A 72,089-nucleotide genomic window follows, 5' to 3' on the forward strand; every position below is an offset into this window, starting at 1 on the left:
ATTGTATTAGAAATGCTGGCTTTGGCAATAAGAGAAGAAAAAAAGATTAAAGGAATTAGAGTAGGTAATAAGGAAATCAAATTATCCCTCTTTGCAGATTATATGATGATATACTTAGAAAATCCTAGAAAAACAAATAACTATTAGAAATAATCCACAATTTTAGCAAAATTGCAGGATACAAAACAAATCCACATAAATCATCAGCATTTTTATTCATCATAACAAAACCCAACATCAAGAGACACAAAGAGAAATTCCCTTTATAATAACTGTCAATAGTATAAAATATTTGGGAATCTATCTGATAAGGAAAAGTTAGAAACTGTATGAGCAAAATTATAAAACATTTTCCACACAAATAAAGTCTGATCTAAACAATTGGAAAAATATCAAGAGCTCTTGGATAGGTTGGGCAAATATAACAATGATGACAATACTACCCAAACTAATCAACTTATTTAGTGCTATACCAACCAAAGTCCCAAAAAACTATTTTACTGACCTAGAAAAATAATAATAAAATTCATTAGGAAGAACAAAAGTTCAAGGAATTTCAAGGGAATTAAGAGGGGGAAAAAAAGCAAATGAAGGTGGCCTAGCTGTAGCAGATGTAAAATTATTATAAAGCAGAGGTCATCAAAATCATTTGGTACTGGCTAAGAAGAAAAAATATAGTCAATGACTACAACAATATAGTGTTTGACACTTTTAGGATAAAAATTCAGCTTTTGAGATAAGAAATTTACTATTTGACAAAAAAATTCTGGGAAAATTGGAAACAAGTATGGCAGAAACTAGGCAATGACCCATACCTAACCCCCATATAGCAAGATAAGGTCAAAATGGATTCATGATCTAGACATTGAAGAATGATATTTTCTTTTTTTTTTTTTTTTTTTTTCCTGAGGTTGGGGTTAAGTGACTTGCCCAGGGTCACACAGCTAGGAAGTTTTAAGTGTCTGAGACCAGATTTGAACTCAGGTCCTCTTGAATTCAAGGCTGGTGCTCTATCCACTGCACCACCTAGCTGCCCCAAAGAATGATATTTTAAACAAATTAGAAGAACATAGGATAGTTTACCTCTCAGATCTCTGGAGGAAGAAGGAATCTGTGACCAAAGAAGAACTGGAGATCATTATTAATCACAAAATAGATAACTTTGATTATATTGTTAAAAATTTTGAGTATAAGATTAGAAGGGAAGAAATAAACTGGGAAAATATTTTTACATTCAAAGGTTCTGATAAAGGCCTCATTTCTAAAATATATAGAGAATTGACCCAACTTTATATGAATTCAAGTCATTCTCCAATTGACAAATGGTCAAGGCATATGAACAGACAATTATCAGATGAAGAAATTGAAACTATTTCTAGTCATATGAAAAGGTGTTCCAAATCACTATTAATCAGGAAATGCAAATTAAGACAACTCTGAGATACTACTACACATTCATCAGATTGATTAAGATGACAAGAAAAGATAATGACAAATGTTGGAGAGGATATGGGAAAATTGGGACACTGATACATTGTTGGTGGAATTGTGAAAGGATCCAACCATTCTGGAGCACAATTTGGAACTATACTCAAAAAGTTATCAAACTGTACTTACCCTTTGACCCAGTAGTATTGTACTGGGCTTATATCCCAAAGAAATCTTAAAGGAGGGAAAGAGACACACATGTGCAAAAATGTTTGTGGCAACCCTTTTTGTAGTAGCAAGAAACTGGAAACTTAATGAATACCCATCAGTTGGAGAATGGCTAAATAAGTTATGATATATGAATATTATAGAATATCATTGTTCTGTAAGAAACATCTGCCAGGATGATTTCAGAGAGGCCTAGAAAGACTTACATGAACTAATATAGAATGAAGTAAGAAGAACCAGGAGAACAAAGTCCACAATAAAAACAAACTTAAATGATGATTAACTGGATTTGGCTCTTCTCAACAATTCATTGATTCATGGCAATTCTGATATGGAAAATGCCATCCCCACCCAGAGAGAGAACTATGGTATTTTCACTATTTTTGTTTGTTTGTTCTTTTTCTTTTTCATAACTTTTCTTTTCCCTTTTGGTTTGATATTTCTTGTTCAACATAAAAAATATGATTTTTTAAAATTCACATGTTTAACTTATATCATATTGCTTAATGTCTTTGGGAGAGTAAAGAAGCAGGGTTGGGAAAGACACAAAGTCTCACAAAAATGAATGTTGAAAACTACCATTACTATTTAAAACAGCTTTTTAAAAAAGCAAGGCTTAAGAAGAAAGTTAGCAAGAATTTATTAAATAATCACTACTTCTAGGCCCTGGGCTAAGCACTACAGAAAGTAACAGAGTTCTGGAATATTTAGAAAGATGCATATTCCCTGTTTCTTATGAAGAATAAATCCAAGAAAACTTTGAGAGTAAAACTCAAGTGGCCCTAGTTCTCTATGTCTTGAAGACTCTCTCCCAAGTTTCATCCACACATTTTTAGATCTTTCATCATGATGGATAATTTATCCACCTCTTGGCAATTCTAAAGAATCTATTAGATATTAAGCCAATTTAGGTGCAAACTTTTAATCAATACCTACTTGGTGCTGGGAACTATGCAAAATCCTAAGGATACAATGACAAAACAAAGGACAACCCAGCTATCAAGTTGCTCAAAGTTTCCTCAAACAAATCTAGGCCTGGGAAGAATTTTAATTAAATTAAAAGGCCAAGGTCATCCATTAATGTTGAAATGTTGAAAAGTTGAAATGACTAATGATGTTGGGAATGCAATGCATCCATTAAGTCATTTCAACTTTTGTTCCGCCCCTGAACTTCAATGATTTTAGAAGAGTGAGCCTGACAATTTTATGCAGCTTTATCTCATTGCAAGTAAAGACCATCCTATGATGTCAATGATACTCTTCAACAATGAAAAACAATAACTCTGATGGTTATAGAGTTAATCTGAGGAAGGGGATATAAGGATGTTATGATATAACTGACTATTTTCAATTTGCTAGGTAATCATTTCTATTTGAAAGTATTTTGGGTGCAATGACTAGTAGCAAATACATTTCTTAAGAATGAGCAAGGGAAACCACAACTGTACTTAACTTGTTTTCATGTCAAATACACCCAAGAGACTCTTTAGAAGAAAGAGTTGAGATTTTTTTATGGAGATCCAATTTTTATCAATTTTCCCTATGCATAGGAATTTAACTTGCTGTATCATGACATAGAGATTGTAAGTTTTACCATACCACTTACATATTTTTATAAATTTGGAAAACCTTGGAGCTTAAATAGAGGAATAAGTTATAAATATTGCATCCCAGCCATCTTGACACACCCTGGACATTAGTCACTGAATCTGCAGAGCATTCAATTCAACTGCATAGAGCAAAGAGCTGGGAGTGTTATCCAAGTCAGTAAAACTATGGGAAAATAATTGCTACCACTCCATCTATCACCACCATCCCACTTCACAGCCTGTTTAACAGCTTTCCAAAGGAGTGATTGTGTAAGGAAAAATATTTCAAGGACTACTTGAATAGGACCATAGTTTCATTTAGTTTTATTTGGCATTTATTGGTTTTTTTTTTTCTTTTCTTTTCTTTTCTTTTTTTTTTCTTTCTGGGAATGGGTACAAACTGAGCCCAAGACATAAGCATTTTACTTTAAGGAATTTTTGGGACTACTAAGTATCTGGACAGAATTCTCAGTCCCCCTCTTTTCCCCAATCTCAGCCCTTAATATCTCTATCTTCTAAGAAATATTTTTTGGGGGTTTAGACTAGTTTGTTTTCTAATTCAAATTCTGGATGAATTTTTACCATATGAGATCAGCTATCAACCCTGAAGTTATACACAATTAATAAGCTATAGTTCATACTTGTGGGCCTTTGTTTAGTTGATGACACTGACTGAGAGATGATTCAGAGGCAAGTCCAGCCTAATATAGAGAGCAATTAGACATCAGTCTGGTAGCCTCTGGAGGATTTTTACCTTTTTGTCCTTTCCCAGGAGTCAAGAATGTCTATAACCTTAAAATATAAAATTCCTCTTTATTATAATGAACCCTTATACTTCCATTTTTCCATCTATCTCCTAAAACCTAATCTTCCTAAACCTACACCTGTCTATCACAACTTGACCCAATTCCCTCACTTTGCTCTCGCAAGCTATTATCCTTATTCTGGATTCACTTTTATCTCATCACAGTTTCAATTCTATTAGTAGCAAATTCAATGAAATACTGTCCTCTACTTCTATATTTCTTGACCCTTTCTCCTATCACTATTCATACCATGTCAATCTCCAACCTGAAGTCAACCCATAAGGGCTTTTTTTCCTACTCCACACAATTGGATCCACAAGAAACATTGTTATCTAAATGATTATTCTTCATGATTTTCTCTCACACATTCTTTTGTGACTCTTCTAAATGTTTATTGCTCTCCTTTCATTACCTAAACAACTTTTCAACAAAATCTTACCTCTCAAAAAACTAGTATGTTTTCTATTTGACTGAGAAAATCAAGATCATCTCTTATGAGGTGTCCTTCTCCCTACTGTACACATTCATCAACACTTTCCATTATTTTTTCCTCCTTTGCTCTATACCCTCAGGGAAAAAAAACTAACCCTAATTCTTCTCCTTACTAAGAAAAGCCATTCAATTTATTCTTTTGAATATACCTCCTCCAGGAGTTTTATTCTTCAATCATAATCATAATAGCAAGCTTGGCATCAAGCATTTATGTTGTATTTTATGGTTTTCAAAGTACTTCATGTATTATTTCATTAGATGCCCACAACAACTCTGTTAGTGAGATGCTATTATTATCCCTGTTGTAGAGAGGAAATTGATTAAGTGGTTTGTCCAGTATTACATAAGAAGTACCTGAGGAGGATTTGAATCCATCTTCCTATCCTATCCTAAAACTCTATCCACTATTCCACCTAGCTCCTTCTCTCTTCCACATTCAAATTCTTCCTATTCATTGACTTTTTCTTTGCATTCTATAAGCATGCCTGGATCTTTCCCATCCTTAAAAATAATAATAATAATAATAATAATAATAATAATAATAATAATAATAATAATAATAAATAATAATAACTTGATCCTGACATTCCCTCAAGCTATCATCATCCTATATCTCTTTTCCCTTTCATAGCCAAACTCAGAAAAAAGCCTTGTGTAAAAAATTGCTTACATTTCTTTGTCATTCACTCAGTTTTCATTCAATCAGTCTGCTTTCCATCTCCACCATTAGACTGGAATTATTGTCTTCAAGTTTACTAACACTCTTCTCTACTAAATCCAATTTTGTTTTCTTAGTCTCTATTCTCCTTGAACTTTGAATAACTTTTTGATACAGTTTTCTCATCCCTCTTTTTAAATATTGCATCTTTCCTTAATTTTTGAGACACGGGTCTCTAGGTGTTTGATGTCTTCTTAGCCTCATTTGGTGGATCAGAATCCATTGATTTTTCCAATAATGTAATGCATACACTCTGCCTGACAACCATTGTACTGAAGCTAATAGAAGCAGTCTGCGTGTATATGGCATCAAAAGTAACCTGTCCAATCAATCAAATAAGTGAAACTACTATTTAAATTAGTGGATGGTAAAATCAGTTAGATTACTTAAGTGACAATTAAATTTGATTAGAATATTCATTTGTGTTGCCTACAATTTATAGAAAAGTAAAGAGAAATAACTTCTACTAGATCTTTTATATAATTGATTTGGGGAATATCTGAATGAGAAAACTCCCTCTGTCATTTTTCTGCAATTTATAATTTTAAAGAGTTATTTAGGACATTAAAATGTGAAGTACCCTGGGACACTCCATGAAGAAATATTCCTGGGGGGAATTTAAACCCTATTCTTCTGGGCTCCAAGGGCAACTTTCTAATCCTAAACTACACTGTCTCTTAGCTATTAAAACAACATTATTCTGAGCCCTGTCAAGCCAGCTTGTTTGATGAGCAAACCTTCAGGTGGCACACCCATTTTGGCCTTTGCTCTTGCCCTCTGTATAATCAGAGGTTTTTAAAAATATTTCTACCAAACAATAAATCTATTCACTGAAAAAAATCTTGGTGCCACGCTTCTACACAAAAATGTTTTGTGCACACTTCAACTGACTATTGATGAATTGAAGCAACATACTAAAATGATAGAAAAATGATAAATAAGAAGTGATGGATGCTTATTTTCAGGGAATTTTTCCATCTTTTAAGAAAGAGGATACCTGGCCAACTCTGACATTTCTCAGGAAAGTATAAGCCAGGGTAAACCAAGAGCCTGCTTTGACACTTCATTCTCATGCATCATTGGAAAGGTATGTGCATCTTCTACTGTTCCAGTAATACCAAGCATACTGAGAAGAAGGGTTATATTAGGACCCTGGAAACAAGACTTCAAGTCATTCTTTAAGCTTGAGGAACTTAACTATCTCATGCTGAAAATCACAATAAATTTTTCCATTTGGTGGACAGCTTAGAGAGCTTTTATATTTTACCACTACCAATAAGGATTTGCCGTCAATTTTTTTTTTGTGGGAAAGTTATTAATTAATTAATTAATTAATTAATTTAACAATTCATTTAGTGCCTACTGTGTGCAAAGCACTGTGATACTAGAGAATATGTGAAAATAATGAAGATAAGGGACCTGCCCCAATGAGGCTTACAATCTAAATTAAAAAGAATATAGCACATGTCAAATGTAAAATAGAGTATAATTAGAGAATTCTCTGTAAGGAGGAATATATCAATTCCTGCAAAGGAAATGGAATGCAGATGGGGAGCATTTGAGCTGAGTCTTGAAGGATAAATAGAATTTCAAAAGACCCAGGTGAAAAAAGGGTTAGCTACGTGCTAGGCTTTGGGGATACAAAGACAAAAATGAAATAGACCCTGTCTTCGAGCACAAATTTGTTGAAGGTTGGGTTTTGCTTCATTTTATCATTACATAAAGGACATTTTAAAGGAAGAGTCAAAGTGTTTGCATATAACAATATATATGACATATAATGATACATTGAGCTTCTCCAGAATTGAATAGATCTAAGAGAAAGAGACTGACATTTACAGGCATTTGTGATGATTCCACAGCCAATTGGAGATTCTCCTCTACATCATAGCATTAGTTGACTAGAAACAATATGGCAGAATATCTATGCATACTCCACGGTCTCCAAGATTCTTTCCTTAAACAGCCCTGAATTTAGGAGTTCAAATCTGGTCTCAGACACTTAACACTTCCTAGCTGCGTGACCCTGGGCAAGTCCCTTAACCCCAGGCTCAGGGGGAAAAAAAAAAAAAAATATATATATATATATATATATTGCTATGATAAATATGGAAATACTAAGAAAGAATTGCACATGTTTAACCTATATTGAAATATTTGCTGTCTAGTAAAGGGGGTGGGGGAAGAAAAGGGAAAAATTTGGAACACAAGGTTTTACAAGGGTGAATGTTGAAAACTACCTTCACATCAGTATTTTTAAAATAAAAAGATATTATGAAATTAAAAATTTTTTTGCAAATCTCCTAGAAGCAATTCTATAGCATTCTTCATGTAGAGAGAAACCATCACAAGTTATATGTTGGATTTCCATTATATATACAAATTTTTAAAAAATATATATATTCTGGGCACAACAGGCATAATAAAAAAGAATTAGGAAATGCCTCATGTGGAAGGTGAGCTTTGATTGACACCAGGTTTCTAATAAATTAACCTTAAGATAGAATATCTTCTTTTTTGTCTTTTGGGAACATCTATTCAAAGCCTGAGACATGAGAGAGAGGAGATTATGTGTGAGAAATAGCAAGAAAGCCAATTTGTATGGATTGGTTAATTAAAAAGCATTTCTTAATTACTTACTATGTACTAAGCATTGTGTTAAGCACCCACCCATTGTGTAAAAACAAAGACAAATATATGTCTTGCCATTAAGGAACTTAATCTCAGAAAGGAGGAGTGGAGTGAGATGGTATTCTGACCTGGAAATGCCACAGGAATGGAGAATGGATACATAGGGGAGTAGAATGCAACACCTCTTTTAGGAACAAAGACAAAGTTGATCTGACCACTCTTAAGGAATTTGTAGGGTATGTAAGGGTATACTTGGCAGCAAAGCTCCTTTGAGACAATGTTAAGATGTCAGTGGAGAGGCTGAATTAACAAATGACTAAAAGGGATATGTATGCTATTAAATAAAAGATTCTCTCTCTCTCTCTCTCTCTCTCTCTCTCTCTCTCTCTCTCTCTCTCTCTCTCTCTCTCTCTCTCTCTCTCTCTCTCTTTTTCCTTATCTGCCTGTCTCTGTCTCACTTTAATCTGTTCATCTCTGTTCTCTTACCTGTAAAATGAGCTAGAGAAGGAAATAACCACTTTAATAACTTTGCAAAATAACCCAAAATTGGGTCACAAAATGAGATATGACTGAAAGTAACTTAAAATAAGAGTAAGGAAATGGCAAAATGATGCCATTCCTAACAATGAAAATGGTATAACTATGTGAATGCAGTACCAAAGAAAAATTAGGCGATGGAGCTAGAAAGTAAGGCCTTTAATACTGCACCATACTGTCTTCTCTGGAAAGTCTTTAAAAATAAAATAAATTCTCATGTACCTAAAATAGCTAAAGTATGTCCCTTTTGTGAAAGTAAAAGTTGCCTATAAAGACATACAATTAGTCCTCCAAAGTCTAATAAGAGGTAAATATGATTTAGTTCATTTTTAATTCATATCTGAATCTGCTGTCTCTCATATGATATGTTTAGCAAACTTGCTATGTACAGGAATCAATTATTTCTTAAATTAGATATAAATGAATTAATTGTTAATAATATAAACTAAAAATATCAATACTTTAAATTTGGAAATGATACTATCCATTTGTAAAGTATTTTGTGTTTTTGACTTCAAGCATATTACTTAATGTTACTCTTTAAAATACCCTGTGCAGTGCTTAAGATGGAAAATATACCAATTTGACAAATGAATAATTGAATGAATGAAAAGAATTAATCAGTACTGCTGAATGTTGACTAAGAGCTTCCTATTTGATTCCCATTCAGAGAGGATCAGAGGCCTCTCCACCCTGAGATCCTGCACTGAGCCTATGCTGGACATCCTCTCCCCGCCTCCCAATTTAGACAGACCTTTCCTTAAGTTTTTCCAAAATATCTTTGGATGGAAATCTGTTACATTCTAAATATCTTTGGATTTTTTCACTCCAAAACCCATTCAGAGGCTTTATCTAGTGGCACTCCAAGGTAAGCCAGGAAGAACTGTCTACTCTTACCATCTTGGTTCCCTCAATGTAAGAGTTTCAAAACTGACTGAAAATAGTTTCATAGAGCATATTCCATGTGGAAGTTCATGTACACTGGAGGAAAAATGTGCATATTAAGAAATTGAGACTACCCATTCAATGAATGAAAGTCTAAAACTAAGAGGTAAAAACAAAGTTTTACCAATAGTAAGTGGCTTAAACAAGATTGGAAAATTTCTTGATTACAAGTACTTTTTAAAGAATTTTACAAATATTATCCCATTAGAGTGAGTGCAATTATTATTTCCATTTCATAGCTAGAGAAACTATATATGACTATATGATTTGTCTATAGTCAAACAACTAGTAAGAGGCTAACACAAAATCTCACTAACCAAGTCAAAGATTTTATCTGTGGTACTACCTACATCCTCCAGTTCCAGTGTTCAGTCTATACATTATATTTTCCAATAGAATGCAGTTGCTCTAGAAGGAATAGAAGAGGCAAAACAACCAACCAATACTGTTAAAAGCAATAAGCATTTTTATGATAGGCACATTTTATCTCATTCTTTTAATAGTCACACACACACACACACACACACACACACACACACACACACACACACAATGGGAAGAAGAGAAAGGAAGAAAGAGCAAAAAGATATGCAGAATACTACCACCCAAAGGGAAAAGGATACATCTAGATCTCTAAAAAGGGCAACATGCATGGAGTGTCATTTTTGCATTCAATAAGGAGGAATTGTTCAATGATCCTAGACAAAAGTGTTTTCCCAACAAGCACCTGGATTATGCCAGGGACATTAAGTCTCACTCTATTTATTGACTTCCTACTTCTTATATGTCAGAAGCACTTAGTTCCTGGAACAAAAATTAGCAAATGTGCACATATCCAAAAAGGAAGACTGCAAATATGGAAGATTCCACAGAGAATGGGTAAGGGGGAAAACAGAAAGAATCTCTAGGTCATACAGTGCTAGATAGTGAAAGGTTTGTCTTTTCTGGGCTATCATACAGTCCTACTTCCTCTCACGCATTCCTTCTTTCCTTTATAACCATTTCAATCAATATGGTCATATTTTACTTAACTCCTTATACCCTAACCTCATTCCTACCTTCCAAAATCAATATGACTCTTCTCTGAGCCTATTTTTTAACCAATTACTTAGAGGAAACAAAGTTTAGCATTGTGTTATGACTAAGTTAAATTCCCTAGGAGATTTAGACCCCTTTAAAAATGAAAGAGTCTTTATTGAATTTAAGGATTTTACTTTAATACTGAACATTAATGATCAATGTCTGCTTTTGTTGTCCATTGAAATTTTGTCTCATTTTCCCCTGCCTCTGAATCCCTCTATGGCCCAGAAAGGATTTATAGGGAGCTATATAGAGTATCTCTGAGCTTCTTCTAACAGAAATTATCATAATCTGTTATCACTTCATTTTTCTCTCTGCCTTATAACCTCTAACCTTGTTCTTTATACTCATTATGACTACTAATCTCTCAATTCTTTGTAACATCTCTTATTCATGCCCCCTTTTTTTCTTCTGACCCTACCATTACCATGGTATAAACCTTTATCATCTTCTGCTATACTATTGCAATATACTTGTAGTTGTAAACTACCTCAAAAATCTCTTCTTAATCCAGTCCATCTTACTCAATTGTCATTTTTTTTTTCTCATGTCATGGCTCCTATTCAATAAATTTCAAAGACTATTACTTCCAGCTTCAAATATAAAATCCTCTGTTTACCATGCAAAGTTCTTCACAATTTGAGCCTCTCCAACTTTTCCATCATTTATTTCCTTTACAATTCATTCCTTTCAATGTAGTCTGTGATCCAATGACAGTGACCTCTTTGCTATTCCTTGTATATAATACCCAAGACAAGATGCCATTGGTCCTCTTTAAGAATGCAGGACAAACAATAACAACTTAACACCCCATCTTCCAACTCTGTGCTTTTTTCACTTCTGTCCCCAATAACGTTAAATTTCTTCCTCCTCATATCTATTTCCTGTCTTGTCTGGTTTATTTATTCTTTCTTAAATCTGGCCTTCCACAGTAAGCTTTTTCTAATCCCTCTTAATGATAATCCTTTTAACCTGATGATCCTGTCTGCATTTTTGTGTGTATGTGTGTAGTGACCTTCATTAGATTATCCTTATTATTATCCTTCATTAGATTAAAGAGACTGCTTTTAGCTATTGTTATATCCCCTAACATGTAATCCAGTTTCTGGTATATAGTAGGTACTTAATAAATGCTTATTGGCTGAATAATCGTCACTTGTCCCTCTACTCATCAATTAATTTGAAGGACATCAATCTAGCACCAGCTAATTTGTTGTCCTTTTGCAATATGGACCCATTTTCCTCTAAAAATATTTTCCACTTTATCTAGGGGCTTTTTGTTCATTTAAAGTTATTGATCTCTCTTTCTGCTTATAATCTCTCCTGTAAACCAACTTCTCTCTGGCTAATGAATATTAAGCTTTGTGATTCCCTGAGGTGGTAATCATTGTTCTACTACAATTTCCTAATGCTTCACACTGGAACAAAATGTGTCTTATACTTCAAATAGCCAGTCTTTAAAAATACTGGTAACATTAGACATATAATAAGAATTAATAATCATATTTCCTTTATATAACAAAGATGATTTTCAGATAAGTTGGATTATACCTATAATATTTGCTAATACAAGTAGTCTCAAGTTGATACACAGAGATGTGTTTGAGATGACTGTAGCCAGCTAGTTTCCAATAGTTAGGCTGATCAGGTATCTAAACTAAGTCTGGCATGGAAATAATGAGCCCCCATAAACAAGGGGGCCATCAAACTTGTTTAAAGAAGGAGAAACTGGTCCATGACAGAAATGAATTGTGTTAAAATTCTCATAGCAGTCTGTACTGAGATTAATCTAGTGATAGTGAGTAGCCACTTCACTACTGGCCTGTGTAAGATAAGGAAATACAATTATCACATGCACACACATACACACACACACACACACACACACACACACACATACACACACACAGAAACATACACAAAATTTTAAGGAGAAAAGATTAAATACATAATGTTACAAAGAAAATCAATTTTATTGAAAGTTATAAAATGTTTTAAAACTATGTATTTACAAGTGTATGTATGTATAAATACTTATACACACACACACACACACACATATATATATATATATATATATATATATATATATACATATATATGTATGTATATCACAGTGGAAATATATGGTAGGGAGGGAAAAAACAGAGAGCGCAAAGGAAGAAAGATAGTCTATAGATAATACTGCTAATTTAACTGGTTGCTACTCCACAATAGAGGAGTCAAGGATATTTCTTCCTTCTCTGACTGCATTACCAGAGAAGGATGGTGTACATTGTCTTCCTTGGAACAGTGAGTCATTTCAGCAATTCTGGCCCTCTCCCAATATATCCACACCTCCCTTCTTCCCACTTAGCCAATAATAGCAACAAAGGTAACAACTTTCCTAGTCCTTGATTCTGGAAAGTCCACCTGGTACAAAATGTAGGACAAATTCCACACCTCAATTTTCAACCCAGATTCTTCCCTTCTGAAATCTTTTCCCTAATGTCAATGGTATATGTATTCTTGGAAAATATCTTTTATCTCCATGTCAATGTTTATTTTCATACTATTCTATATCCATTAAAGATGTAGTAAAGATACATTTTGCGTTTGAATCAAGAAGATTAAAAAAAAAAAAAAAAAACCCTATGAGAGCTAACTATTGAAGAGGTAGAGGCCTGAGATCACTATTAGAAAGCACTCTCTTAAAATATCAATATTTCTTCTTTTAAACTAGAGCTTAAAAATATGAAGTTAGATCATATTTTGCCAAACAGAAAAGGCAAAATGGTAGTAGGATCAAGTTGTGCCCAAGATTGCTTATTCACTGGTATATCCCCAGTGACCAATGGTGGTATTACAGCCTGATTATAGATTGCTAATCACAATCAGATGGTAAAAAGGGAGAAACAATTACGAAAAAACTGCCACCTGGTGGCAAATTTAGATTACAGCCTTTTTTTTTTTTTTTAAATTCATATGCCAACACATAAAAAACAAACAAAAGGTTGTATGTTCCAAATGATTGTCATGCTTTCAATTCTAGGATATCCTCATAGAAAAGTTAATGAAGTATGCATTTTCAGATCATAACCTGGTCTTCCCATAAGTTATTCAATAGACAAGGTAGCTATCCTACAAAGCTCCAGATACAGAGAAAATGCATGCCTCCAAATACAAATAATGATCAAAACTTGCTAGGCCCGATCTACTACCACCTTCTGCAAGAATCTTTTTTTTTTTCCTTTTCCTTCCAGATGCTAGTATGTTTCCCTATAAAGGGGAATGTTTCTCTTTTTTTTTTTCTTTTTTTTCTTTTTTTTTTTTTTTGGTACAACAGTTTATTTTATAGATGTGTGTGTGTGTGTGTGTGTGTGTGTGTGTGTGTGTGTGTGTGTGTGAATTAGAGTTTGAAGAGACCCTTGGAAGCCCATAAATCCAAACTTTTTTCTTTATAGTTAAGGAAACTGAGATATACAGTTAACATATAATTTGTTAATGAGGCAGAGTTTGACCATCATGCTTGATTCCAAATCAGGACCTACTGTTTACCTTACTGTTTAAATTCATTTAGCTGTCCCAAACCACTCACCCCTTATAATATAAGCTCATTGAGAACTCATTGGTTTTGACTTTGTACGGTAGCTGGCACATAGCAGGTATTGGTTGATTGATCATCTACATACTAAAAATTGTTTTTAAAAAAGAAATCAGATTCATGAAAGTGTCAAGGGACTATTCTTCTTATTCTTCTTTATAAGAATCAAATAAAACACTGGTTTTCTGCTGCTGAGAAACCATATTTAAAAAAAATTACTTCCATCTTTCCATAAAATCCATAATGCCTGTTACATAGACCTAATGCGATCTCTGCAGCTGTAATCAGTGACATTTTAATTTGACTTTTTGTTTCAACGTTATACCAAACACCTTCCAAATGTTGTGGCTCAAAATCAGACATTACGTGTATGTTGAAAATGATCTACCTGCTTGCAATAGCTCAGCTGTAATTCCCTTTAAAAAATATAATCAGAGAATGAATGTTCCATTTATGAGCCTAAATGCCATACATGGATTCTGGAAATTTCCAAAGCCTGGGTGATTATATAGTTTCTCTCTGTTACCATGTAGTCATTACCACTACATAAAAGTCACAGAGCTTCTATATCTCATAATTACTTTCTCTTATAAATTTAAATTATACATAGTGTTAATACTTCCTTTTACTGTATAGCCTACAGCCAATTAATAAAATGACACCATCTTAAACATGCACATGTTTTTGATTCTCTTAGATTTTGATCCATTTTTTATTCCCCCTCCCTTCCTCTGTAGTTGATTTTTTACTTAACTTTTTCAATGTCAGGGACAGCATCAGAAACATGATCTGTTACATAGAAGGCACCATCATCTTGAATCCATCAAAATAATACAAGAAGTGGCATTCTTGTAGTTTTGTGACAAAGTAAAAGTCTTGTCTCCTTCCTAATCCTTCTGTATTTGAAATTGTGCTTGACATAAATTTCTTGTCTAAAGTACAAAGAATAGAGTAGATTTCCTTTACATTACAACAATTTGAGGAAGTATCATAAACACACATATTACATGAAGATATGATAAGGGTTTGTGAGATGTTTTAGAAGAATTAATACCCCTGGGTGATGGCTTTCCAAGCTCTTTTCAGGGCTCTTCATCCCTGAGGTCTATCTGGTACACCATGTTCACCTGTGACTCCAGAAAGATGACCATACCCCAGCAAACTATCTTGGCATATAAACTAAACCAGGTTGAGGATAAGTGATGGCCCTCAAATTCATTTGGTGATTTAGGGATTTGTCTACTCTAAGTGAAGACTTTCCCCAACAGAATGGGTGAATGAGAAGAAATTATTCCAATGGCCATGAAAACAGAGAAAGCAGGTGTTGTGGGACACTTACAGTTTGATTGGGCATTTAAAATGCCAATATCATCCACTGCATCCTGGGCTATTAATAATGATCTTGACTTTTCTCATGTCACTGGACTTCAATGACTCTGGAAGTAAGAGTGAAACTAACAATTTTGTGTAACTCTGCTTCACTTAAATCCAATTCATGGATTAGTCAAGATATCACTTTATGATATCAACAATCTTAGAAAACTAAGGACAAAGCAAAATCTATTCATATGATATATGTTGCTTCTAAAATAGGATTAATGGATTTAGAGAAGGTAAATTAGCTCAAAGTACTTTTCTTTAATATATCAAAATTTCATGTGATTTTGAAATACTTATATCTAATTTGATAAGTATGAGTGAAAAAGATCCCACTTAATGGAAAAGATTTCAGAGATGATAAAGTCCAATTCCCCTTATTTTATAAATGAGAAAGCTAACATGCAAATAGATCTGATGACTTGCCAAAAGTCACATGTGTAGTAAGTGATGGAATCTTGGATCCAGATCAGGAACATCCATAGTGAGAACTCTTTCCAACTCATTTTCTCTTTAAACAAGTATTTATTAAGTATTTTGTATATGCCCAGCTCTGGTTAACTCTGGAGATATAAAGGTAAACATGAAATATTCTCTGCCTGATAGGAGCAGACATGGTGGAGTAAGAAAATAAAGTGAAGGAACAAAATAGATACAAAATGCACTAAGAAATTTTATTTTAAAAGAAATACAAAGTAAATACCTGAGAGAAACCAGTAATAACTGTGAAGATCAGAATATGCTTCCTGTTGGAGGTGGAAATTAAACTGTACATTGAAAGATTCTAGGATGTCCTTCAAGGTAGTTAGATGATTATCCCAGAATTCCTTATCTTCAATTTGGTACACTGAAAATAAAGGGTCAGAAAGTCTAGGTTTGAGTCCTAACATTTTAAGGTGTGATAGCCCATTGTAATCTCAGTTTCCACAATGTTAAAATTCTCAAGGATGACTGAATATGTAAGTTTCCACCAAGGCTCTGAGGAAACACAAAGACCACAGGAACTGTAGTTCTTCATAGCCTGGAAGGAGGAAGCCAATGGGAGGGCCTCTAGAGGGATCACATACAAAAAAGAGTTTGGGGGGCAAAAATAGGGGAAAATAAGGGAAAGGTTGTGGGGATCTTTATGGCCTGTCAAAGTATTGACAGAGGGTATTTTCAAATGAATAAATGAATGGATGAATGATAAAGCATTTATTATGTGTAGAATAATTTGCTAAGCTTTGAGGAATACAAAAGTAAGTTCTATTCTCAGGGAACTTATATTTTAGCATGGGAAATAACACATATAGAGGATTTTAGATGCATATAAGATAGAAAGGTCCTATGGCCTTTCAATTACAACAACAAAGCAGGTGGTCATGCATCTTCTGTAATTTCATCTTCATTGATAAAATCCTGTCTGTTTCCAACAACACTAAGGACTTTGATGACATTAATTTTTTTCATAGATTTTCTGTATTTGTAGCTGTCAGGCATCTTGTTCACAAGGGATGCTTCCTAGAATGCTGACTCTGGGAGGGATTTTGCTGAAACTAGAACTTCATCTGGTGAGTGCAGCTATTCTGAAGAGATCTTGGCTTGGCCTTCCCATGGATAGCAGTTGATTTGCAGATGATGCTGGGGTATTGAGGAAGAAGAGCCACTTCTCTATAGTGAATGGTGTCTTTAATGTCAGTTGCACTAGCTGGATGATGAATAGTGCATACAAAATCCACCGCCCAGGGTTTTTAGGAGAAAAGCAAAATGTTATAAACTTTAAAATAGTATAGAAGCATGAATCATTGTTATGTAAATTTAGCCAAATCTAAAAATAATCTAAAGTTGATTATGATTCCTGGACCACAGACTTGAAAGGGAAAGGGCTAAAAGGTCATAAAGGGCAAATAATTTGCTGTTATTCAGTAATATTCAACTCCTCATGATCCATGGACCAAACTGTTCATGGAGGTTTCTTGGCAAAATGGCTGGAATAGTTTGCCATTTCTTTCTCCAATGAAGTAAGCCAAACTGAGGTTAAATAGCTTTCCCAAGATTACACAATTAGTCAATGTCTGAACCTGGATTCAAATTCAAGTCTTCCTGATTCCAAATTCAATGTTTTATCCACTAAAACATCTAGCTGCCCCTTTAAATAATAATAATAATAATAATAATAATAATAATAATACCATTGATATAGAACTTTTCAGGTTTGCAAAATGTTTCACAAGTCTAATCTCATTAAGTAAATTATCACCATTTTACAGACAAGGAAATTAAGATAGATAGCAATGGCATGCTCAGGGTAATATAGTCAGAATAGGACTTGGATTTATCTATTGTTGTTTGTTTGTTTCTCAGTTTCAGTCTAATGCATTCAATTTTTTTTTGCTACTTGTCCAAAAACATCCACAGGGGACATTTGAAGCCCACTAACTGTAATCCAGAATTTCAGATTTTTTTTTCTTTCTATTAAGACAATGTCAAGAATTCCTGAAAGTGGCACCAATATAATTACCCAAATCCTAGAGCATATAGAATCACAAAATTTATAACCAATTAAAACCTTAGAGCAGGAATACTTAATCAAGGATTCACAGGCTAGATTTAAGGAAGAGTCCAAAACACTTTATAGAAAAGAATTGTATCTTTATTTTTACTAGCCTCTAATTAAAATTCAGAATTTCCTCCAGTTGTTTAAAAATATCATTTTGGGAAAGGATGGAGAAAGGGAAATAAATATTTATATAGTGCCTATACTGTGCCAGACACTATGCTAATTACCTTTTTACAAATATTATGTTATTTGATCTTCACAATTGCCCTGCAATGTTTGTACTATTATCCTCATTATACAGTTGGAGAAATTGAGGTAAACAAAGGTTACTGACTTGCCCAGACTCACACAGCTAGATAGTCAGGTTTTTCTGTTCGAGGTTCAAGAGTTCTTCCACTACACTACCTAGTTACCTCTAAGAAAGGATCCATAGACTTCATAAGACTGCTCAAAAGACCCATGATATAAAAGAAGTTAAGACCACCTGCCTTTGCGATTACTTGGTCTAACTCTATCATTTTATCATTTTGAAGATCAATGTAGCCTATTCTGTACCTCTGTATTAGGTACCTTTCTAGGTACTAAGGGTACAAAGATTCAAAATACTTCTAAAAAGATAATTTTCTATTAGAAACATGAGGTACACACAAATATACATATTATTTACATATATATATATATATATATATATATATATATATATAGGACAAATATATGCATGTATATATACATATATATGCCAAACAAATATATATATATGTGTGTGTGTGTGTGTATGTGTGTATGTGTGTGTATGTGTATACACCAAACAAATATATATGTTTATGTATATATTATATATAAATGTATGTGTGTGTGTGTGTGTGTGTGTGTGTGTGTGTGGGTGGGTGGGTGCAAACCAAAAAAACAGAAAACAAGATTAGTACTCAAGGAAGGAGAATGAATAATGAAAGTAATTGGAGAAGTCAACAAAGGCTTGCTAGAAAAGATGGTGTTTGAACTCCATCCCAAAGTTAATGAGAGATTCTATGGAGCAGAATTAAATAAGGAATGCATTCAAAGCATGGGAGAAAGTCAATGCAAAGTTTCCAGAAGACTGAAGATGATATTTTTTTTTGAAGAACAAAAACAGGATCAGAATAGTATATAAAGAAGCTCCAAAGGGCTGTTATTGCCCAGTTTTGAAGGACTTTAAAAAATCAAATAGGGGCAGCTAGGTGGCGCAGTGGATAGAGCACTAGCCTTGAATTCAGGAGGACGTGAGTTCAAATCTGGTCTCAGACACTTAACATTTCCTGGCTGTGTGACCCTGGGCAAGTCACTTAACCCCAGCCTAAAAAAAAAAAAAAAAAAAAAAAAAAAAAAAAATCAAACAGAATTATTTAAAAATTTATTCTAGAGCCAATAAAGACTTATTTATTGTTGTTGTTTGTTGCTATTGTTCCATGAAGAAGACCAAGGAAATTTCAAGACTTTTAGTTAGGGAAGTGAAAATTCCAGATTTGTATTTAAAGAAAATCCTTTTGGAAGCAATATAGAAAATGGATTGGAAAAGGAAGAAATTTGAGGTAAAATAACATTTAGGAGATTCCTGAAATAGTCTAGGCAACAGTGATGATGACCTGAAGCAAGGTGATGTCTGTGTGAGTAAAGAAGTAGTTAAAAATAAGAGATGTTATAGAGATAGAAATGACAAAAATTGGCAGGGAATTGGATATGTGGGAGAGGGAACAAAAAGAATTGAGCATAATGGCAAGACTATAAATCTGAGAGAATGAAGAAATGGTGGTACTTTCCACAGAAATAAGAAAAATTTTTCTATTGAAAAAAATGATAATGAGTTATATTTGGGGCATAATTTGAGAAAAATTATTTTATCATTGTGGTGTTGTTCAATTGTTTTCAGTCATGTCTGACTCTTCATGACCCCATGTGAAGTTTTTGGTTTTTTGGAAAAGAAACTAGATTGTTTTGCTGTTTTCTTCTTCAGCTCATTGTACAGATGAAGAAACTGAGGCAAGTAGGGTTAAGAGATTTGCCCAGAGTTCCAAAGCTTCTAAGTGTCTGAGGTCAGACCTGAACTCAGGAAGATGAATGTCCCTGACTCCATCCCTAGCACTTTACTACTCAACAAATTGAGCACTTAATAAATTTTTTAAATTCAATCTACAAGGCATCAAAATAGGCTCCAAATCTAGTGGCCTGTGTTTGGTAATATGCTTTGATATCTCACAAAAGTATTGCAATTATATTAAAGAAGTCCTGGCTTTTATTTTGAGTATGAGATTGAGACTAGGGAAGTTATTCACAAGGAAGTTAGAGAGCAAAATCTGTCACTCCAAATAAAGTACTAGACAATCCATTAAAAAAAAAGGCAGGGAAATATCAATATTCCTTTCACTCCCTCTACTGGTTGGCATTATAGAATGTTGCAGAGATATTTTATAATGAGTTAAATTTTGTTATTGTTTGTTTTTTTTTTTTTCTTTTTTCCCCCTTTTTTAAACATTTGTTTTATTTTTAATTTATGGAAAAAACAAGTATTTCTTATCAATTAAAGACATTTTTACCTACTCTTTTCTAAAATCACATTAAGAGTTTCAAGGGCTTTTTTTTTGCTGTGGCTCTGTGACTGAGTCCTGGCTTAGGTAAATTGTGAAAGACTACAGTCTTTACTAGAAAGAGGTGATCTGAAGAGAAAATGTTATCTGCCATATAATAATATTCTGAAGTTTTCTGAATACTTTACATCCATGATCTAAAAGAGCCCCCACAACAACTTTGTCAAGGTTTACTACAGTTATTAACAGCAACAGCAGCATCCCCATTTTTCAGGTGAAGAAACTTAGTTAAGTGATTTAGTGATTTATCCAGTTATTGAATGTTTGAGGTGAAATAGAACCCCAGATCATCTGATTTCTAGTCCAACATTCTTTCCAGTGTTCTAATTGTCCAGAGACCCAATTCAGCATTTTAACCCACAGTCATTCTAGGAACCATACTCATTGTGAGATACAAATGAAATGTAAGAAGTTGTCTCCTTGTTCAAAGAGGGATCATCTCAGAGGGGCAACAGGACATACACATGGGAAATAATTAGAGATTAATGATCTATTTTGTAAACCTTATGTGTTATAGAGATTCAGTAAAAAGAGATAATATTATGGGTTATAGGATAGTCTTACAAGATCTAACAGAGAAGAATTACAATTGTGATTTGAAAGGGATCTCAAAGTTAACTGAATCCAATCCGTAGCCAAATTACCAATTTTTTCTCTAACATCTTCAACAACTGGTCAGCTAGTCTCTTCCTGGAAGACTTCTAAAGACATACCACCCAGGATATTCCATTCCATTTTTATATAATTATACATGGTAAGAATTTATTCTCATGATTAGCCAAAACACATCTCCATCCTAGTAGGCCTTCATCATCTCTCAGTCAACAGGACATTGTAACACCATTTCAAGTGATTTGCCAGCCTTAAATTTTTTTTCACTCTAAACTAACCTTTTCAAAGCTGACACATTAATTTTCCTAATACACAAATTTGACTATGTCACTATCCTGCTCAAATACCTTATCTTCATTGTACCCAATTTGCGAAACTTCCTCATCTCTTAAATGAGCAAGAAAAGGAAATGCCAAACCACTACAATAATCTTTCCTAAGAAAACCCCAAATGAGAACATTGAAGTGAGTATTTGAGTCAGGGATGAAGGTAGTCAAAAGCAAATGTGACAATTCCTACTTTCAATGAGCTTAAATTCAAAGTTCTTGACAAAATTTTCTTATTGTATATAAACTTAATACCTTAACTAGATGAGACTACATCAATCAGTCATAGACTTTAGATTACATTTTGAAAGTCTTTGAAAGCTATTGAATTAAATTAAATAATATTAGACAAGAAGTTTGTTCCAAGGAATTTCATTTCTCCTCTGTGTCCTGTATAAAAGCATGGAGTTAGCTAAAAGATGTAGAAAAGGGTGAGCTTGACATTATTGTATTTAATCCCCTAAGAAGAAATTTTCTGAGGGAAGAGGAAAAGAGAAGAGAGGCCTTTTCTCTCCCCTTACTCATTTGTCCAAATGGAGGCCTTTGAAAGTTTCCAGAGGATTTTGGATCTTCTGTCTTCCCATCAGCCTAGCAATATCCCCCTGGGACAACTGTTGGGTAGTATCTAAATCAGCAACCAAGGATAACCTGAAGACAGTCAACATGCTTAAAGATCATCTTGCCCATCTCACAAATGGGAAAAAAGAACTTCCTATTGTAATACCCGAGAAACTGAGGCAGACAGAGATTTGTTTTTAATCTTTAATGTGGAGAGTTTGGGCTAGCCAACCAAATAGGACTCATGTCTAAAGTATTCGGCCCAGGTAAACTCAGCCAGGGAACTTTTATAGGGTTTTAGCTAACTAGGGTTTGCAAACAGAATACATAACCTGAGTATATACACAATTATAGGGAGACAAAGGCAGATAAGGGTGGGGGCAAGGACACTGGGAGGATGGACAAGCCATAGTTCCAGGAAAGGATCATAACTTAATCCTGACAGAATAGGGTTCAAAATAAGAAGATGGGAGGCAGGAGATAGTGAGGTGAGGGGCAATACTCAAATGGAAGGGGATTTATCCTAGCAAGGATCAAGATAATACATTTGGAGTTTATGACACAATGATATGTAAAAGTGAGCAGAGCTTTAAGGTTTTTCCTGAATTACTTCTCTAAATCCTAATTGCAGAGAAAGAGGGGTTGCTATGACCTCAATGCCCAACACCATAATTAAGAATAAGGAGCTTCCCCTTTGCCACAAGCTCTCTAAGCTTATGCTCACTCTGCCATAGATTCTATATATATTGGTAGGAAAGTGCATCATAAACTTTCTGAATAAAGTTTTATACCAATTGTTCTTAATATATAAATAAAAATAGTCCTTTATAAAACTTACTTAAGACTGTTCATTAATTGATTCTCAAATGAAATCTTCAGAAAACACGTAAGTGAAAGTTCAATTTGATGCGTTAGAAAATTATTCCACCAACTTTTGAGGAACCCTAACTCAAAGTCTGAGGGAAAGAAGTAGCTTATAACCAAGACCAAAGACTTATCTGTGAGAATAAAGGGTTAGATAAGGATCCTCAGAGCTCACACTTTTCTACTATGTATAGTAAAGATATTATAACTCATTGAAGAGGCAGATTTGAGTCAGAGGACATGGTTCAAAACTTTTTTTTTTTTTTAAGCATTTATTTTTTATTATAGTTTTTTTTTTTTATTTACAAAACATATGCATGGGTAATTTTTCAACACTGACCCTTGCAAAACCTTCTGTTACAAATTTTCCCCTCCTTTCCCTTACTCCTTCTCCTAGATGGCAGGTATTCTAATACATGCTAAAATATATGTTAAATCTAATATATGTATACATATCCATACAGTTATCTTGCTGCACAAGAAAAATCAGATCTAGAAAGAAAAAAAAATGATTCAAAATTTGCTTCTGCCATATAATGCTTATTTAGAGTTGGGCAAGTCAAGTGAACATTGAGGTTTGGTTTGCTTAAATGTAATATGTCTAGGAAGAGGATAATGACAAGGAAGAGGAATCCACCTCTATGATCCTATAAACTGCTAGACTCAAAGCATAGTTGTTTTCTCCAGGACTTAGTAAAAAATGACAATAAAACAAGAGCCCTGAGCAACTTATCATATAACTGGATTCCTGCTGAAGTGAATACTAGTTAATTTCTACCCCAAAAAAAGTAGAAAGAGTGAGCCTGAGGCAATCTATATACAGTATTGTTCTTTGTGTGTTGTCTCTGTCATTAGAATGTGAAATCATTGAAAATAAAGACTCTATTTTTGCTTATCATAGTTCTTGGCACCATAGAAGGCTTTAAAAGATGCTTCAGTGGTTGAGGCTGAGAATGTCAGACTATAACAGGTCAATGGGAAAGAAATTTAAGCAGGGATTGATTGTCTTTTGAACATATTCAATCACAATACATATGTGGTTGTCTATACCCCTAATTGTGAGGGTGGGATTTGTTCTCGGGCCTTTCTCACTCCTCTAAGCACTTAGAGCATGTGCTTCGGAAGATGGACTCATAGAAAGCAAATGATACTTGAAAAAGAATGGGAGTTTGTTTCTGGAGCAGAATATGGGATAGGAGTCTAAGGGAGCTCTATATTCTATTTATTTGGACAGTTATAATGCAGGATCTGGGATCAAGAAGACTCATTTTCTTAAGTTCAAATATGGCCTCAGATACTTAGTACCTGTTTGATCCTGAGAAAATCAATTTAATTTTTTTAATTTAATTTTATTTTATTTTTAACAGAGACCTTATACCTTAGTTAAAAGAGGGATGGATTTGGATTTGGACGATGAGAGATTGGCAATCTCTAACAAGAGATCTGGCAATAACTATCATACTTTTACTTCTAGCTTGCTATATGAGATTTCAAGGAACTTCTTTTTCAGGGATATTGAGAACTCTCTTTTAGTTGAGCTATTAGTCAACTCAGCTTCCAAGGGAAGAGCTCCTTAACCTAGTATCATCTCATCTATATTATCCTATGTGTAATTTCTCTGATTTCTGTTTGGCTACTGAATTAATAATATTTCTTTGCTAATTGCTATGTGTGTTATTTTTGAAGCTGGTATTTAGAGGAAAATGAGTCAAATGTTAAATATATAACTTGGGGTCCTCCTTTCTACAATGAAGAAAATACAATCAAAGATTGGTTTAAGCCTGAAAATCACAGACCCTCTACTAATAATATTGAAGGGAGCAGATAGATATATAGTTGATCCTTATCCTTTGTTCTTATTGTCCATTTATTTCAGTCTTGTCCAACTTTTCATAACCACCTTTTTCTTTTTTGAAAAAGACTCTGAAGTGGTTTTCTATTTCCTTCTTCAGTTCATGTTACAGGTTAAGAAACTGAGGCAAACAACTTTACATTACTTGTCTAGCTAATAAGATCTGAGGCCAGACTGACTCTAATTTATAAGAAATCAAACCATTCTCCAATTGATAAATGGTCAAAGGATATGAACAGATGATTTTCAGATGATGAAATTGAAGCTATTTCCACTCATATGAAAGAGTGTTCCAAATCACTACTGATCAGAGAAATGCAAATTAAGACAACTCTGAGATACCACTACACACCTGTCAGATTGGCTAAGATGACAGGAAAAAATAATGATAAATGTTGGAGGGGATGTGGGAAAATTGGGACACTGATGCATTATTGGTGGAGTTGTGAAAGAATCCAACCATTCTGGAGAGCAATCTGGAATTATGCCCAAAAGGTTATCAAACTGTGCATATCCTTTGATCCAACAGTGCTACTACTGGGCTTATATCCCAAAGAAATACTAAAGAAGGGAAGGGGACCTGTATGTGCCAAAATGTTTGTTGCAGCTCTTTTTGTAGTGGCTAGAAACTGGAAAATGAATGGATGCCCATCAATTGGAGAATGGCTGGGTAAGTTATGGTATATGAATATTATGGAATATTATTGTTCTGTAAGAAATGACCAACAGAATGAATAGAGAGAGTCTTGGAGAGACTTAAATGAACTAAAGCTCAGTGAAATGAGCAGAACCAGGAGATCACGATACACTTCAACATTGATACTGTATGGAGATATATTCTGATGGAAGTGGATATCTTCAACATAAAGAAGATCTAATTCACTTCCAGTTGATCAATGATGGACAGAAACAACTACACCCAGAGAAGGAACACTGGGAATTGAATGTAAACTGTTTGCACTACTGTCTATCTACCCAGGTTACTTATACCTTAGTAATCCAATTCTTACAGTGCAACAAGAAATTTGGTTTTACACACATATATTGTGTCTAGGTTACACTGTAACACATTTAATATGTATGAGATTGCCTGTCATCTAGGGGAGGGAGTATAGGGTGGGAAGGGAAACTTTGGAAAAATGAATACAAGGGATAATATTGTAAAAAAAAAAAAATACTCATTCATATGTACTGACAGAAAATTATAATTATAAAATTAATAAAAAAATTTTTAAAAAGATCTTCCTCATAGTAATTAAGTGATATAAAGGATACATATGTGGCCTAATAGAAAGCTAGCTTCAGAGCCTGGAAGACTAGGGTTCAAATTCTGTCTCTGTCACATGCTAATTGCATGATGCTGGGAAAGTTACTTAACTTCTCAATGCTTTCAACAACTGTAAAGGACTCTAAGTTGTAGAAAGGGGGTCTATTCTTTCACCAATAAGACCATAAGCCTCTCAAAGTCAAAGACCTTGTATTATCTCTCCAGGCATGTTTAGTGTCACTTAAAGTGTTCTGCATAAGATTTCCATAAGTGATTTGATGGTGAAAATGATTGAATTATCAGATCTTAAATTAGAATTTGAAAGGATTTAGAATTGGAAAGACCCCTGAGGTATTCTACTCCAACCCCCCTCATTTTACAGATTGAAAAAAAAACAAAAAACTGATGCATAAAGAAAAGAAATTCCTTGTTAAAATAACAAGTGGGAAGATGGGATTTGAACTCAGGGACTCTGACATCATAGCCAGTGTTCTTTCTACTAGAGTAGGACAATGAATGAAAAAACATTTTGAAAAATTTAAGTGCCAGAAGTACTTCTATAAGTTTTATGACAAATATATGACAAGTGTTAAACCATCAACCAAAGTGGCTTCTAATTCTTTACTCAAACAATAAAAGGAATAATATATCATGGAAAAGGCCTTGAACTTCTAGTCAGGAGATATTAATGAGGGAAAGGAAAGGGGGAACCCTACTACTCGGTGCATAGATAATCCCATGAGGTGCAGTGTCCCCTGTAAAATGAATTTACGGGCCGGAAAACCTAGATTGATAAATAAAAGGTTTATTGTAGGAATTTGGAAGTAAAGCTCAGTTAGAAAGACACCAGGGCCAAAGGTGGCTGCTGGCGGGCAGGGACCCTTACATGGCTGGAAGGATACCATGTGTTGGCTGGGAGGGATCCTGCAAAGAGGGCGTTCCAGCTTGTTTCTTTTATACCTAGAAGATGATGGGCGGTACCCAATTCTGGTGGGCTTTTCAGTTAGCCCAGATCAGGTGAGGGCTGGGGGAAGCTGAGCTGAGAGTGGGGGCTGGGCCTAGATATTCAAAGAGTGCCTTTGACCAGGATTTGTGAATCAAGGTTAGTCATGGGTTGGGCAATTAGAAAGGAATCTTAAAGGGACCCTAACCTTCATCAATCTGAGTTTTCAATCCAATTCCAATTCTTAGTAACTGTGTGATCAAAGACAAATAATCTAATTACTCCTCTGTAAAATAGAAAATAGCAACTTTTGTATATGTCATCAGGATATTTTGAGTATAGCACTATATTAAGTTATAAATAAAAATCAATACAGAAATTTGACAATATGAGTAAATACAATCTTCTCCTTTCTAAATGGAAGCATTCATCAAGTTCTTGACCACCTGGATTATATGGTCAAGATTTAAGAGAGGCAATATGGTATAATGAAAAGCTAACAGACTTTGGCCTGAATCTGAATTTAATTCTTTAGGTCTCACTTTCTTCTTAAAGAAATAATGAAGCTTTTTTTTTTTTTTTTTTTTTTTTAATTTCTTTGTTGTTATACTCACCAGCTTTTTTCTTTTTCTTTTTTTTTTTCCTTTTGTAAACATTTGTTTATGTTTAATTTATGGGATAAAACAAGTATTTCTTATCAGTTAAAGACATTTTGACCCACTCTTTACTATAATCACATCAAGAGTTTCAAGGACTTTTTTTTGCTTTAGATTTATGATCCTAAATCTAAAATAATGCTATGAAGTCTAATAAGCATTAGCTGTATGTCCTTGAGGAGATCATCAACATTTTTTAGTTCCCAGGCAACTTTCTAAGATTCTGAATTCTGAAATCATTGGAAGATTTCCCTATATTGATGAAATTACTGGCTCCATTCTTTTAGGACAAAAATAAAAACCAAACAAACCCAGAGCTGACTAGCTATTTTGTGTACCTCTATTTTTTTTTTTTTCCCCAAATGGACTGTGCTGAAATTCATTGTCTAAAATAAGTTCTTTTATATTCCCAAAGGCAGGGTGTGGACAAGTTTCTCCAACTGTTCAGTTCCATCCAGTAAGGGTAACTCAAGCCACCTGTTCCCATTTGAGGCTTAATTATAATAAGTTGGTCCTTTGTTATTGCTTCATCTGTCCAGTGATCATCCCTCTACCTCCCTACCCCGTAGCCCTGGTCAAAGAATAGGTGTGGAAAACATTAATAGGTCATGGCTATGTATTCTGTGTCTGATTCCTGACCAATGCTTAACTTCACAACTGTTGTAGCCTAATCATGAATAGCTTAAAGTAAGGCAATAATTTATAAAGGACTCAAAAAAAAAAAAAAGTTAGCAATACCTGTAGAGTTGTCAGCAAACATGTATTTTTAATAGTTTCCCTTTTCTATTTTTAACTACAATACTTGGAAGGGGGGGAAAGCAAGTCATGTTTTGAGTGAGGAAAATGTTAATACATTATTGATTTGCCTTCTAACTATATAATTCAAGAAAGAACATAGCCTTGGGGACTGGATGGTTTAAGAGGGTTGATAATGGAATATGGAAACACATTTCTTGCTTCAGGATCTAGGGACCCAGATCTATTATTGAAAGCTATTCTGTCTAGTGATAATTTAATGGGCCATTTCAGGAAGGAAAGAATGAACTGATAGCTCAATTGTCCACAAAACACCTTCATTACAAAGGAAAGGCTCACTGAAAGAAAAGTCATCACAGTAACCATGTATTGATGGATACTATAGAGAAGAAATGATTAAAATGACATGGGAAAATCTTTCCCAGAAGAGACATCTTGGTTGAGGTAGAAAGCCTAAAATTGTCTTACAGAGCTGTTTGTTTACAGAAAAAAAAATAATTGGAGCCATTTGAAAATGCTAATAAAAAAAGGCCAAGACCTCTTCCATAAGAAGTTAACCGTCAAATGAATACAATTATGACATTGGCTTTTTATTTAATCATATCCAAATCCCATGATTCCTTGTTCTTTCATCTGAAAAAAAAAAAAAACAACAACAGATATATGACTTTTCTGCATCTCCTAGAGAACAAAGGAAAGCTACTCTACAGAACCAAATGTGATAAAAAGAACATAATGGATGTGTTTGGTATGGTGCAAGCAACTTTCCAAAATGTAACTAAATTTGGTTCATAGCTATTTCATTTTAGGTATACAAATAATTAATATATAGACCACATATTCTTACTATCTAGCCATAAGTACGTGGGACATAAAACCTATATATAAACTTACTAGTGTTATAATAAATAAGTATACAACATAAATAATTAGTTCATAGGCTGGAATATTCTTACTGTCTAGCCACAGATACATATGGCATAACATTTATCTATAGGCATTTTAGTATTACAAGTAAACAGATAGCATCTTTAATAGAAGTAGAACCTGAAGGACTATAGTCTATAGCTATTATCCATAACAGAGAGGAAAAGTGAGAAAATATATATGTGATCAGTTCTATACATTATTCTATAATGTATGATAATTATCTTTTGGCTCAAGTAATACCCTATGATTTGATTACAGTTGTCCACATTTAAACTCTTGACTGAATCTGAGACTTGTTTATTGAAATGCAAGATACATGAAATTTGATTTTATTTGTGGGACTCAAGCAGATTTCCAGTTACTGAAAGAACTATAGAATTTATTTTATATTTTTTACTTTAAATGTGTTTCTGTATTTAAAACTTAAAACCAAAATAAGAAAAACCAAAATAGAAAAAGAAAGACAGAAAAAAAATTATGTTCCCAGTAGAACATCAGGGAGGATTCAAAATACATAACAATAACTTTTCATTTCAAGAAAGCATATATGATAATAGACATTGTATTCATAACTGTCCATCTTTTCTTTCCTTCCTTTTAGGTTTTCATTTATTCTCTGCTGTGCAATATTTAATATATTCTTTTCTCCTCTTTCTTCCCCTCCCCCATCTCTTCCAAGCAGGCTGCAGATAAGCATGAATATATTTATGTATACATACATGTGAATACATACACACATATCTACCTACATATATACACACATCTACATGCACTTATATGTAGGTATACATATATATATACATGAAACTAATATTAATATAATAATAATTAATTACAATTATATTGTCATATATTTATTATATAATATTTATGTTGTAATTGTAATTAACTAATATATTATCAATATGGCTGCTGTAATGCAGATTTCTCTCTTGACTGAATCAGTTTCAACAACTATTACCCTTACTTTTTTTTTTCTAATAAATTCTATCCTGATCATTGTTATATTTGTGTATATCTCTTATTCCTATCTCTGCTATCTCTTCTACTTTACTTGTACTCATTAATTTGACTTACTGTTACTTAACCTCCCAGGTGCCCTACCCCATAGATCCCTTTCATATCTTCTTCCCCAACCTTTTCCCTCCCTCTTTATCCTATTCACACTAATCTATAGACTTTATTCCACTCTCAGAAATCTAAACACCCTTCAGTATTCTACCTTATCCTATGCCTGATTTGCCTTCCTCTTTATCCCTTTTCCACTTATCTACATTCTTTTCCCCACTCCCATTAATCTACATACTCTTAGATTCTTTTGACAACACAGATTGGGCCATGTATATGTTAATTCACAATTTGTTAAACAGGGATCCCTGAAATAATTTTAAATATTTTCATAACCATTTCAACATAATTGATTTTCTTTTCAATCTTGTGTATTTTATTTTGTATATTTAGAAACATTATTCTGAGAAGGACTTTAATTCATGGGCTTTAGAAAACTCCCATTCTGGTCCAAGACACAAAAATAGTGAAGAATCCTTAATCTATAGGAAGTATAATATTTAGATTTCAAAGTGATGGGTGGAGTTCAACAAAGACTATTTCATAAGTGTCACTATGGCTAGCCTGGGAGAGTCTATAACGTTACTGACATTGTTGTAAACAAACAAATTAAATGAAAGAGTCAGACAAAGAGAATTAAGGTACATTTTGATTATGTCAACTACTCTAAAAATAATAATAGCTCCCCAGGGGAGCTAGGTGGCAGTGTATAGAACACCAGTCCTGAAATCAGGAGGACTTGAGTTCAAATGTGATCTCAGACACTTAACTCGTCCTAGCAGTGTGACCCTGGGCAAGTCACTTAACTCTAATTGCCTCAAGGGAAAAAAAAAATAATAGCTTTCCAAAATGTTTTAAGGTAAATGATTAGAAGAAAAAGAAAGTCAGAGAGAAGGATACCTATATTCTACTGACTTGTAATCTATCTCCACTAAAATTTATATAGTTGGTGAGCTGTTAAAACAATCTGTTCTCAATCATGGAGTAAAAGATATGTAAAATAAGTAATACCAATTTTAAAAAATGGGAGGTATTAGGGGAGTAGATGAATTCAGCTTCCCTTCAGATAATCCATAAATCTAATAATATTTAGAGTACCTTTTTATGATTTATAATGCTCTTCCTCCACAATTCTGAGAAATAAGCAATCCCTATTCCAGGTATGCGAATCCTGAAACTGACAGAAGAGAGTCAGTAATTATCTCAGTTAGAACTGTGTTTTTGCCTTCTTGTCTAACACTGATTTAAGTGAGGATATTGTCAAATAAGGTCTTGACCTACCTGATCTCACAATCCCTCCCAGATCTATTGTTCTCTCCTGAACAATATGTTTGAATGAAAACTATAAGTGCTTTGATATTCTAAACAATGACTTTTATTTTTAGATAATAGAAGCCTAGATTATATTATGACTGTCTGGACTACTAGGTTCATTTATAGAATCCCATTTTATAAAGCACCTTGATGATAAAGTTGGGTGTATTATGAGGAGGAGACCAGGTTAGATTTGAGTTCAAGGTGTATGCCGATCGATTGACAAGACAAGACATAATTCACCTGAAGACTGGAAGGCATTCAGTGAGAGAGGGAAAGGGAAAAGAAAAAGGATATGCTGTCTTTAGCTATTGATATTTTAATTGCTGCTATCATGAAGTTTTTTTTAAGACCAGAGGACAGAGATAGAAATTGATAGCTGATTTGAACCCAGATCTTCAGGCATCAGATCCAACTTTTTTTTTTTTTTTTTCCAACTATAATATAAATAGATAAATAATCAAATATGTGTCTATATAATCACATGTGCTAACATCAATCATTTAATATTATCTTATATATCCCCAAATAGGTCATGTACATAATCTTCCTATTTCATCTCTGTGGCACTGTTCTTCCAATACCCCAGCTACAGTTATAACTTTAGAAGCTATTTACCAGCCTCTTGAACTCTATATTGCTTTATTTACAGCCTCAAAGTCTCAATCTGACTTGGACTTATGGTTCACATAATTTGAGGATAATTACATGGCTTTGAAACAACTCTCATATTTGCTTACTAACTTTCAAAAGATGCACCCTGATCAGTAGGTATTTAATTTAAAATGCTAACCACAACTCACTATGATTAAATGCCTTCCTTGGACAATTTCAAGGCTTTTTCAACTTTAAAGTAATGACTTTGCAGAGTGATATATGGGTCCTATATGCCAAAGAAAATTGCCCTAGTAACCTCATCTCATTCCAGGGAAACTCTCAATAGAAAAATTCCCTTTTGTGAAATAGGACTTGCATAAAGAGTTGCTCTATTCCTTTTCCTACATAGAAATCAGCCTCTGGAAAAAAAGAAGAAAACTTTTTGCACGTGTATAAATTATTCATTTTTTAAAAAGGACATTAGAAAAAAATTAAATTTCAATATCAGATATTTCCAATCACCTTTACTCAAAAAAAAAAAAATCTGTGTCATGGGAACAAAAATTGAATCAAAGTATCAACTGAGATATACAGTCTGCAATGGGAATTTCAGGTCTCATGATAAGAGTTTCAGTCCCTGGGGCTTCACCTGACTTATTTCATGGGACTGTCTGCAATGGGAATTTCAGGTCTCATGATAAGGGAATATCCACGACAGCTCTCAGAGAGAAAATATCCCAAGAGGCTGGCAACTGAATATGAGCCAGTAAAGCAGTGCTGCAAAAAGGCAGATCTGTCTCATCAGTGGAAGGTGAGAGCAGATCCCAGAAGGTAATCCTCTCAAGGAGAGAGAAATGCTCTCCTAGTTAACATTGAGGAGAAAGTTTAGAAAGAGAAGGTCCAAAGTATTAGAGAAAAGTAGAGAGGGCTTAGGGAACAGCAAAAGAAATTATGAAATGTTTGGAAAATAGTGCCTAAAGGGAAAGCTTAGGGATAACTTATTGGGAGAAAAGGATATTGAGAAAAAACTTAACAAATTTTCAAGTATAATGGGATGCAATATAGATAGTACAATTTCTCCTGAAACATAACAAAATGAAATGGTCTTAAATTGCACTAGGAGGAATTGAAGTTAGTTGTAAGGAAATAATTTTCAAGAAGATTGTAAGATATGACAATCTGCCCAAGAAAATATTGCAAACAATTCTCCTCTTTAAACTCTCCAGAGGAATGAAAAACCTGTATGAGTCTAGAGTACTTTGGATTTTATAGCCTAGAAGCAGGCAGATGAATTTTATGGCATCCTAGAATCCTTTCCTATCACTAAAATGGACCAATTCTAAATAATGAAAGTAAAGGTATGGCTAAAAGTTGTAAGAATTAAGGATGCAAATGAAAAAACAGATGTGGAAGGGTAAGAAGGGATTTAATTATTATGTATAATCTATATCTGCTCTCTCAATGACAATGAAACTGAGATTACCTCTACTTTCTCACCTGCTTCTCACTTAAACCCCTCCCATTTGGTTTCCAGTGACAATCACTTGATAAAAAATGCTTTCTCCAAGGACATCAATAATCTATTTATTACTAAAACTAGTAATCTTTTTTTCAGTCATCATTCTTCTTGAACATTCATTGGAGCTCTGTCAAGAGCTCCAATCCCACATCTCCAGTTTTCTACTCTTCATCTCCAACTGATTTTGATGGTTTGGAGTCATCATATCTAAAAGAGAACTAATTTTGTTTCTCCATAAAATAGCCTTCCTTCTAGCTTGTGATGATCTCATGCATCTAGGTTTGTAATCTACAAGTTATTTTTCCAATCTTTACTCCAATTCAATCTCTATGTCTAATTAGTTACCAGGTACTATTGATTCCACCTCTTCATCTCTCACATTTGTTCTTTTCTCCATCTTTCCACTGCAATCACCCTGGTTCAGATTCTCAATGGCTCTCATCTGGACTAATGCAATTGTTTCTTAATTGGTTTCCCTATACTTATTCTCTCTTATTTCCCATTCATCCCACACACAAGTACCAAAATGATATTCCCAAAGTTCTGGCATAACCTTGTCACTCCCTTGCTCAAGAAACTTCTGTGGCTCCCCATCATCTACAGTGTAAAATACAAACTGCGCTGTTTGACATGTAAACTCCTAGATAGATATATAAGAGAGAAAATATCCCAAGAGGCTAGCAGCTAAACATGAGCCAGCAAAGCAGTGCTGTGAAAAGCCTGACCTGTCTCATCTGTTGCAGAGGAGAACAGCTCCAAAAGATAGACACAAATCTATCTTTCCAGGCAGCTAAATTATTTTCCATTCCTTGTACACTGGTTCTCTATCTCCTTTCTCTGTACCATTACATTAGCTGTGTCATATGTGCAGAATGCTTTCTCTCCACTATCACCTCTTGAAAACTGCAACTTCCTTCAAGACTCACTGAATTGTCACCTTCTTCAAGAAGACTTTTTTGGTTCCCAAGTTGTTAATACTTCCAATCACTCTGTATTTATTTTGTGTACAATCTGTATTTAGTTACCTAAGAACATATTATATCCTCCCAGTAGAATGTAAGGTCATTGAGAGAGGATTTTATTAATCTTATATTTATATCTCCAGAATTTGACATAGGAACTGATATCTAGTAGATGTATATATTGATCTAGTGATTGAATGATTGCCTACAAAGAAAAAAAATGAATTATTAAAATCATATTTAATTGTATCCTATAATTAGATGCCTTATGAGAAACTTTCTCTATTTTGATTGCACTAGATCAGCTTTAGATTAAATCATTATATCCACAGACAAGCAATTAAGAGTCTAGATTTTCTGTAACATCAAGGTCTAAATAGTAACAACTTTCTAAATGGTAACAACTTCTTTTCCTATCCATTTGGCAATTTCAGTTGTTTATTCCATCAACATGGTTATGATTAAAGTGATAGATTCAGTAAGTTAAATGGCTTTTTATTTCTTCTCATGGGAATCTAGGCTAAAAATGGTATTTTTCTTTTCTTTTCTTTTTTTTTTCCACATGCATTAAATCAAATGATTGCAATTACTCAGTATTGCCTCTATTCTAATTAAAGTTTCTACCACCAAACTCACTCTTATTTTCTACCCCCATAGTTAGCATATTTCTTCATTGTAGTTCCTTTCTCTTCATTAATTCAAATTCATTATCCTTTTTACAACTTGCCAAATTATAACTTACAACTTATAAAACCCCATCAGTACAACAAATATAGTATTTTACCTATGCTAGTTTGGCCCTTCTTTTCTTTCTCCTTATCTAATTGCTCTTTCAAACCCCTATTTTCTATTTTATGATGTTTGAGGGAAAGAATAATCTGGGTCTAGGGTAATCTTAACAGAAGAAGCAGAAATTGGAAAAAGGAATAGAATGGGGTGAAAAGGAAAACACACAGATGGTCTAAGGAGCTGGCTGGAGGTAGGACTCTTGGGAAGACAAAATTCTCTTCTGCCAAACTCTTGCTCATAGCCAATTTACCACAGACGCAGAAATGTGTTGTCAGAAGGTTTCAATATATTTCCCTTTGTGGTAATAAATTTTCATCAAGTCATAGGGCCAGAAGGGGTTTGGAGTCCATTCCTACACTTCCCCCCTTCCCCCAAGTAAGACAGTCCTGAAATCTCTCTCAAGGGGCTCATGTTGGGCTGCTTTTACCAAACATATTTTCTCAGTATTTCTGGTTTGAGTTCAATAGGAAAAGAACTAATGAGTCAGACCAAACAGAGTCTAATTCATTCCAACTATTATCAAAGCAAAGTCTAGGCAGCAATCACATGACGAGCCATTGTACCCCAGTGTGAGGCTAACCCAGGCAGCTTTTCTTTGGATACAGACAGTTAAATACAGTTTCCTTTCATCAATAATTAACATTACTTTTTTTTTTTTCCTTCAAAAACAAATGAATATCCAAAATACTGACTCCACAGACATAGGCACTACCTCATAAAAGAAGCAGTGTCCTGGCAACTGGAATAAAGCACTGAAATAACTGGGTTTCATTTGAGTAACAGGAGATAAAAGAGGTCTGTGTTCCATTTTAATACAGTAAATAATAAGCCCATGTAAAGTCAGGTAAATACAACTGCTAAACCCCTAGGCAATGCTTGTACTTGGCTTTGAATGAGTATCAGGCATGGGGAAAAGGAGTTAGGAAGGTGAAGGTAGAGAAGAGACAGGTAATAACAAGTAGAGTTGACTGCTAGTTACATATCTTGTTTGGAGAGAGGGTGAAGTCTTTGGTGCTCAATATTAACAGAATCACATTAAACATGATCATGACAATCTCAAAGCATCCCAGCTTTGGTAGAAGTGACCCCTCCTCTCCACCCCTCCTCCAAACACACACACACACAGAATCCTCAATTTTTTATCCAAATTGGCTGTTTGTATATATGAGTATATGTGTTAACCTTCATGGAATGTGGCATTGTTACAAGTACATGATGAATTTTACCAATAAGAAATTATGGAGCATCACTTGCAGAACTTTTAGCATATTGTTCATTTCTATATTCTACCAGTGTTTGCAGAGAAGTTATGTCCATTTGGAACTATCCTATTAGAGCACGGAGAAGTACGGAGAAGAGGCAGCATCCAATTTGTCTTCATTCCAGCCATTATTTTTCTGGGGCCTTTATATATAACATATTCTTACAGTCAATGCATATGAGATGAGAAATGGCAATACTCTAGTTTTCTGACCCTCAAAGGAATATACAATTGTAAATTGTCATAATGTCTTTGATGGAATCGAAGACTTTATCAAATGAACAAAATTCAGCTACAACAAACTATCTTCCCAGGCTTCTTTTTTGTTGTTCAATCATTTCAGTCACTTTCAACTCTTTATGACCTATTTGGGGTTTTCTTGGCAAAGATACTGGAGTGATTTGCCATTTCCTTTTCCAACTTATTTTATAGGCAACAGAGAAAAACAGAGTTAAGTGACCTATCCAGGATGAAAGAGTTACTAGGTGTCTGAGGTAGGATTTAAATTCAGGCCTTCCTGACTCCAGGACTGAAGTTCTACCATTATAGCACCTAGTTTCTTTAGGTAAATATAAATGCTTCTTTCAAAGACCATATTAAAGTCAGTCAACAAATATTAATTAAATAGCTTCTATGAAGCATGCACTATATGTATGTGTGTGTGTGTGTGTGTGTGTGTGTATATGTAGCTATACATGAGAGCTGTGAGGGAAAGCCATTATTAACTGGGATCATAAGGTAAAATATGGGTACAGGGTAACTACAAACTCTTTTAATATCTAAACTAATATTGCATCAGATACTCTGATAAAATCTTGCTCTAATGACTCACCACAGCATGGATGTAATATGTAATACTGGTACAGCTTTGGTGAGTGGTGCCTCTTCTCTCACTCTCTACCACACACACACACACACACACACACCACTCTATTTCTAATCTTAATTCACTTTCTATATAAGTATATGAGTGGAGCTCAAGTTCTCAAGGTTTCTGTCAAGTTTGAAAAACTTCAAGGATTAGCCCAGAAATGGACTACACTTTTGTACTCTACAGAGCAACCTAGCCAAGTTAGGAGAGGCTCATCACCAGGCTGGCCACAACAGATTGAATCTGTAGGCCATAGATAAACTAAATAATCATCTCATTTACAAAGTTATAAAGCAGTTGCAATTTCCATTAGTTAAAGAAGTATTGATATCAACAAATTTATGGATATTTGAAATAATGAAGCATTTTATCTATTTAATGATGATCATCCTCTAGTTTATCATAGAACTAGAACTATCAGGGACCTCAAAAACTATCCATTCATACCATTTCCTAATTAATCATTATGGAACAATAAAATGATTTGGAACTCTGTTGAATATTCTCTAGCTCTAAAATCCTATTCTTCTCCTATTATTATAAATTCCTGGCTTCATTTGCATTTAAAAAAAAGAAAAGAAAAGAAAAGTAAGTGGAGAATCAAAACTGAAAGACAATGTCATTGATAAATTCAACAACACATTAAAAAGAATCATATACTTTTTAGAGTAGGAGGGGAGCCAAAAGTCACCTAATGTAACTTCCAACCTTAGTAATCCTTTTTAATACAACCCTGATAGAAGAATATTCAGCCTAGTAATAGCAAGCTCATTATTTCCCACTGTAGAAATGCTCAAATTGTTAGAAAGTTATTTCCTGGGAATATACTTTCCTGGACCTTTTATGCATTGGTCCTAAATTTCTCTTGAACCACAGCAAAAAAGTCTTGTGAATCCTCTTACTGGACTTTTTCTTTTTTTAATGAACCTGTAATGTCATTGGTATTTTGAACACCAATGAGGAATTTTCTTCTACCAATGCAGATTAGCACTTATCCCACAGCACACTAGAGAATTATCAGGGAAACTCAGAGACTTACCCAAAATCACACAGCCAGAATATTTCAGAGGTAGAACTTGGATCTGTATGTACATACACAATAGAGGCCAGTTCTCTATTGTTCATAGAATGCTGCATCTAGACAGATATTAATGTAATATCTTTCCTGATGTCCCCTGTAATAGTAATACTTTCTGGCTACTGATTTTCTCCAATTTACCTCGTATATATCTTGTCTGCACATAATTGCTTACATAATTGTCTCTCCCAGTAGACCATATGTTCCTTGAAAGTAAGAACTGTCTGATTTTTGTTGTTTGCTTTTTTTCTAGTCTTAGCTGTTAGCACATGGTAGGCCATAATGATGCTTGTTGACCAACAGACTTAGAGAAGTTTGTAGATGAATCTCTTTAGATTTTAATTAAAGAAGTATTTTTTGATTTGATAATATTATTTCTTGACATATAAATAATCAGAACAGCAAATAAAAGTAATCTAATTTTCTATTTGGAAAATAAATCAAAACTTGCTATAGTTTGTTAAATTAACAAAAATCTCAGCTTTGCAATTTGTTTTTATGTCTACAGAGTCTCACTGGATTCTTTAAAAGGAACAATGCTGAGTAATTGAAACTACAAATCCAGATCAATTGGATGTGGCCTTCTAAAAACAAGACAAATAGTTAAAAGTAGAAAAATGCTGATATCTCCCTTGTTGTGGGTGGGACTTCAAGCAATCAAAAAACAGTGCTGCAAGTATATTTTAAGGTCAAAAATTATTGAGAAACCCCAGTAGAAACTATATTAAGTGAATGTATTTTGCCAGCATAGGATGGCACAAAAAGGTAGCTAGAAACCTGCAAGCATTAGGGAAGGGATCCAACAAGAAAAAATTTTCCTGGGAGTCCAGGTCAGGAAACTTTCCAGTGTAAAGGCCAGTAGTAAATCAAAAAGCCTAGAACCTATTACTCTGCTCTGTACAAAAAGATGGAAACTTGGACCAAGGCCTAGTTAGGGGAGCATCTGTCACTCTGACTCTGACCCCATGCACAAATAAATGGTTTCGTATAAAAATACATTAATATTAGCATTAATTTAGTCCAGGCCAATAATGAAGTAAGACATATTCAGTGAATTATTAGTCAAATATGTCAACAGCTATTATTATCATTCAATTTCTATTTAATTGCTTGACAGTATACTCCTTTGAACTTATAGTATATAGAGCACTTTTCCAATTTTACTACATGGGTGTCAAAGGACATGAATATATCTACTACATTGTATTTTTTCCTTTCTTATTAATTTTTCTTTTTTATTAAAGCTTTTTATTTATAAAACATGTACATGGGTAATTTTTTAACATTGATCTTTGCAAAATCCAAATTTCCCCCTCTTTTTCCCTACCCCCTTCCCTAGATGGCAAGTAACCTAATACATATTAAATATGTTGAAATATTACATTGTAACTTTCAACATAATACTGGAAGAGATATACTATGGTCACTCGTTGCTTATCCATAGTAAATACTTAGCAAATATTTATTCAATTGAGTATGACAATATTGTTTGACATTCAGTATATTCAGATTTTATAGAAATAAACTGAATGTTCTTCTCTCCCTCCTTTACCAAAATGGTGAAACAAAGGTGTGGAATATTACATATACTGTTAGGCATGCTTGGTTTCTTTGTGGCTGTTGCTAAATTTAATGTTTACTTTTTTAATCTGTTACCAAGGATAATCTGATGGATTTAGGATGGAAAAATGAAAACAAAAGATATAAAACAATGAATAAACAGTTATTAATTGCCTAATACCTGACAAGCAATGGGTTTAAGTGTTAAGGATACAAAGACAAAAGCAAATTATCCCCTGCTCTCAAGAAGTTGACATTCTAAGGAAAGACACAGGGAAAAAAAAAACAGATACAATGCAACAGAAAAAAGTTCTATTCATTTTAAAAGAACAAAATTGAAACAGCAACATTTTTAAACACAAACCTTAAGTATCTATTCTGTCTGAGGATAAAAATATAATAAAAGAAACAATCTCTACTTGCAAGGAGTTTATATTATAATGGGGGGAACAATATGCATATGAAAATAATAAGAATAAAGGGAATCAAAACAAATAAATCAGAATAGTTAATGGAAAAATAATTTGGAAGAAAGGAAACTGGGGAAGGTAGGGGTGGTCAAAAAAGTTTTCCATGAAAGACAGGATTTGAGTTGCCTTCTAATTTAAGATTCATATTATTCAGACTTTTCTAATACCTACTGGAGCATGAATGTCTTCATGATGAAAACCAACATATAGAATTTGCTTTTTTATCTTCAATGAGACATTATTGAAAAGTTGTATAATAATGGTTGATGACTAATCACCTGAGTCTTTTCCTAAGATTGAGACTTTCAAATGCACATTGACCATCACACGGTGTAGTTCTTTAGACAATCTGTCATCCTAAAAGTTTCCTTTGGAAATCATGGAGGTTTTTCCACCAAAAAAAATATAAAATTTATTTCAAATTCAGATTTTTTTTGGATTTACATTTTAGATTGTTAATTTATCTAATTATGTGATAATAAGAGAATAGATAATGGACCAAGACACTTTTAAATTGTTGTTCTGATTTCTTACACAAGAATGAGTGAATCCCATTTGAGTGTATTACTCCTTCCATCACTCCAAGGAATTACAATCAATAAAACTTTCATCTTCCCATCTCTTCTATTAATAATGAATATTATTGGAAATAAATGAAACTAGAAGAATGTGACAAGGGATTCAAAGTTTAAATGTAAGTGACATAAACAAAAGGAGTTATATACACACAAATACATACACATGTATTGAGTATAAGGAATACAAAATTTATACTATGGTAGCCACAAAATGCTAACAGAGTTAGAGAGAAAGTCTATAGTGTTTTCAGGGAAGTAGCTAGTATTTTCTTAAGAATTTAAAGGGAAAGATGAACAATCTAAAAATGAATTGACTGAAAAATTAATTCAAAAAAGTTCATGAATTCCTTTGCAAAAATCTCCCCCAAAAAGTAATTATCAAATAAAAAGTATAAATTTATGTGGAGCAAGGGAATAAAGTAGGGCTTCTTAAATTTTTCAAACTTGAATGCCCACTTATATGAATGATGTTGCGTGAAGTGAGCAGAACCAAGATAACACTGTACACAGTAACAACAGTTACTGTGTGATGATCAACTGTGATAGACTTACTTCTTCACAGAAATCCAAGAAAATTCCAATAAACTTGGCATAGATTCTTCCTGCATCCAAAGTGAAAATAAGGAGATTTAATGTGAATCAAAGTATACTATTTTCACTAATGTTTTTGTTTGCTTGCCTTTTCTTCTTTGTAGAACCTATTCTACAGCCATATTACAATTAAACTGAAAATTTAGAAGAGATTTGTCTGCAAAATTAAAAAGTATCTCAGTTAACATAAAAGAAAATAGAAATTTTAAATAATTCAGACTGAGATAAGGAAATAAAACTACTATAAAAAGAGAAAAGAAAAGATAATCACTGATCCAGAAGAATTTGTAGAAGAGTACTTTCAAACTTAAAACAACAACAACCTAAAGGTATATTTACAATTGTTTTTAGCTTATTCTCAAAAATTGAAAAAAACTATTCTAACAAATTCATGAGACAAATATAGTTAAAATTCTTAAACTGAAGAAGGATAAAAAAAAGTACTATAGACCAATATCATTAATGAAGGTCTATTTAGAGGTAGCTAGATGATACAGTGGATAAAATACCAGCCTTGCAGTCAGGATAAACTGAATCCAAATTTGACCTCCAATACTTACCATTTCCAAGCTGTTTGATCCTGGGCAAGTCACTTAACTCCAATTGCCTCAAAAAATAAAGTATTAATAAACTTTCCCAAAAAATATCAGAATAAGGTAAAGATTATGTGTTATGGGCCAGAACTTGAAACAAAGTGGAATTGATAGAGACAAGGATTATGTACTTAGTACTTATTAGAATTCACACCTTTAAGAGAGCATATATAAAAGAGAAGATTAACGAATTGGGTTTACAACTTAAAAGGCTAGAAAAAGACCAAATTATAAACCCCCAACCAAAAATTAAACTTGAAATACAAAAATTAAAAGGAGAAATCAATAAAATTGAAAGTAAAAAAACTATTGAATTAATAAATAAAACCAAGAGTTGGTTTTATGAAAAAGCCAATAAAATAGATAAACCTTTGGTAAATTTGATCAAAAAAAAAGAAAGAGGAAAATCAAATTGATAGTCTTACAAATGAAAAGGCGGATCTTTCCACCAATGAAGAGGAAATTAGAGAAATAATAAGGAGTTACTTTGGCCAACTTTATGCCAATAAATTTGATAACTTAAGTGAAATGGATGACTTCCTCCAAAAATATAGACTCCCTAGATTAACAGAGGAGGAGATAAATTGCTTAAATACTCCCATTTCAGAAAAAGAAATAGAACAAGTTATTAATCAACTCCCCAGGAAAAAATCCCCAGGGCCAGATAGATTCACATGTGAATTCTACCAAACATTTAAAGAACAATTAGCCCCAATGTTATATAAATTATTTGAAAAAATAGGGGATGAAGGAGTCCTACCAAACTCCTTTTATGACACAGACATGGTACTGATACCTAAACCAGGTAGATCGAAAACTGAGAAAGAAAATTATAGACCAATCTCCTTAATGAATATTGATGCTAAAATCTTAAATAAGATATTAACAAAATAACAAATAAATAAGATATTAGCAAAAAGACTTCAGAAAATCATCTCCAAGATAATACACTATGATCAAGTAGGATTTATTCCAGGAATGCAGGGCTGGTTTAATATTAGGAAAACTATTAATATAATTGACCATATTAATAATCAAATTAATAAGAACCATATGATCATCTCAATAGATGCAGAAAAAGCATTTGACAAAATCCAACATCCATTCCTACTAAAAACTCTTGAGAGTATAGGAATAAATGGACTATTCCTTAGAATAATCAGGAGCATATATTTAAGACCTTCAGTCAGCATAATATGCAATAGAAATAAACTGCAACCTTTCCCAGTAAGATCAGGAGTGAAACAAGGTTGCCCACTATCACCATTACTATTCAATATAGTACTAGAAACGCTAGCCTCGGCAATAAGAGCCGAGAAAGAGATTCAAGGAATTAGAGTAGGAAATGAGGAAATTAAACTATCACTTTTTGCAGATGACATGATGGTATACTTAGAGAACCCCAAAGACTCTGCTAAAAAGCTACTAGAAATAATTCAAAATTTCAGCAAAGTGGCAGGATACAAAATAAATCCACATAAATCCTCGGCATTTTTATATATCACTAACAAAATGCAACAGCAAGAGATACAAAGAGAAATTCCATTCCAAACAAATGTTGAGAGTATAAAATATTTGGGAATCCATCTACCAAAGAAAAGTCAGGAATTATATGAGAAAAATTACAAAACACTTGCCACAAAAATAAAATCAGATTTAAATAATTGGAAAGACATTCAGTGCTCTTGGATAGGCCGAGCGAATATAATAAAGATGACAATACTCCCCAAACTAATCTATTTATTTAGTGCTATACCAATCAGACTCCCAAGAAACTATTTCAATGACCTAGAAAAAATAACAACAAAATTCATATGGAAGAATAAAAGGTCGAGAATTGCAAGGGAACTAATGAAAAAAAAACTCAGAGGAAGGTGGTCTAAGTGTCCCTGATCTAAAGCTATATTATATAGCAGCAGTCACCAAAACCATTTGGTATTGGCTAAGAAATAGACCGGTAGATCAGTGGAACAGATTAGATACAGAGGACAAAAAAGGGTACATCTATAGCAATCTAATCTTTGACAAACCCAAAGATTCCAACATTAGGGATAAAAATTCATTATTCGGAAAAAACTGTTGGGAAAACTGGAAATTAGTATGGCAGAAATTAGATATGGATCCACACTTAACACCATATACCAAGATAAGATCAAAATGGGTCCATGATTTAGGCATAAAGAGGGAGATAATAAATAGATTAGAGGAACAGAGGATAATCTACCTCTCAGACTTGTGGAGGAGGAAGGAATTTATGACCAGAGGAGAACTAGAGATCATTATTGATCATAAAATAGAAGATTTTGATTACATCAAACTAAAAAGTTTCTGTACAAATAATACTAATGCAAACAAGATTAGAAGGGAAGTAACAAATTGGGAAAATATTTTTAAAAACAAAGGTTCTGACAAAGGTCTCATTTCCAAAATATATAGAGAACTGACCATAATTTATAAGAAACCGAACCATTCTCCAATTGATAAATGGTCAAAGGATATGAACAGACAATTCTCAGAGGAAGAAATTGAAACTATATCCACTCATATGAAAAAGTGTTCCAAATCACTACTGATCAGAGAAATGCAAATTAAGACCACTCTGAGATACCACTATACACCTGTCAGATTGGCTAAGATGACAGGAACAAATAATGATAAATGTTGGAGGGGATGTGGGGAAATTGGGACACTAATACATTGCTGGTGGAGTTGCGAAAGAATCCAGCCATTCTGGAGAGCAATCTGGAATTATGCCCAAAAAGTTATCAAACTGTGCATACCCTTTGACCCAGCAGCGCTACTACTGGGATTATATCCCAAAGAAATACTAAAGAGTGGAAAGAGACATATATGTGCCAAAATGTTTGTGGCAGCTCTTTTTGTTGTAGCTAGAAACTGGAAGATGAATGGATGTCCATCAGTTGGAGAATGGTTGGGTAAATTGTGGTATATGAAGGTTATGGAATATTATTGCTCTGTAAGAAATGACCAGCAGGAGGAATACAGAGAGCCCTGGAGAGACTTAAATCAACTGATGCTGAGTGAAATGAGCAGAACCAGAAGATCACTGTACACTTCAACAACAATACTGTATGAGGATGTATTCTGATGGAAGTGGAAATCTTCAACATAAAGAAGATCCAACTCACTTCCAGTTGATCAATGATGGACAAAGGTAGCTACACCCAGAGAAGAAACACTGGGAAGTGAATGTAAATTGTTAGCACTAATATCTGTCTGCCCAGGTTACATGTACCTTCGGATTCTAATGTTTATTGTGCAACAAGAAAATGGTATTTACACACATGTATTGTACCTAGACTATATTGTAACACATATAAAATGTATGGGATTGCCTGTCGTCGGGGGGAGGGAATAGAGGGAGGGTGGGTAATTTGGAAAAATGAATACAAGGGATAATATTATAAAAAAATATATATATATAATAAAAAAAATTAAAAAAAATAAAAAAAAAAAAAAGAGAGAGAGCATATATAAGGAGGAGTCCACAAGCCCACAGAAGCCCACAAACCCACATTCTCGGAGGCAGAGTCAGATTCAATCCATATTCTACCTTTGTGCTGGCTGGAGGCTGAAGGACAAACCTTTGGATTCGGAGACATTCAGAGAGAGCTCTTGGAACCAAGGAGAGAGATAGATCTCTAAGAAAGCTAACTGGGGCTATTTTTGAAGGAGAAAATAAAGGATCTGGACTTTAACTCCTGGTTGCATTTGAGATGATTATTACTCTGAACTAAAATTAAGGGTGCCTCTAGAAGCTCCCCAAGAAATCTGCTCCCAGAGAACACTGTACTTTTAGAGAAGAACATTAGCAATTATGTTTTTTCCCATTATTGTTTGACATAGGTTTTAGAAATGCTAGAAGTATTATAATAGCAAAAGAAATTAAAAATATTTGTTGCTGAGTCATTTCAGTTTATATCTGACTCTTTGTGATGGTATTTGGGATTTTCTTGGCAAAGATACTAGAGTAGTTTGTCATTTCCTTCTCCAGCTCATTTTACAGATAAGGAAACTGAGGCAAACTGGATTAAGTGACATGTGCAAGGTCACACAACTAATTAGTATCTGGAGCTGCATTTAAACTCAGGAATATATATCTTCCTACCTCCGGGACTACCTCCTGGCAGTCTATCCATTGTGCTACCTAATTAATTGCTCATTAAAGGCATAACAGTAAACAAAAAGAAAATAGCACTATCTTTATTTGCTAATGATATAATAGTTTATAAAGAAATTCCTGGAGGGCGGAGCCAAGATGGCGGAGAAGAAACACACGACTCAGTGAACGTCCTCACTCCCTCACAACCAATTAGATAAATTAAGTCTCAAAATTAGCTCAGGACTGATAGATACCACAAGGACTGGAAGCACGACTTACCAGCTGAAGAGAATCTGGAGTTTCAACAGGAAAGGTCAGTTCTCAGGGGAGGAATAAGAAAGACCAGCACAGACGGTGGGGTAGGGGCACACTGCGCCCATTGCGCTGGGAAGGGCTCTGGGATCAGAGAAGCCACTGAGGAATCTGGCACAGGCTGTTAGCTCTTCTCTGCTAATTATTTAGCAGTTCAGAAGAGAAAGCCAAAATATTTTAAAACTCAGATTAGATTTTCCCCGATCCTGGGGGGTGACTCAGCTGACTCGGCACCAGGGGGTGTGGCCACAGCTACCTCCTGAGAATAGTTAAGAGACTGACAAGTGGGTGGATACGGCCCAAGGCAACACACACTGCCTAGCTTAGCTGGAGGGAGTGGAACTCAGCTCCAGGAAGTCCCAGAGAAGCGGAACCTTTGAACTAGGGACCGCGGTTTCTGGCAGACACTTCCAGTTTGAGCACAGGGGCTTCTCACGTCACCTGCTGCAGACATCCACTCCCCACCCGGACACATAGGCTGGGCTTCCTACAGTCTTCACTATTCTACGCCCTCGAAGCACAGTAGTGCTAATCACCTCTGAGGCACTTCCAGGGAGGGGGTGGGGAACTCTCTCCCAGAGCTCTCTCTTAGCTCCGGCGCAGGGGCCGCTGCATCCATCCGGTCTGGGAGGAAGCTGGTAAAGAAGTAAATAATTTCCTACCCCAGGGACAGACCCCAAAACATTTTTTAAGTATGAGCAAAAAAGCTAGAAAAACTATAGATTCCTTCTATACAGAGAAAGAGCGGGTATCCAACCCCGAGGAAGTTAACAGCAAAGATTCAGAAGATAACAACCTAAAGGGGAACGATTCCTGCCCCCCATCACATAACTCTCTCCTAGAAGAAGCTCTTAAAAAATTGAGGGAGATCGAAGAAAAATGGGGAAAAGAAAGGGAAGTTATGATAGAGAGTAACAATGTCCTGAAATTGGAGTTGGAAAAAATAAAGAATTCACAGGAGATGCAGGGAAACAAAATTAGTGAATTAGAAAAGGTTAAAAAAACACAGGAAAGTAGTATTTCTGAATTGGAAAAAGAAAATAATTCTCAAAAAAAAAAATTAGGGAAATGGAAAAAAATTCAATAGAGCAAAATAATTCATTTAAAAACTAAATTGGGCATTTACAAAAAGAACTAAAAACTGTGAAAGAAGAAAATAACTCCTTAAAAGTCAGGATGGAACAAATAGAAATGAATGATTCACAGAGAACCCAAGAATCAGTCAAACAAAACAAAAAAAATGAGAAGCTGGAGAACAACGTCAAATACTTACTGGGAAAATCTATAGACCTGGAAAATAGATCTAGGAGAGATAATCTGCGGATTATTGGACTTCCAGAAAACTATGACCAAAAAAAGAGCCTAGATTCTATTTTACAGGAAATTATCAAAGAGAACTGTCCAGAGATAATAGAAACAGAAGGGAAAGTAGATGTGGAAAGAATTCATCGAACTCCTTCTGAAATAGACCCTAAAAAAAGAACACCACGGAATATTGTGGCTAAGCTGCAGAATTACCACACAAAGGAGAAAATCCTGCAAGCAGCTAGAAAAAAACAATTTAAATACCAAGGTGCCACAATAAGGGTCACCCAAGATCTGGCTGCCTCCACATTAAAAGATAGAAGGGCCTGGAACCTGATATTCTGTAAGGCAAAAGATCAAGGACTGCAACCAAGAATGAACTACCCAGCTAAGTTTAGCATCTTTTTCCATGGAAGAAGATGGTCATTCAAGGAAACAGAGGAATTCTATATGTTTCTAAGAAAAAAACCAGACTTAAACAAAAAATTTGATCTACATCCACAAGACTGAAGAGAAACAGAAAAAGGTACACAGAACCCTTGAGAACTGTAACTCTGTTGTGGGTATATAAAAAATACTCAAGGATAATTTGATTTTACTGTTATAAAAGAAAAAAAGGGGGGTGTAGTAAAGGGAAGGAGGTCGGTTCAGAAAAAGGGGAAGGAGTGATAAAAAGAGGGAAACTACATCCCAGGAAGAGACATAGAAAATACACCATATCTGAGGGAACTTAGTGAGGGGGAGAATCATTGTGTGAATCTTACTCTCATCAGAAGAGGCTCAAAGAGTAAATAATTAACATATTTGTTTTTCAGAGAATTTTCTCTCACTTCATTAAAAGGGGGGAGAGGAAAAGGGAAAAGGAAAAGGAGAATAAGTGAAGGGACTTGGAGGGAGGGGGGAGGGATCCTAAAAAAAAAAAAAAGAGGGAGGGTTGCGCGTCACAAGGGGGGTCTGTAAATTAAATATCGGGGAGGGGGATCAGGGGGGTCAAGGGGAAAAAAGCATAATCTGGGGATAATACGATGGCAGGAAATACAGAATTAGTAATTTTAACTGTAAATGTAAATGGGATGAACGATCCCATCAAACGGAGACGGATAGTAGATTGGATCAAAAAGCAGAACCCTACAATATGTTGCCTACAGGAAACACACTTAAAGCAGGGAGATACATACAGAGTAAAGGTAAAAGGTTGGAACAGAGCCTATTATGCTTCAGGTAAAGCCAAAAAAGCAGGGGTAGCTATCCTTATCTCAGATCAAGCAAAAGCAGAAGTAGATCTCGTTAAAAAAGATAAGGAAGGAAACTATATCCTGCTGAAAGGTAGCATAAATAATGAAGCCATATCAATACTAAACATATATGCACCAAGTGGTATAGCATCTAACTTTCTAAAGGAAAAGTTAAGAGAACTGCAAGAAGAAATAGACAGTAAAACTATAATAGTGGGAGATCTCAACCTTGCACTCTCAGATTTAGACAAATCAAACCACAAAACAAACAAGAAAGAAATTAAAAAAGTAAATAGAACATTAGAAAAACTAGGTATGATAGACCTTTGGAGAAAACTGAATGGCAATAGGAAGGAATATACTTTCTTCTCAGCAGTCCATGGATCCTATACAAAAATTGACCATATACTAGGACATAAAGATCTCAAAATTAAATGTAGGAAGGCAGAAATAATAAATGCCTTCTTCTCAGATCACAATGCAATAAAAGCTACATTCAGTAAAAAGTTAGGGGTAAATAGACCAAAAAGTAATTGGAAACTGAATAATCTCATCTTAAAGAATGACTGGGTGAAAGAGCAAATTATAGAAACAATTAACAATTTCACCCAAGATAATGATAATGATGAGACATCATATCAAAATCTTTGGGATGCAGCTAAAGCGGTAATAAGGGGAAATTTTATATCTTTAGAGGCTTATTTGAAGAAAATTGAGAAAGAGAAGATTAACGAATTGGGCTTACAACTTAAAAGGCTAGAAAAAGACCAAATTATAAACCCCCAACCAAAAATTAAACTCGAAATACAAAAATTAAAAGGAGAAATCAATAAAATTGAAAGTAAAAAAACCATTGAATTAATAAATAAAACGACGTGTTGGTTTTATGAAAAAGCCAATAAAATAGATAAACCTTTGGTAAATTTGATCAAAAAAAAGAAAGAGGAAAATCAAATTGATAGTCTTACAAATGAAAAGGGGGATCTTTCCACCAATGAAGAGGAAATTAGAGAAATAATAAGGAGTTACTTTGCCCAACTTTATGCCAATAAATTTGATAACTTAAGTGAAATGGATGACTTCCTCCAAAAATATAGGCTCCCTAGATTAACAGAGGAGGAGATAAATTGCTTAAATAGTCCCATTTCAGAAAAAGAAATAGAACAAGCTATTAATCAACTCCCCAGGAAAAAATCCCCAGGGCCAGATGGATTCACATGTGAATTCTACCAAACATTTAAAGAACAATTAGCCCAAATGTTATATAAATTATTTGAAAAAATAGGGGATGAAGGAGTCCTACCAAATTCCTTTTATGACACAGACATGGTACTGATACCTAAACCTGGTAGATCGAAAACTGAGAAAGAAAATTATAGACCAATCTCCTTAATGAATATTGATGCTAAAATCTTAAATAAGATATTAGCAAAAAGACTTCAGAAAATCATCTCCAAGATAATACACTATGATCAAGTAGGATTTATTCCAGGAATGCAGGGCTGGTTTAATATTAGGAAAACTATTAATATAATTGACCATATTAATAATCAAATTAATAAGAACCATATGATCATCTCAATAGATGCAGAAAAAGCATTTGACAAAATCCAACATCCATTCCTACTAAAAACTCTTGAGAGTATAGGAATAAATGGATTATTCCTTAGAATAATCAGGAGTATATATTTAAGACCGTCAGTAAGCATAATATGCAATAGAAATAAACTGCAACCTTTCCCAGTAAGATCAGGAGTGAAACAAGGTTGCCCACTATCACCATTACTATTCAATATAGTACTAGAAATGCTAGCCTCGGCAATAAGAGCCGAGAAAGAGATTCAAGGAATTAGAGTAGGAAATGAGGAAATTAAACTATCACTTTTTGCAGATGACATGATGGTATACTTAGAGAACCCCAAAGACTCTGCTAAAAAGCTACTAGAAATAATTCAAAATTTCAGCAAAGTGGCAGGATACAAAATAAATCCACATAAATCCTCGGCATTTTTATATATCACTAACAAAATGCAACAGCAAGAGATACAAAGAGAAATTCCATTCCAAACAAATGTTGAGAGTATAAAATATTTGGGAATCCATCTACCAAAGAAAAGTCAGGAATTATATGAGAAAAATTACAAAACACTTGCCACAAAAATAAAATCAGATTTAAATAATTGGAAAGACATTCAGTGCTCTTGGATAGGCCGAGCGAATATAATAAAGATGACAATACTCCCCAAACTAATCTATTTATTTAGTGCTCTACCAATCAGACTCCCAAGAAACTATTTTAATGACCTAGAAAAAATAACAACAAAATTCATATGGAAGAATAAAAGGTCAAGAATTGCAAGGGAACTAATGAAAAAAAACTCAGAGGAAGGTGGTCTAAGTGTACCTGATCTAAAGCTATATTATATAGCAGCAGTCACCAAAACCATTTGGTATTGGCTAAGAAATAGGCCGGTAGATCAGTGGAACAGATTAGATACAAAGGACAAAAAAGGGTACATCTATAGCAATCTAATCTTTGACAAACCCAAAGATTCCAACATTAGGGATAAAAATTCATTATTCGGAAAAAACTGTTGGGAAAACTGGAAATTAGTATGGCAGAAATTAGATATGGATCCACACTTAACACCATATACCAAGATAAGATCAAAATGGGTCCATGATTTAGGCATAAAGAGGGAGATAATAAATAGATTAGAGGAACAGAGGATAATCTACCTCTCAGACTTGTGGAGGAGGAAGGAATTTATGACCAGAGGAGAACTAGAGATCATTATTGATCACAAAATAGAAGATTTTGATTACATCAAACTAAAAAGTTTCTGTACAAATAATACTAATGCAAACAAGATTAGAAGGGAAATAACAAATTGGGAAAATATTTTTAAAAACAAAGGTTCTGATAAAGGTCTCATTTCCAAAATATATAGAGAACTGACCATAATTTATAAGAAACCGAACCATTCTCCAATTGATAAATGGTCAAGGGATATGAACAGACAATTCTCAGAGGAAGAAATTGAAACTATATCCACTCACATGAAAGAGTGTTCCAAATCACTACTGATCAGAGAAATGCAAATTAAGACCACTCTGAGATACCACTACACACCTGTCAGATTGGCTAAGATGACAGGAACAAATAATGACAAATGTTGGAGGGGATGTGGGGAAATTGGGACACTAATACATTGCTGGTGGAGTTGTGAAAGAATCCAGCCATTCTGGAGAGCAATCTGGAATTATGCCCAAAAAGTTATCAAACTGTGCATACCCTTTGACCCAGCAGCGCTACTACTGGGATTATATCCCAAAGAAATACTAAAGAGCGGAAAGAGACATATATGTGCCAAAATGTTTGTGGCAGCTCTTTTTGTTGTAGCTAGAAACTGGAAGATGAATGGATGTCCATCAGTTGGAGAATGGTTGGGTAAATTGTGGTATATGAAAGTTATGGAATATTATTGCTCGGTAAGAAATGACCAGCAGGAGGAATACAGAGAGGGTTGGAGAGACTTAAATCAACTGATGCTGAGTGAAATGAGCAGAACCAGAAGATCACTGTATACTTCAACAACAATACTGTATGAGGATGTATTCTGATGGAAGTGGAAATCTTCAACATAAAGAAGATCCAACTCACTTCCAGTTGATCAATGATGGACAGAGGTAGATACACCCAGAGAAGAAACACTGGGAGGGGAATGTAAATTGTTAGCACTACAATCTGTCTGCCCAGGTTGCATGTACCTTCGGATTCTAATGTTTATTGTGCAACAAGAAAATGATATTCACACACATGTATTGTACTTAGACTATATTGTAACACATGTAAAATGTATGGTATTGCCTGTCGTCGGGGGGAGGGAATAGAGGGAGGGGGGGTAATTTGGAAAAATGAATACAAGGGATAATATTATAAAATATATATATATATATATAATAAAATAAAAAAAAAAAAAAAAAAAAGAAATTCCTGGTAATCATCAAAGAAAATAATTAAATCAATAGTATCAATAAAGTTGAATGTTATAAAACAAAAATCTATTACATTTCTAGAAAGCAATAATAAAATCTAGAAGGCAGTTAATAGAAAGGGAAGTCTCATTCCAAATAGTTCTCAATTTATTATGTCATATTCCTTGTAGATATAATTATAAAATATTTTTAAAGAAATAATGAACATGGATTTGGCACAAAGAAGGAATATCATACACTCTTAAGTATAGAAACTTATTTTACACTATGTAGAAGTAGGAGGAGTAATGGGGGGAAAATAAAGTAAGAAAGCTGATTGATAGAAGAAAGAGAAGTAGAAGGGGAAAGGGGACTGTAAATGACAGGGAGGACAGATCAAAGAAAATAGGGGTCTGAAGCAAAACAATGAGAAGGAAAAGGATGAAAAGAGATAGAAAAATATAAACAGAGAACAATAGAATGGAAATAAATAAACAGCTAGTAATCATAACTGAATGTGAATGGAACAAACTTTCTCATAAAACAGAAACAGCAGAATGAATTAAAAGACAGATTTGAAGCAGATATATACATAATAAAGGTAAAAGGCTGAGAAAGAATATATTATTCTTCAGCTGAAGTTAAAAAAGAAATAAAACAGGGGTGGCAATACTGATACCAGACAAAGCAAAAGCCAAAACTGATCTATATCTTACTAAATAGTACCATAGATAATAAAGTAATGTAGAAATTAAATATAAATATAAATGTACCAAGTAGTATAGCATCCAATATCTTAGAGAAATTAATTGAACTACAGGGAGAAATAGAAAGCAAAACTTTAGTACTGGGGTATCTCAACCACCCTTTCTCAGAACAAGATAAATTTAACCACAAAATAAACAAGGATGAAGTTAAGGAGATGAATCAAATTTTAGAAAAGTTTTAGAAAAGATAGATCTGTGGAGAAAATCAAATGGGGATAGAAAGGAATATATATATTTCCCACAGTAATATATGGAAGCTATACAATTATTGACCATATGTTAGGCATTAAAAACCTCACAATCAAATGCAGAAAGGCAGAAATATTAATTTCATACTTTCCAGATCATGATGCAGGAAAAACTATGTGTAATAAGGAACTACAGAAACATAGACCAAATATTAATTACAAACTAAACAATTTAAACTTAAAGATTAGATAGGTTGGGCAAAGCCAAGATAACATAGAAGGCACACTCAACTTTCTGAACCTCAGTCATACCCTCATTACTAATTATTAAATTTAGCCTCAAAAATAATGCTGCCTGGTGAAATCCACAAAGACTGGAAGTGCAACAACTCACCAGTGGAAGATAATGTAGAAGATCACCAGAAAAAAGTTTGTCTTAAGCAGCAGGAAATGACCAGCGTAGGCAGGGATAGAACCATAGGATAGCATTTGTAGCAAACCGGCAGGGGGTGGGCTCTGTAGTTAGAAGGTTTACAGAGAACTCTCTGCCATAGCCTGACTGCTTTGACCAGCAGAGAAATTAGAGCCTAGTGTAGAGGGTACTCTGAAAGATGCCAGAGTCTGATAGGATCTGGCCATGCCCAACCAGGACTGGAAGTTACTCAACACAGACCATAACACAGCTCTGCAGTGGCATTATGCAGCTAGGGGCTTTGAGAGGGGGAGTCACAAATCTGCATGGCAGGGGGCATAGCCTAGGGCAGCCTCTAATCTGCACAGTGGGGGGCTCAGCCTAGGGCAGTAGAATTTCCCCAGCTTCACTACTCTCCTCAGGCAAAGACAATTTCTGGGCAACTACTAATAGCCAAAGAAGGGTTTGGGGGGTGGGGGCAGTGATACTTTCCCTGATCAGCCTCTAGCCCTAAGGCAGTCCCTAATACTCACAGTGGGAGTCTTCCCAGGGCACTTCCTCAGCTTGATCATGATACCCAGCCTAGTCACTTCTGATGTGGAGCTTTTCCCAGAACACTCCCACATCTTGGCTACTCTTTGCAGCCCATTGACAGGACAGCTACTGTCCACATACCTATCCCTGCTCTGCAGAGGAAGCTGATACCATCCTTGCCCTGAAGGCAGACCCTAAACTAAATTAGTAAAAAAAAAATCAAAAGGATTATCCATAGCTTTTATACAGAAAGAAAGCAGATTTTCAACCCCATGGAGACTAAGAGCAGATAGTCTCTAGACAATACCCCAAAGGTGGATATAACCTGGTCCCCAACACAAAAGGCTCTCTTTGAAGAAATTATTAAAAAATCTTAAAAGAGATAAAAAAAAGAAAAATGGGGAAAGGAAAGAGAATCTATGCAAGAGAGTAACAACTTCCTGAAATGTGAATTGGAAAAAATAAAGAACTCCCAGGAAATGCAGGGAAACAGAATTTGTGAATTGGAAAAGATAAAGAATTCCCAGGAAACAGGATTTGTGAACTGGAAAAGATAAAGAACTCCCAAGAAAGTAGGATTTGTGAATTGGAAAAAGAAAATAACTCAGTAAAGAAAAAAATTAGTGAAATGTAAAAAAAAAAAAAAAAGTCCATACAGCAAAACAACTCATTTAAAAACTGAAGTGGACATATATAAAAAAGTAAAAAAAAAAAAAAAAAACTAAAGAAGAAAATAACTCATTAAAAATCAGAACTGAATAAATAGAAATTAATGATTTATTGAGACATCAAGAATCAGTCAAGCAAAACTAAAAACTAGGAAAAATGTTAAATATCTACTTGGAAAAACAACAGATCTGGAAAATACATCTAGGAGAGATAATCTGAGGATCATTGGACTTTGTGAAAATCATGATGAAAAAAAGAGCCTAGATATTATTTTACAAGAAATCATCAAAGATAATTTCCCAGTTATAATAGAATCAGAAGGTAAAATAGGCATTTTAAAAATTCATGGAACACTTTCTGAAAAAGATCCTAAAAGAAAAATTCCAAGGAATATTGTGGCTAAATTTCAGAACTATCAAACTAAGGAAAAATATTACAAGCAGCCAGAAAAAAAACAATTCAAATATCGAGGTGTCACAATAAGGGTCACAAAAGATCTAGTTGCTTCCACATGAAAGGAAGGACCTGGAATCTGATATTCTGAAAGGCAAAAGAACTTGCAATGCATCCAACAATAAACTACCCAGCTAAGCTGAGCATTTTCTTCCATGGAAGAAGATGGTCATTTAATGAAACAGATGAATTCCATTTGTTTCTAAGAAAAAACCAGATCTAAACAAAAAATTTGATCTCCAACCACAGGACTCAAGAGAAGCAAAAAAAAGGTAAAAAGAACTCTTGAGAACTGTATTTCTGTTGTGGATATATATAAAGACCACATGTATAATTTGATTTTACTAATATAACATAAAAAAGGAAAGTAGAAATGGAAAGGGGGTAATGTCAGAAAAAAGGAAAAGAGGAGATATAAAGAGCGAAATTACATTCCACCAAGAGGCAAAAGAAACCTATCATATCTGAGGGAATTTAGATGGGGGGAGGAACATTGGGTAAATTTTACTTTCATCAGACTTGGCTCAAAGAGAAAATAATTGATACATTTGTTTTACATAGAAACTTCTCTCACCCCATTAAAAAGTGGGAGAGGAAAAGAGAAAATGAAAAGAGTAATAAGGTAAGAGTACAAGAAAGGAGAAGGCATTCAAAGGGATGAAGAAGGGATCCTAAAGAGGGAGACCTGTGTGATGCAAGTGCTGCCCATAAGTTTAATACTGGGAAAGGAAGTAAGGGGGGGGGGCAAGAAAAAGAAAAGCATAATCTGGGGATAATAAGATGGCAGGAAATACAGAATTAGTAATTTTAACCATAAATGTGAATGGGATGAACTCTCTCATTAAGTGGAGGCAGATAGCAGACTGGATCAAAAGTCAGAATTCTACAATATATTGTTTAAAGCAGGGAGATATATACAGAACAAAGGTAAAATCTATTATGCTTCAGGTGAAGTCAAAAAAGGAAGGGTAGCCATCCTTATCTCAGATCAAGAAAAAGCAAGAATTGATCTAATTAAAAGAGATAAAGAAGGAAACTTTATCTTGCTAAAGGGTAGCATAGACAATGAAGCCATATCAATACTAAACATGCATCCACCAAGTGGTATAACATCTAACTTCCTAAAGGAGAAGTAAGCATCAGATGTAATGGGGATAAATTGGAACCATTCCTAGTAAGATCAAGAGTGAAACAAGGTTGTCCACTATCACCATTACTACTCAATATTGTATTAGAAATGCTAGCTTGCAATAAGAGTTGAGAAAGAGATTAAAGGAATTAGTGTAGGTAATGAGGAAAACAAATTATCACTCTTTGATGATGATATAAGGTATACTTAGACAACCCCAGAGATGCTTCTAAAAAGGTATTAGAAATAATCCACACTTTTAGCAAAGTTGCAGGTTACAAAATACATCCACATAAGTCATCAGCATTCTTATATGTCACTAACAAAATCCAACAGAGTTACAAAGAGAAATTCCATTTAAAGTAACTACCAATAGTATAAAATATTTGGGAATCTTTCTGCCAAGGGAAAATCAGAAACTATATGAGCAAAACTACAAAACACTTTCCACACAAATTAAGTCTGATCTAACCAATTGGAAAAATATTAAATGCTTTTGGATAGGGTGAGCAAATATAATAAAGATGACAATTCTACCTAAGCTAATCTATTTATTTAGCACTATGCCAATCAGACTCCCAAAAACTATTTTAATAACCTAGAAAAAATAGCAACAAAGTTCATATGGAAAAACAAAAGGTCAAGAATTTCAAGGGAATTAATTTTAAAAAATCAAATCAAGGTGGCCTAGCTATACCAGATCTAAAATTATATTATAAAGCAGCAGTTCCCAAAACCATTTGGTATTGGCTAAGAAATAGACTACTTAATGAGTGGAATAAGTTAGGTTCAAAGGGCAAATAGTCAATAATTTTAATAATCTAGTATTTGACAATCAGAAAGACCCTAGTTTTTGGGATGAGAACTCATTGTTTAACAAAAAATTGCTGGGAAAATTGGAAATTATTATGGCAGAAACTAGGCATTTACTCACACTTAACACTGTACACCAATATAAGGTCAAAATGGGTTCATGACCTAGGCATAAAGAATGAGATTATAAATAAATTAGAAGAACATTGAATAGTTTACCTCTCAGACCTGTGGAAGAGGAAGGAATTTATGACCAAAGAAGAACTAGAGATCATTAAATGATCACAAAATAGAATATTTTGATTATATCAAATTGAAAAGTTTTTGTACAAATAAAACTAATGCAGAAAAGATTAGAAGGGAGGCAATAAACTGAGAAAACATTTTTACAGTCAAAGGTTCTGATAAAGGTCTCATTTCCAAAATATATAGAGAATTGACTCTAATTTATAAGAAATCAAGCCAGTCTATAATTGATAAATGGTCAAAGGATATGAACACACAATTCCCAGATGAAGAAAATGAAATTATTTCTAGCCATATGAAAAGGTGATCCAAGTCATTATTAATCAGCAAAATGCAAATTAAGACAACTCTGAGATACCACTACACACCTGTCAGATTGTCTAGAAAGATAATGTGGAATGTTGGAGGGGATGTAGGAAAATTGGGACACTGATACATTTGTTGGTGGGATTGTGAATACATCCAGCCATTCTGGATTATGATTTGGAACTATGCTCAAAAGGTTATCAAAATGTGCATACCTTTTAATCCAGCAGTGTTATTACTGGGCTTATATCCCAAAAAGATTTTTTAAAAGGAAAAGGGACCTGTATGTGCAATAATGTTTGTGGCAGCCCTCTTTGTAGTGGCCAGAAAATGGAAACTGAGTGTATGCCCATCAATTGGAGAATGACTGAATAAATTGTGGTATAAGAATATTATGTAATATTATTATGGAAATGCCCAGCAGGATGATTTCAGAAAAGCCTGGAGAGACTTACATGAACTGATGCTGAGTGAAATGAGCACGACCAGAAGATCATTATACACTTCAACAACAATACTATATGATGATCAATTCTGATGGACCTGACCCTCTTCAACAATGAGATGAACCAAATCAGCTCCAATAGAGCAGTAATGAATTGAACCAGCTACACCCAGAGAAAAAACTCTGGGAAATGACTATGAACCACTACATAGAATTCCCAATCCCTCTATTTTTATCCACCTGCATTTTTGATTTCCTACAGGCTAATTATACACTATTTCAAAGTCCAATTCTTTTTGTACAGCAAAATAACTGTATGAACATGTATACATATATTGTATTTAGCTTATACTTTAACATATTTAACATGTATTAGTCAACTTGCGATCTGGGGGAAGAGGTGGGGGGAAGGAGGGGAAAAGTTGGAATAAAAGGTTTTGCAATTGTCAATGCTGAAAAATTGCCCATGCACATATCTTGTAAATAAAAAGCTATAATAATAATAATAAAAATCAGATAGGTCAAACAACAAATCATAGAAATAATCAAACATTTCATCCAAGAGAATGACAATAATGAGACAATATATCAAAACTTATGAGACACAGCCAAGTAGTTCTTAGAGAAAATTACATATCTATAAATGCTTACATAAATAAAAGAGAGAAAGAGAAGATCCATGGATTGGCCATTTAACTAAAAGAAAAAAAACTATAAAAAAGAACAAATCAAAACCCTTTATTAAATACCAAATTAGAAATTCTGAAACTCAGAAAATAGCTAAATCAAAAATCAAAAGCAAGAAAACTACTGAACTAATATGTTATGGACCAGAACTCTGAACTTGAAAAAAAAGGATTCTTACAAGATACTAAGTCAGTGTAATTGATAGAGACAATAGTTATTTAATTTAACATGATTCAGTATGATTGATTTAATGCTACAAGGAGATGCTATGGGCCAGAACTCGAAAAAAGCTACTAAGTTGAATTGAGAAGACAATGGTTAAATATAGTTTAGAACTGATTTAATCCTACAACAAATAATGGTTTCCTAGTGATATAATGATTGGTTTGTATTCAGTGTGGAGCTTATAAGCTAGAAGCCTCAGCCAAGGAGATTCAGACATTCAGGGAGATTCAGAAGCCAGAGAAGGCAGGTGGGAGCTCAAGCTCTTAGAACCAAGGAGAGAGATAGTCCTCTAAACAAACTAGCCAAGCCCCAAGTGAAAGAGACAAGATTTGGAAAGAGACAATTAAGGATTTGGACTTTAATACCTGGCTGCACTAGTGATGAATACTGAACTGAAATGAAGACTGCTCCCAGAGACTCCAAGAAAACCTCAACAGAGAACATTACACTAATAAGTTGAACTAATAGTTGGTTTTATGAAAAAAAAAAAAAACAGTAAAATAGATAAATCTTTAATTAATTTAATTAGAAAAAGAAAAGAAGACAACCAAATATCCAGTATCAAAAGTGAAAGAATTAAGTTGCCACTAATGAAGAGTAAATTAAAACAATAAGTACAACTTACTTTGCTCAACTGTGTGCCAACAAATATTGTAATTTAATGGAAATGATGAATATTTGAAAAAATATGAATTGCTCAAACTAACAGAAGAAATAATTAAGAAAAATCTCCAGCACAAAATGAATTTAAAAGGAAATTCTGCCAAACATTTAAAAAACAATTAATTGCAATATTACATAAACTATTTGGGAAAATAGGCAAAGAAGGAATCCTATCAAATCCTTTTTATGACACAAATATGGCAGTGTTACTAAAACAGGAAGAAACAAAACAGAGAAAGAAAATTATAGATACATTTTCCTAATGATTATTGATTTAAAAAAAATTAAATAAAATATTAACAAAGAGATTACAGAAATTTATGACCAGAATAATATACTATTACCAAGTGGGATTTATACCAGGAATGCAGGGCTGGTTCCATATCAGGAAAATTATCAGTGTAATTGACTGTATCAATAAGAAAACTATCAAAATCATATGATTTATCCCAATAAATCCAGAAAAAAATTTTAAAACTACAGTACCCAGTACAATCGAAAAAACTAGAGAGCATAGGAATAAATAAATTTTCCTTTAAATGTTAAATAACAAATAAATGTTAAAATCATCAGCAAGCATGAGATAGGATGCAAATAAGATAAAAGCAATACCCATAAAATCAGGGGTGAAACATGGATACCCATTTTCATCACTATTATTCAATTTTGTAATAGAAATGTTAGTTTTAGCAATAAGAGAAGAAAAGGAAATTGAAAAAATCAGAACAGGCAATAAGTTAACAAAATTATCATTCTTTACAGACAACATGATTGTATGCTTAGAGAATCCTTAGAGAATCATAAAAAAAAAAAAAAAAAAAAAAAAAACTACTTGAAACAATTAGTAACTTTAGCAAAAAGGCAGGATATAAAAGAAATGTCCACAACATCATCAGCATTTCTATATGTTACCAACAATGCTCAGCAGCAAGAGATAGAAAGAGAAATTCCATTTTCAATAATTGTAGACAGTATAAAGTACTTGGCAGTCTCCTACCAAGACTATTTGAATACAACTACAATACACTTTTCACACAAATAAACATATCTAAACAATTGGAAAAATATAAATTGCTAACATAATAAAAATTGCAAATCTAGTTAATCTATTCATTCAGTGCCATACCAATCAAATTGCCAAAAAATTATATTGCTAGGAAAAATAATAACAAAATTCATTTGGAAGAACGAAAAGACAGGAATATTAAGGAAGTCGATGGAGGAAAGGGTACAATGTCAGTAGATTTGGGATGGAAAATATCATTTGTATACAAAGAAAGAACAATGGAGATTAAATGTGGATGGAAGCATACTATTTTTATCTTCTTTTGTTTGTTTTTTTCTTACTTGTGGTTTTTCCCTTTTGTTCTGATTTTTCTTTCACAACATGACTAATATGGGAAATATGTTTTAAATGATTGAGCATGTATTACTTATATTAATTGACTTGCCATCTTGGGAATGGGAAGTACGTAAAGGAGGGAAAGAAAAAAAATTGAAACTAAAAAATCTTATAAAAATGAATGTTGAAAACTATCTTTTCATGTACTTGGGAAAAATAAAATACTATTAAGTGACAATAATGAAAGAAATAATGAACAATTTAACAACTAGAGGGTTATTCTCCATTGGATATAGCTAGGGCATGGCTATATAATAAAAATTACTATACTAATAAAATGAACTTATAGATTAATTGCTAAACCATCCATGCTACCAAAGTGATATTTTTACAAAACTAGACAGAATAAGAAAAAGAAGTTACTTGGTAGGATAAAATATCTGGCATATGCCAGGAATTTTTCTCCAAAGAAACTTTGTAAGAAAGGGAATAGCTGGTCTGAAATTGTATTGTGGAAGAATAATCACCAAAATTATTTTGTACTGATTAAAATAAATAGAAGAATAGAGCAATAGAATAGACTAGACCAGGAAGAATAAAAAATAATTCAACTCACTAGCTTAGTACATGGTAAACCTTAAAATATTAAATATCAAAGAAAGAACTCTGCATCTCTATTTTGGAAAAACTAGAATGCAGTTTGGTAGAAAATATGTTTCAATCAACATTTAATGCCACATTCCACAATAAATTCAAGGTAGATACACAACCAAAATATTAAAGATTTATAACAAAATAAAATTAGAATAGAAATGTCACTTTTCAAAGTTTTGATTTTGGAGCTAGGGTAATATTCTTAACCAAATATGGTGATTAAAAAGACAAGATAAGTAATTTCCATCACATTAAATTGAAAAATGTATATATTAATAGCATTAACATAATATAAAAAATGAAGATATTGACTGGAAAATAATCTTTATCAAATCTTGGATAAAGGTTTGATATTCAAAGTAAATGGAAAATTAATGGACATATGTAAGACTAAAAACCATTCACAAAGATATGACTTGTTAAAAAATATAAATGAACAATTTTCAAAGGGATTTCAAATATTCATAACCACATGAAAAACTGCTCCAAATCACTAATAATAAGAGAAACAGAAGTCAAAACAACTCTGAAGTTTTATTGCATACGATGTATTTTGGCAAAGATCACAAAAATGTCAATACTCAACTGAGGGGAATATGTAATGGTAGGCACAATAGTACATTGTGGTTGATAGAGCTATGAAATGGTATAATCACCTTTTTTATTTTTGTATTTTATTGTAGCTTTTTATTTACAAAACATATGCATAAGAAATTTTTCAACATTGACTCTTGCAAAATCTTCTATTCCAAATTTTCTCCTCCTTCCCGCAATACATGTTAAATATGTTAAAATATATGTCAAATCCAAATATATGTATATATATTGGATTTGACATATATATATATATATATATATATATATATATATATATATATATATATATATATATATATATATACATACATACAGTTATCTTGCTGCACAGTAAAAAAAACAGATCAATAAGGAAAAAAAAACCTGAGAAAGAAAACAAAAGTGCAAGCAAACAACAACAGAAAGTGAAAATGCTATTCTGTGATGCACTCAGTTCTCACAGTCTTCTCTCTGGGTATAGATGGCTTTCTTCATTACTGAACAATTGGAACTGGTTTGAATCATCTCATTGTTGAAGAGAGGCATAGAATTGATCATCATATAGTGTTGTAGTTGCTGTGTATAATGATCTCCTGGTTCTGCTCTTTCTACTTAACATCAATTCATGTCTCTCCAGGCCTCTCTGAAATCATCCTGTTAGTTATTTCTTACAGGGCAATAATATTCCATAATATTCATGGTATAATCATGTTAGAAAACAATTTGGAATTACATAGATAAAGTGACAAAAATATCCATACACTTTGGCACAGATATTGCTCAGCTTTTACCCCAAGGAAGCTATTGATAAAGAAAAAAGACCCATCAAAAATTTATTACAGCATTTTTTGGTGATTATAAACAATTGGAAATAAAGTAGAATGTTATTATTGTGTAAGAAATTATTAGTGCTATGAATACAAAGAAATATGGAAAAATCTACAAGCACAGATAAAAAGTGAAGTGAAGAACCAAAGAAATATACACAATGTTAATAGAAAAAACACATAAACAAATCAAAAGTAAGTGTAACAAAAGTATGAAATCATATCTCAAATAGAGAGGTTTGAGAAAACATCCTCAACCCACCCCTTCATAGATTTGACATGGCACATTGAACATATTTTCAGAGTTTTTCAATGTATTGATTGCTTGTGCTAAACTTTTCCCTTTTTTGTCATTTAAAAATACTACTTGTTATATAGGGCAACTCTATGTAAGGAAGGGGAAAGGGAGGAATACTGGGGAAAATTATAATTATATAAAAAACAGAAACTATTAAAAATTTTATTTAATTAGAAAGAATACTCTTCTTTCATTGTTCCAGACAATTGCTTTTTTCCCATGACAATGTTCCATTCTATCATAGTCCCTAGCCTATTTAGCTATGCAGAGGCTGTCTGTCACTGACTCATACCAATGCCAACTAGGTTAATTTTTCCTAACTTCCAATAATTCTTCCCCTTATCAAAGGTTTGATTAATCTTTGCCTTCCCTGTGTGTGTGTGTATGTGTATGTGTATGTATGTGTATGTGTGTGTGTGTGTGTGTGTGTGTATATATATATATATATTTCAATTAGACCATATATAAAGCAAGTGTTTCAAACTAAGAGTAATTTCTTTACCAACATCCCTACTATCCAAGTGCTGAAGCCAAGTGTGATCAAAATATTTCCTAAGGCATAACTACAAATACTTCATAGACACTGGCTTTGTTCCCATAAATGCTGATTCTTGTGTGCAGTTGCTAGCACATGCTAGACATAGCAGCTGACAAATCCTATTTGTAGAATGCCCCTTTAATTGGACCTGTCTGGAACATTCTACTTGACAGTCAGGGCTAAAAGAACTATTGAACTATTATGAAAGCACAGATCAGTCACCCTGCAGAATTATTTTGGGCTAATAAGCATAGAAAAATGAAACAAGGGAAAAGAATAAGCATTTATTTGTCAGACATTGTGCTAAGCACTTTATTTTTTTTTTTAATTTTAGCTGTTTTTTTTTTTGTTTGTTTGTTTGTTTTTTTACATTTTGTTTTGATAAATCTCCCTTTTTCCTTTTCAAACTCAAGCAAGAGAAGGCCAAACTAACATAAATGTGTGTGTTTAATTATATGGTATATATTTCTATATATAGTGCTTTCTCCTGTGAGGGGGTAGTATCTTCCTTTCTAGGTCATTTTTATTTGATTTTTATAATCATCTTGTTCAGACTAGCTAAATCATTCACAGTTACTCTTCAAACAATATTGTTGTTACTATATACAATGTTCTCTTCATTTTATTTGTTTCATTATTATTTCATGCAAATCTTTTCATTTTTTTTAAGTCAACCAGCTCATCATTTCTTACTGGACAGTAATGTTCCATCACACTTACATACCATGATTTATTCAATCATTCCCTTATTTTGTTTGCTTGTTTGGAGGCAATGGGGATTAAGTGACTTGCCCAGGGTCACACAGCTAGTAAATATCTGAGCATGAATCTGAATTCACATCCTTTTGACTCCAAGGCCAATGCTCTGCCCCCTGAATTGATAGACAATTCTATGAGGTACAATTAAAAACTTCATTTCAGAGTTGAGAAAACTGAGCCAGAGAAAAGTTAAATAACTTACAGGCAGTAACCATCAGAGACTGGGTATGAATTCAAGCGTTCTCAACTCCAAATAAAGTTTTATTGACTGTGCCATAAATATCTTTGGAAGGAAAATATGTACAAATTATATTCTTGGTTAGGGATCAAAACATCAGAAATGTAAAATAAATAGATTCTGAAAAGCATAAGCATGGAAGTTTCTTTATTCAATATTATCAATAACATTTATTAAATAAAATTAAGTCTAGCATTATTCCCAACAGAGAAACAAAAGGAATTTTCCAAGGAAACTCAGAGATGGTGTTAAGAATAGGCCCTTTATTCAATATTTTTTAACATAACTAGGATTTATTTCTATAGCAATAAGACAAAATTAAAAAATTAAGGACTAAGGAGTAGCAAAGAGAAAGAAAAAATATCCCCACTAACAGCTGAAATAATGTTTTATTTAGAAAACCATGGAGAATTAAAGAAAAAAATTAATCAAGAGAAATAATAACTTCAACAAAGTAGCGGCTACACATAAAAATAAATCCATAAAACCCAGGCTTCTGGAAACCTCATCCATGGCTGTTTCTGCTATGTTAGTCTTTCTTCTTGCTAATAAAAATATCCCATATGTATATAGTACTTTAAAGTTGACAGAGCACCGTTCTCATAATAGCTCTTTGATGTTGTAAAATATGCATAAGATATATTTTTTTCTGAAAATCATGGAATCACAATGTTTTTGGCTAGTCCTGACTCAGGCCCATCAAGTAGCTCAAGATGAGGCTGAAATGAGACATTTGTAGACTATACAGTCTTTAATAAAAGGAAGTTGACTCAACAATTGCACAGAAAGTATATCCCTCAGAGATACAGTATTAGTTCAGTGAAATGTCACCCTTCTCAGTTCTGTTCATGAGAGGATGATAGTTTTCTATCAAAAAACTAGATATATTGACTTACTTAGTACTAAGAAGTGCACCTGAGGATATCTGACAACCTGTGTTCTGGGTTTTTACTCCTTATGCAACCAGAAAGTTATGTCAGTTACTTAAGCCTTAAACTCCCTCAACAAAGTAAAAAATTATGTGATTAAAAAAAAGAGACAAACAATAACAATAGGATCATTTATATGGTTTGCAAAATGTTTTACAAATACTCATTCATCTGTTTCTCACAAATAATGATGGGATGTAATTATAATACTTTTTTCAGATTATGAAACTGAGGAAGAGAGAAATTAAGTTACTTGCCAAGTTAATATGTTCTGAGGCTGAATTTGAACTATGGTCTATATAGCCACTCTACTAGGTATATAAGAGAATTCTATCAAACATTCAAATAACAATTTAATATCATTTATTTTTTCCCAATAAATAGAAACAGCAGGTATTCTACTAAGTTCCTACTAGGAAATAAATATGATACAAATTGATTAAATTTTTAAGTATGTACTGTGTGCAAGGTTCTAAGATATGTTGAGAATAAAAAGAATGGCAAAAAAGGACATTTTATCCAAATGCTTATTTTCTGATCAGGAAAAGAACATAGAAAAAAGTAGATATATAAATAATTCAAAAGAGGTAGCAGGGGCAGTCCTTTTTTATTGGCAAGGAACTGGTAACTAAGTGGATACTCATCAGTTAGGAATGGCTGAATAAGTTATGGTATATTTATATTTTGTAATAATATTATTCTCTAAGGAATGAATAGCAAGGTGATTTCAGACAGGCCTGGAGAGACTTGCATGAACTCAAGCTCACTGATAAGAGTAGAACCAATAGAACACTGTACATAGCAATAGCAAGATTATGCAATGATCAACTGTGAAGATGTGGCTTTTTTTCAACAGTGAGGTCATTCAGGTCAATACCAATAGACTGCAATGGAGATTGCCATCTATATCCAGAAAGAGGACCATGGAGACTGACTGTAAATCACAACATGCTATGTTCATCTTGTTTGTTGTTGTTTCTTAATTTTTTCCCTTTCTTATTATTTTCCTTTTTGATCTGATATTTCTTTGCAGCATGATAAATATGGAAATGTGTGTAGAGGAATTGGACATGTTTAACATATATTGGATTAATTGATATATAGAGGAAAGGAGTAAAGGGAAGAGAGGAAGAAAAATTGGAATACAAGATTTTACAAGGGTAAATATTGAAAAGTATCTTTAAATATATTTTAAAAATAAAAAGCTTTATTATTGTAAAAAAAAAAAAAAGGTGACAGGGAAGTTTCTTGGATCTAGAGGAACCAGGAATCCTGCAGATGATAGGTTTTTGAGTTGAGTTTTGAGTTGAGTTTAAGATCAAAGTAAAGAAGGTTCCATAGGTATACAAATGTTCATAGCATCTCTTTTCATTGTGCAAAGAATTGGTTTACCCTCAATTAGTTTATTGAGGAGATTCCCATTAAATGGAAATGTGCTGAACAAATTCTGATATATTATTGTGATGGAATACCATTGTACTATAAGAAAGAAGGAGAGGGATGATTTCAGAATAAACTTAGGAAGATATATATGAACTGATATAAAATAAAGTGGATAGAATGAGATTATATACAGTAATAGTGATGTAACAATAATCAAATGAGAAAAACATAGCTACTCTCAACAATGAAGTGTTTGATCTATGACAATTCCAAAGAAATTACAATTTTAAAAAAATGCAACTCACTTCAAGACAACTAATGATTTTATTGTAGATTAAAAGTTTTTCACTTTATTTTTCATGCTTTTTTTTGCAACATGACTAATGTGAAAATGTTTTTCATGATTATATATATATATGTATATGTATGCACATATATATATATATATATATATATATATATATAGTGGTTATAATATTTCTTGCATACAGAGGGTTTGAAGGGAAGGAGAGAATTAAAAGAAGAGTCTTATAGAGTTTTGACTTAGATGAAAATATGATTAAATGAATAATCAACCAGTAAAATTTTAAAACCAATACTAATTAATTATGAAATAATGAATAAATACATTGAAGCTTAAAATCTGGACCTTGAAATGTAGTAAACCTGTAATACTATATCACTATTTTATATGTGTATCTGATACAGAATATATGTGTGCAATTTAGATAAATATTAGTATCGTATTTACCTGATGTTTTAATCTGAACATTTGAGGCATATCATCTAAGAAAAGGGCAATATGTTAGCAGTGCATTAAGATTACTATCAAGGATTCAGAGTCTGAAAAATGAGACTTATTGTCATGATATCTTTAAAAAAACTTTAAGTAAAATGAAAAAGATCAACATTCAAAGTAGAAGTTTGGGAAGGCATGGCTAGACAATAGTCCATCTACAAAGTATTTGTGAGGTTTTATGAATTACCAGCCACAATATTTCATGTGTCAAAAGTAAGATAACGTACATGAAAAAATTGTACAAGATCAGAGAGGTGATAGCTAATTTGTATTAAGACTATCCATCTGTAATACTGGGTTCTCTTCCGGGATGAAACATTTTAGATAAAATACCAATAAGCCAGAGAAGACCTAAAGGAATATGACAGAAGTCCTGAAGGATCTGAAATTACATGTATTGCTTGAAATAACTAGAGTTGCATAGACCAGACAAAAGCAATCTAAGAGAACATGAAAGCTGTCTCTAGAAATTGAAGAACTGTCACATAAAGTAGTAATTTAGTTGGTACTTTTTGGTTTTGAAGGACCTAACTAAAAGCAATGGCTATAAGCTGAAGAGATATAGTTAGGAAAAATATAAGGAAAAACTTCCTTAAAAGTTAAATAATCACAAAGTATACTAGGCTGCTTTAAGATGTCATGGGTGTCTCACTACTTAGAGATTCTCCAACAAATCTTGGTGACCACATTATTTAAACTATCACATTTCCAAGGTCTCTTGAATTTTGCAATTTAATTATTTTGAAATATGAGTTTACATATCCTAGTAGCAATAGGAAAAAAACCCTCATTATTACCTATGCAGAAAGTAAATGTTGTCTCTGAAAATAGAAATTTTCCCTAGTTCTGGATTAATTCTTCTCATAAATACATTTATATACAAATGTGTGTGGGTATTTGTGTATTTGGGCTTGTGAAATCATCAGTATGGGTAATTTATGGAGTAGAAACTCACCCCTCAGTAATTCGTAACATAGCACTAATTACCTGAAGTACTACAAAGTGACCACTCAGCTAATATACATAAAAGTTAGGATTTAAAAGCAGATTTTCTTGATTCCAAAATTAGGTTTTAACTCTATAAAATTATATCTCCATACATGCAGAAGAACCTTACATAAGTACTTTTTGAATGAGGGAGTTATATCCATTTTCTAGAAACATTCGTTTTCTGAGCTAGAAATGTCTTCATTATTGGCTTCCTTATGTTTCTAGCAACTTGGCAAGTTTTAAATCAATCTATTAATTTTCATAATAGGATACATGTTAGTGAACAGGTCATTTAAACTCCAGAAAAATAATTCAGTGAAATCCCTATTAGAAAAATGCTTAGGATATGACATTCTCCAATACTTCTTTTTGCCCTTAAAATAATACTCATCAAAACTCTTGACAAGTTAATGAAGCATCTCTTTCTTTGCCTTAAAAAAAAGGAAGGAAAGTAGACTGACATTCTTTGTCCAAGTTGTATATATGTGCTTCCAAAATTTTCTTCATTTGACCCTCAAAATACCTTTTAACACTTTCCTTCTAAGTGATGTCAAGTAGTCTGATGGTCACTTGGTACATTACCAGACTCTTTAAAAATAATTTCATCATATTGGTCAATTCCCAAGGGTCTATCTAGAACTAAGTAGACTTGTAAAACTATCTGTAAAAAGGTCTCATATTTCAGTTTCCACTTCCTTTTAACACCCCGATTGTATTTTACTTGGACTGAGGGACAAGTCAAATCTCAAAATTTAAAATATGGGTAAGTTTTCCAGAAACTTTGACAAGCCTATTCCTTTCATATTCATCTTTCAGCCTAATAAACCTGATCAAAGTAAATTCCCATTTGTAAAACTAGATTCCAAATTACTGTGCTATAATTAGCCTTTACCATCATTTTATCTTCTTTCTCCATTTATTGTCCACTGGGATCTTCAAGACACCCCTTCCTATTCCACACTCTTTTCCCATCCTGAATGTACTTGTTTTAGAGGTCTGTCAACAGTTGGTTAAAATGTTTAGTCTTATTTGATATAATTTTCCACTTTTATTACTCTAATTATGTGGCAGATTTTAGGTTTTCTTAATAATCCCCAAAGTCCTTTGAACCTTTTTACCTTTTTTCTGTTTATGCTTGGTGTTGTTCCGTAGCAACGATTGAATTCTGCTGACATTTTATTCCATGAGATTTAATGAGTGAGTGACTTATATGTATGAGAGTTAGTGTACAGATTCTAGGTACTTTCTTTCTGGTGACTTCCTTCCACTCTCCTCCAACAAGTTTTTTTTTTTTTTTTTTTTTTTTTTTTTTTAAATTGTGATTACTGTAAAGTGTGTGTGTGTGTGTGTGTGTGTGTGTGTGTGTGTGTGTGTGGTCAAAGACAAAACATTTTTTTTACTATTATATTTATTTCCTTCTATTGAATCTGCTTCCTTTTCTGAAATACTTTTTTTTAAGGAAACTAATCAATATAGCTATGGAATAATAGAGGAATTTTTGCATTTAAAGAATAACACTTGGAAGAGACTTTATAAACCACTGAATCACTCTCAATATATCAACATACATTTATTAATCATCCATCACATTCTACCCACTTCTTGCTCATGATAAAAAGAAAAAAAATCTTTCTTATTAAGTAATTTATGGTTTACTTGTGGGGCTACAGTAATGTG

The sequence above is a fragment of the Sminthopsis crassicaudata genome, chromosome 4 (assembly GCF_048593235.1).
Source record: "Sminthopsis crassicaudata isolate SCR6 chromosome 4, ASM4859323v1, whole genome shotgun sequence".
NCBI lineage: Eukaryota > Metazoa > Chordata > Mammalia > Dasyuromorphia > Dasyuridae > Sminthopsis > Sminthopsis crassicaudata.